Genomic DNA, 72,089 nt, shown 5'->3' on the forward strand with positions numbered 1-72,089 from the left:
ACGGGTTGACTTAATTTCAATTGCAAATCAAACAACCACATCATCCAATATTTTGTGACCAAGGAACGTTACAAGTCAAAAGCTTTTCACAATTTGATTTTTATGTCCCTGTGGATACGAACTTAGAAGACTTACATCTTCCTTGTATTACTTGAGATCATGTACACTTGCACGGATTTTAATCTACCATTGTATACACACAACAAATTTTTAAAGAAAGGGAGACATTTATCAGTCGCGCAACTTACAAACCAGTTGAGTGCAACTATTCTTCCATTGAGGCTTTGTAGTTGTTTTAAGATTTTAGGCGAATCCATCTCTAACACACTCGAATTTATCAGGACTTGCTTCGATTCCTCGTTGACGCACCATATAGACTACTACGACCACCTCCATATGATTTATCAAACAATATTCATTTCGCATGTTTGGATCGTTATCACATTACCTAAAGTTTAATTAAATCTCATTTAATTAAATTAATTAATATTTGAATCATATTCAAAGATACATATCTCTCATAACCTATAGTATTTAATATTGAATCTAATTCACCTTAAACTTTAACCTATAGTATTTAATATGAATCTAATTCACATTAAACTTTAACATATAGCTTTAATATGAATCCAATTCATATTATTCTCTCATAATATATAGTTTTATAATGTATCATCATACATTATATTTAATTGTGTCATACAAAATTAACTCAAATTCCGTTTAATTTAATTTGAACAATTCAAATTTCTTCCAAGATTTAATGTTCTTAATTGCCCTTTACGAGCTAGTAAGGGGACCTAATGGACCTATAGATCAGAAGCTCCAACGTTACGAGATTAATTGGTTAAACTCATTAACCACATTAATAAACATACGTTAACTACAAGTTACTCCATTAAAAACCCGCAAATGAACTCTTCTCACTATAGAATATTTCTATGTCCACAGATATTGACCATTAACGGCAAGTCAATCCTTCACGAGTATTCGTAATCACAGATGGGTCAAATTACCATATTACTCATGTGTTACTTATTGTATCTTAAGTACCACTAATCCTCTAATGAACAACCCAGTTATGGTCCGACCAATAACCGGAAGTCCCCAGTGAGAGGGTGGGGCCCCTTGTTCAAGTCCTAGAGTTAGCACTAAAGGGAACACTCATCTACTCCCCTAAAGTCGGGGAGGAGTGAATTCCATCTTGTGTAGTTATGTTCCCAGCTCGCCACTCGATCTCATCCCCAAAATGGGAATGTTGAGTCAGCGACTCGTGTCACTCTCATCTATACAGATCAAAGAACGAGCCCTCACGGGCAGGAGTCCATAACTCACTCAGGATTGAGAATGAGTTGCCTGGTCATCCTATGAAATAGCAATCTGTTAGTCAACGATGTTACATCTAAAGATTGACTATTTCATGGTTCAGTCTTATACAAACTCATTGTATAGGATACCCCACTCACATGTCTCCACACGAACGACCTGGATCGGGTCATCCGTAACATTTACAAAGTGGGTCGTATCCATAGTGTTGCCAGGATAAGGTATCTAGCTTTATCCATATACCATAGACCATTTAGTTTATTCCCGGGACATTATCTACTTGTATATCGAGAGTATATCAAATATATACGCAGTATATATACTGTCCTGGTTACATGACAATAACCTTGGATGTTTAGTTTATTGGATTTAGACAATGCAAATTATGAATTCAACAACAAATTGATTGAATATAACTTTATTGAATATAAATTTGTTATTACATAAATACAAACTACGAGTTTAAGGCAACACACCAACATCCTTCACCATATCCAGCTTTATCTCTACTAGTATTTTTTCGAAGCTTTGAGGTATCAACTGGTAAAACTATATAGAGCCAACAACATATTAGTGCTGGGATTTATGCCCTAAAGCCTCGTAATTAATAAATATTTTATTATCTATTTAAAAAATAATTATTTGATTATTCTGATTGTATGCAATATTGATCCATTTTCATTAAAATTCAAGGTTATAAATGTAATCTCAAATAGTATGTAGTTGACATACAAAAAGATCATGTTCAAGTCATAACCTAAATAGCCTATAGTATATGGATAAGGTTGGGTGCCCTATCTTGTTAACACTATTGATACGACCCACTTTGTAAATGTTACAGATGATTTGATCCAAATCATTCGTGTGGGACATTTGAGTACGGTATCATATACAATGAGTTTGTATGAGACTGGATCACAAAATATTTAGTCTTTCTTTGTAAATCCGTTAAAAATAAGATAAATATTTTATAGGATGATCATATGCGACTCGATCTTAATCCTGAGTGATTTATGAACTCCTGCCTGTGATGACATATCTTTTGATTTACATGGGTGAGAGACTAACAATCCTCAGGGACTAACGTACTATTTTTGATAAAAATTATAAGATCAGAGAATTTGTAATTGATTTTAAGGTGACAAATAAATAGAATTATTGTTGGTTTGGTTGTTTTAAATCAATGAAATAAAACCCAGCGCTAGTTACTTCAAATTAGCTAGAAAAATGTTAAGAATAGCTCGCGGTGCTCGACAATTCTCTTAATATTTAATGATTACGCTTCTTAATTTGCTTATATCTAAGTGATCTCAAAGTTTATAAGTTATTCCTAATATAACTATTAGAAAACCCATTAGTTTTTCCTTAAAAATAATCGCAACCTCGGGTTAAGGTCCTATAACTAAGCTACTTGAACAGAACATTTATATCTAAAGGCTTCCTCTCCTTGTCTTAATCCCTTAACTTTGTAAAAACTTGTCACTTCTCAGTATAGCTATGTTCAAAAATTAACTAGCCGAATGAAAATTTAAACTTTATAAAAACAACATTAAGTGATGAAAAAGTGAGAAAAACATCATTTTTACCCTTGCTGTCCTATTTTAAATAATTAGCTAAGGCTAGGAAAAATGAAACTTAGCTCATATTTTTAAAGTAAAATCAGAATGTAAATGTTTGAGAAAAGGTAAACATGATTTTAAATCAATTTATAAAAAGGAAAGCTGTAAAAGAGAAGTTTGCAATTCGAACGAACCTTACCCTCTCTCTCGAGCTTAGGGGAGTAATAACTCATTCTATTCCACAAGTATGTGTGATCTAGTAAATTTAATTCATTTATATAGATTCTTAACACTCCCCCTCACTTGTGAGCTTGGATAATTGACAAAGCCCAACAATTAGAAATCAACATAAATGGGGAGGAAACAACAATGCAAGGGTTCAAACACAGAACCTCCTGCTCTGATACCATATTAATATTCATGAGGTTCTATCTCAAAACCAATTAGCATTGAGAGGAGTAGCCCATGTCTATTATAAACCATTGTGTCCCTTATATTTTCAATATGAGATTCTTAACATGTCCTCTCAAGATCGTGGCTCTTTTGACTCATTTTGAGCTTTTGGGCTCTTACACCCATATTAATATTCATGGAATTCCATCTCAAAACCAATTGACTATGGGAGTAGTAGTCCATGTCTATTATAAACCATTGTAAGATCCATTTTCTTTTCAATGTGGAATCCTTAACAATGTGGTATCCTTAATAATAGTGTACAATAGATATGGGCTACTCCTTTCATAGCCAATTGGTTTTGAGATGCAACCCCATGAATATTAATATGATATCAGAGCCCAAATATTCAAAATGAGCCAAAAGAGCCCCGATCTTGAAGGAACATGTTAGGGATCCCACATTGAAAAGATAAGGGACCTAACAAGGGTTTATAATAGACATGAGCTACTCCTCTCATTGTCAATTGGTTTTGAGATCGAACCACATGAATATTAATAATTACAAGGATCTCTTAGTACAAGAATGAAAATGAAAAGTAGATAATGTTGGAATTTTATAAACTTTGGTTTCAAAAAGTACAAGGAATAAGAACTAAGCTGGAAATTCGCTTACAAGTAACGAAAACGGAACTATGGAATCCTAAACTATGCTAGTAACTCTAAAGAAGCTTGTAAAGGGATCAAGAATGGAATAGAGCTTGATGAGAATGAAGGAGAAGCAAGCTGAATTTATAGGGAACTCAAGGTTGGTTCAACGGTTGAGAAATTCATGCTCCACCATTGGCTCTTAACTTGTTTGACTAGTATTTTGCAACCAAATATTCAACCTTCCTTGCATGGATGGCACTTGGTGCTTAGGTGAAGTTTACTGCATGAAAACGTAAGTTTTGTTTTAGTTTCATCTCTATTTGCCGCAAAAAACTTATATTTGCATGTTTCCCTCATGATAGAATGATTATGTATGAATTGGACATAAAACTAACCCATAAAGAACTATTTCTAAGTAAAATAAAGTCAAAAAGTATGAAATTAACCTCTTTTTACCCTTGTAAACAAGAGTAATCAGACTACTGTTATGGGAAGACGAAATTAGACCCGACAGACAAACAACATCATAGGTCCAAGGCCGAAAGCATGACCTGATTCGGGCGTGACTAGTTCTAGGGCGTGACTAGTTCTAAGGCATGAGCATGTCCAGGGCATGGCCAAATCTAGGGAGTGGCCAAGTCAAGGGCGTGACCAAATCTAGGGAGTGACCAAATGATAACTCTTCAAAAGAGAGTTATTCTGGTATTTATTTGGGTGAAAATGTGAATTAAAATGTCAAAGTGTGTCGGTTTTATGTTATAATTAGCATGAATATTGTTAAAATGTAAATTCTTAGCTAAATATCCTTAGTCTTGAGAAATTTAGCCAAAAACAGCATAAACTCTCGTATTTGTGATTCATTTGCACAGATTTTTAAAGAAGAGCTAAGAAGAGAATGAAGTGTTGAACTAGAGAAGAGCAGTCAAAGCATTTTCAAGATAGAGCATATAAAAGCTGGAGCATAGCGATGCCAGAGCATGGAGTGACCATACAGTTAATTCCAAAAACACGGGATTCACTTATGTCCGTACAATTTTCAGCTGGGTGTCCTAAATTTAGAACTCGATATGAAAGGGGCGTGTTGCCCTAGCCACCACACACATATCCCAATGGAGACACACTTTTGAGACCTGAAATGACAAGGGGGAGGATTCTCTCTATTTTCAGGGGCAGAAAGCTGACGACAGAAGTGATTTTCTACTGCATTTTCGAGCTGTCATCTTCTTCTTTTTAAGTTTCTTTACTATTTCCCTAAGATGAGTTGTCTTCTTCTTTCACCCATTTTATTTTCTTCTTCATTTATGAGCTAAACCCCATTTCAGGGGAGATTCTCATGCTGTAACTGCTGTAAACTGAACCTCTATCTACTTTATTCGTTTTTAAATGAAGCTGTATTAATTTCTGATATCTTATTGAACATTGTTGGCCACTTTGTTCTGTTTGCTAGCTTCTATATTGACCCGGGAGGGCTTATGGTTGCTGACTTGCTTCATTTGGGATTAGTACTTTTCTATAGTATTTTGTGTATTCTCCGGAATGGAATCCCCTAATCTTGCCTACATCTTGTTTTTACTACTTGGAAACTTAGCAACGGGAGTTGTGGGTTTTCATGTTCAGGTGTCTCGGAAGTGAAACACGTCGAGCTGCGCATTAACGGGTATTTGTTAGTTAGAGGGTAGGTTGTTAGGTTGTGAATGACCAAGTCTAGGGCATGACCAGGTCCCGGCCGACTCCCAGGCTTTTCGAGCTCCGCCAATAAGCCAACTGATGGGCCGACTCCCATTCTCTTGTATTGTCTGATCCGCACTAGTGCTATCTGTTGGGTTTTATGCCCTAAACTCGTGGTTTGTAAACATAAAACAAATATTCATTCAATAAAGTTGTTATTGATAGAATTGCATTAACCCAAATCCAATAAACTAACATCCGAGGTTATGTCATGTAACTGCAACAGTATATAACAGATATACAGTATATATTCGATATACAGGTGGATAATGTTCCTGTAGTAACCTAAAGGGTCTATAGTATATGGATAAGATTAAGTACCTTATCCTGGTAACACTATAAATATGGCCCACTTTGTAATAGTTACAAATGACTTGATCCAAGTCGTTCGTGTGGAGACATGCGAGTGGGGGTATCCTATACAATGAGTTTTTATAAGACTGGACCACGAAATAATTACTCTTTAGCTATAACACCGTTAGCTAATAGATTAATATTTCAATAGGATGACCAGGTAACTCGATCTCAATTCTAAGTGAGTTATGGACTCCTGCCTGTTAGGGCTAGTCCTTTGATTTGTATGGGTGAGAGTGACTCAAGTTGCCGACTCAATATACCTACCATTTTGGGGACGAGACCGAGTGGAGAGCTAGGAACATAACTACACAAGATGGAATTCACTCCTTCCCGACTTCAGGGTATGTAGATGAGTGTTCTTTTGACTGCTGACTCCGGGACTTGAACAAGGGCCCCCCCCTCTCACTGGCCCGAGAAGGACTTCCGGTTATTGGTTGGACCATAACCAGATTGTTCATTAGAGGATCAATGGTACATAAGGTACAAGATGTAACACAAGGGTAAAATGGTAATTTGACCCAGCTGTGGTTACGAACACTCGTGAAGGATTGACTTGCTGTTAATGGTCGATATCCATGGACACAGAAATATTCTATAATGAGAAGAGTTCATCTACGGGTTTTTAATGGAGTAACCCATAGTTAACGTATTGTTGATTAAGGTGGTTAATGAGTTTAACCAATTAATCTCATAACATTGGAACTTCTGATCTATAGGTCCATTAGGTCCTCTTGCTATCTCGTAAAGGGTAATTAAGAACATTAAATCTACAGTGAGAAGAGTGCAACTGTGGGTCTTTAGTGGAGTGACCGACAGTTAACGAATGTTGATTAATATGGTTAATGAGTTTAATCAATTAATCTCGTATCGTTGGAACTTCCAATCTGTAGGACCATTAAGTTCCCTTGCTAGCTTGTAAATGATAGTTAAGAATAGTTAGTCTTGAAAATAATTTGAATTGTTCAAATTAGTTAAAGGGAATTAAGGTTGATCGTATGAGATGCAATTAATATAATGTATGTTGATACATTATAATATAACGTTAATTTTGAATTAGATTCAAAATTATGAGAGAGATGGATATTAGAATTTGATTTTAATATAGTTGATTAATTTAAGTTTAATTTAATTGAATATGATTTAATTAAATTAATTAAATTAATGTGATATATTAATTTGGTTAAATTAAATTAGATTTAATTTAATGAAATTAATAATTTTTTCTTTTTAATTAATTAAATTAGATTCAATTAATTATTATTTTAATTAAAATAAAAGGAAAAAAAGGAAAAAAAAAAGAAAAAGAAAATGGGAGGTAACCTCCAATGGTGGAAAGTGGGGAAGTGAGTGGGGAAGTGGTGACTTCCCCTCACTCCTCCTTCTCTATAAAAGGGAGTTTCTCCCAATTCCTTTTAATAGTCCCTGGTCCTCGGTTATTGAGTTTTCGAAACTCCGACAAGAAAATCTCTCTCGCTCTCTCGATTTCCCTTCCAATTATAAGACGATTCCCACAAATCGAGTTCTTAACGTCCAGAGGATAGCAAGGAAGACTTTGTGGTGACGTTGATATCTCCATTGAAGAGGTGTCTTTTCAAAGGTATGTAACACTAACTTCTTGTTATTCATACTTATGTGTCTTTTCTTTGTTGCAATTCTAAAACAAGATCGAAGCACTTGCGTTCGCGTGCTTCCGCTGCGGGATCCGATCCCTCACTATCTCCAAAGCCCAAACTATTTTAGAAGAGAAGATATCCTGTCAACCCTCGATTTTTGACATCAATAAATAAAGAGAGAAATCTCACAATCAAGGTACACTGCAAAATTCTACTCTTTGCAATGCTTCACATAAAACTCCAATTCTAACTTAAGCATCAGAGTTTGTGTGGCTAGCACCACACTGGTGAGTAATCATTTTATTTTGTAGGTTTCGTCGATCCTTTTTATTATAGAAGATTGGTACGAACTTGGTAATCTTGATAGGCCAAATTTCTGCATCAACAAATAATTTGAAGAAAAAGCTTATAAACTCTCGTAAATAGTAGATATACAAATTTATGCTCTCACAAATTTGTAAGAAAAATTCTTACAAATAATGTCCTGAATTAGCTAAGAGAAATCAAATTTACAAGCTCAAGAATCTCTCGAAATAAAATCTCTCTCGAATGAAATTTGAAACATTAGAGAAATTGGAGAGAAAATTTGGAGTGAATTGTTGTCCAAATTTGAGAGATAATGATTGTTTAAATATGAGAGAATTGAGTAAGAAAAAAATTTGAAATCATAATTAAATTTGGATTATTGGACCTTTAACCATTAAAAATGAAAGGTAGAGATTTCATAGAAATATAATAATTATATATATTCTTTTTTCTCTTTCTAACCGCTCAAACGACTATTTCTTTTTCCATTTTTTTTTCATTTCATTTCACTTCTTTCTTTCCTCTTTTTTTTTTTTAAGAATTCATATTGTGTTATTTTGTGGTTGGTCCATATTTATGATTCAACTGCCACGTCATTCACCACATGTATTTTTCTTTCAACTTCTTATCCCCATAACTTCTTTGTTCGGAGTTCAAACGTGCACTCTACGTTGGCGAGTGACTCCTCGCCACTTTCGACGTTCATGCCTGCCAAGTCAAGTTTGCCTTAGAATGTACCTTAGGGGGCTATGATTTGGGTAATTAAAAAGTCATTGAAATCGTTGTATCGAACTCGACGCTGTGGACACTTTAAAACGCTAAAAATATCAATAAACAAAATTAGGTTATCATCGAAATATTAATTAATCAATTAGTTAAAATTAATTAATTTCAGTTTAAATGCCAAAAAACCAATAGAGATATCCAAATATGAATTAAATTTACCTAATCCATCAGCCTAAACTTTTTGGTTGATTACTAGTTTATTCACCTTTAAGATGACATCAGAGCGGGTGGTCATGTGTTCTAACTCCTGCATTATTATTTCCTTACCATTTATTATGATTTCCACTTATTGAGTCTTAAGTTTTTTGGTTGAATGGTGATTTATGCGTCCTTAAACTTAAAATTTTAGGGTCACACATGTTCTTTTTTTTAATATTTTTCTTTGAAAGAAAAAATGCTAAGTTCTAATGAATCATTAAGACCAGTTTACCAGAATACCTAACGAAAAATAAAATGGTTTTTATTTCTTTCGGAAGGTCAAATTTAGTTTGACGATTTTGCCCTTCATTCCGTCTAGGTACCATAAAACTAGAAGGAGACCTTTTACATAAATGAAAAGGTTTTTCATAGGTGTGACACTGTTAGTTGCCCAATTTGGTCGGTCGGGTTAGTTTTCTTTTCTGTTTTCTCCTTTGTCGTCATTTAATTATTACGTTCTTTGTTCTATAATATTATTATATTTGTGTTTATTTTATTCTTCATATATATATATATATATATAAATGATTCTTACCATGTATTTAGGATTGCTTTCAAAATATGTATTTTTCAAGTAAATGTTATCAAAATAACATGTCAACTTGGATATAATTCAACATTTATTATCATCCACAAAATCGATGGTTTCATCTACACCTTATAATTAATTATTCGTTATTTAATTCTAGAAAAAAAATTATCCTGAAACAAAAAAAATAATATATGCCTTAGTGTTTTTTATCTAGTCTCTATTGTTTTAAAGGTTTCACATTAGTCCCTTATATTTTTTATTTTTCAACTTAGTGTCTCATAGTTCATGAAGATTAATATTAGATGATGATAAACTTACATGGCAAAATACTTTGGGATTTTGATAGAAATTTAGAAAAGAAAACTTGAAACCAATTTCGTACAAATTTAGAAGAAGAATTAGAAATGTTTCTCTATTTGATAATATCTTTCCTCTTTTAAATTTTCACAAACTCACTAAGTATTATGTCAAATAAGTCTATCATCAATCAATTTTAACATGTATCAAATTATTAAATTGAAAATCGATAAAACATAATAGACCAAACCAAAAAGTAAAAAGTATAATTATATATAATTTTTTGGTAATTATAAAATAAATCGATAAAATAATCGTTTAAGAAAAATAAAAATAGAAAAACTGTCATGTCAACGTCTCCTCAAATATTTTAAAAAGATTCCAGAATCTTGTTACAATGTTAATTTATATAATTAAATGTATGCATCCAAGCATGTGGTGGGCGTGTCGGAGTGGTTATCAGGCATGACTAGATATCATGTGGGCTTTGCCCGCGTAGGTTCGAATCCTAACGCTCACGTTTTTGTTCCTTTCTATCATGTGGGAGTGGGGGATCCAACTCACAATCTTTTGGTTGGATATATATGTTAATTACCGATATGCTCGTTTTGGCTGAACCTTAATGACATTGTCGAACTCTTCGACTTAGGAATATATCGAGGGACATTTTTAATTCCTACTCGTGAGTGTAAAAGTCAATAAGATTCACATTTTCATTATAGAATTATATAAATGAGAATTAAAGGGGTAGATAGTAGATACTAATACATAATTAGAGACTAAATATATGTTTTGGTTCCTAATGTTAGATGTTTTTTTTTCAATCTAGTCTTTATTGTTTTAAAAGTTTCAATTTAGTAATTAATGTTTTAATATTTTTCAATTTAGTGGCTTACTATAGTAAATGTTAAAATTGGTTGATAATAAACTTACATGACATAGTATTTAGTGAATTGGCCAAAATTTATAGGAGGAAAAATGTCATAATTCCTCTCCCAAATTTCTAAGTCGTTGATAAAAATTTCGAGTTTTTTTCCATTGAGGACCTTTTTTATCCTCTAAATTTTAGAAAAAATTTATAGTATTTTGTCCAAGTTTAATTATCAACAAATTTTAACATTCATCAATAACAAGGTAATAAATCGAAAAATGTCAAATCACAGCGGACTAAATTGTAACTTCTCAAATAATAGGGACTATATTGAAAAAAAAACTCCCAAATATGGTGATATATTATTTTATTTAATTTACCATGCCACTCTTTGAAAATAGTGTAGAAAATTACCAATTCCAATGGAGAGCTGACATGACTCTTCATCACGACTTCCCAAGTTTGACATTGGGAAATGAAGAATCCTTAATCATTCAAATATCTCATGTGTACTAAAAACAAAGAAAAAAAATTCAAATGTCTCATGTGAGATGTGAAATTGAAGAACAAAATCAAGGCACTGTTAAAATAAACAAGAAAATATCAAAGGTAAATAAAATTATGGAAAATGAATTTATTTTCCTTCACTTATTTATCTCCCTTAATTTTGCCTCGGGATTATATAGGCATTTAAACTCGAGCACCAAGTCAATGAAACTTGGGCACAAGAAATGTCAACAAGTGTCTTGTGTCCGGTTAGACACCAAATAAGTATGGACATCTAGAAATGATATTTATAATACTCCCCCTTAGATGCCCATAATTTATAGGATATATGCCTCATTAAAACCTTACTAGGAAAAAAATCCAACAGGAAAAAAATCTTAGTGGAGGAAAAAGAGTACATTTTTCATATAATTTTAATAAACTAAAAATGATTAAAATATATTTGCTCCCCTCATGGAATGTTGTGCAGCAACTGCACTAAGATATGATACTTTATGACCAATAAATTCTTCATTATCTTCTTGAGGTTGAAATATATCTTTATTCACATCACGTGAACGAACTTCCATTGGAATGCTCAATGGAGATGTTTGGTCCATATAAACCTTTTTAGAACTTTTCGGTTGACTGATTGACAAATATCTCATCTGCTAAATACTCAATTTGAAAGCCAAGACAAAAAATGTATTTTTCCAAGATTTTTTGTCTCAAATTCTTTCTTAACATATACAGTTATAATGGGCGAATCCCGACTGTGATTTTCTTATAAAAACACATGGACCTTCTTTCAACAAATATCCACTCAGACAATTGTACCACATTAGTTCTAATTGTTTTAATCCATATGATAATCTTTGTGAATACAATTCTCGAGAACTTTGATTATACGTTTCAAGTATCTTAAATCCTTGAGGGATTTTCAATTTCAAATTCAATTTGAATTTCTTTATTTTATTAAATCCTACGACTTCCTTCCAAATTCCTCTGTCACCCTATAATTCCCAGATGTCGAGATCCCTGTAGTTAAAAAATGCTCTCAGAGAACTCGACATAAATGCGGTCATGAAATCGAACAAACTTTCAACTTATTCAGATAGAATTTTTCAACATATTCAATTTGATTTAGTACAAATATTCCCTTAAAAAGTTAAAAAATTAATCATAATGAAGGTGTAATAGGTTCATTTATCCATTAAACTATGTTTGAATTGATATTTTCTTTTTAAATATTGTTAATGGTAATTTTTAACTGAGCACACATGCGTGTGTTATTGAACTCTCAAAAAGAAAGAAAGAAAATGGTAACTTTTAAATTCCTCCCGATTCTGTTTTTTTTGTTTTCTCTATTTAATAACATATACAAGTAGAAAGTATAAAGTACAACCTCACGTCCACGATAACCATTTTATAAAATACCATAATTGATGTGCAGGTTTCCTTAGTCTAAGTTGTCCGACACGAAATCTTCACAAATAGTGACAAATGGACTCCACACGAGTTAAACTCTATCAATCCAAAAGAATATTGGGATCAATCACATTCCACCAATTAAAACTTTCTCGATGCACAAATAAAAGTAATCTTATAATCATGTATGATTTTTTTTTGTTATTATTAGTATTTGTCGAAAATATTACATTACAAATATGAATGTGGAATTTCGAATATTTAATCCACGAAAGACGTTTACTAATGTCATACTAAACTATGGTCTTTTGACGTTAACAATTATAATTAGTAAAAAAAATAGAAAAAAAAATAAGATGTGTTATTTCTCATTGTTCAAGAATACTTCGCCTTTTAAAATCTTAGACTTGAATAAAAAATCTACTTTTGTTTTTAGTTCAACAATGATAGAGAATTTAATCCTCTCGGAAAAAGGGAGGTTAGTAATTTATTGTGATCAATTGAATTATGCTAATGGTAAAATTAATTTTTTATTTTTTAAATCTCGTTGATTATGATTACTTTCCATATAAATCCAAATGAAGGGTATCTCGATTTTTTAGATCACACATTTTGTTCAATTTTTTTTTTTATATCGGTGAGTGTTCGGGCCAGCTTACACGCACCTCAACTAATTTCACATGGCAACCGTCTAACCCTACAACATCTGGTGTCGGGAAACACACAAGAATCACAGGGCAACTTTTGATTCAATCTCCTTCTTATATGTTTTTTGCGAAGGCAATTAGGTTGATGATTTCTTAGCAAAGTACAAGCTTCATTCCCTAACCACGAAATGGTTGTGTAATTTTTCAAGTTGACTTTCAAATATGGTTGTGGATAATATTCCATCAAATGTAGCCCAAGTGACATCTTTATTATAATCACTGAAATATTAAAAGAAAAAACGAAGGGTATCTGACTTTCATTAATCAAATAGGGTTAGAGATCCCATTCATAAATTATATACCAAATTTATTCTTTACCATTAATTTTTATCTTAATTTTTATTGGAGGAACACTGCTAATCAACCACCATTAAAGTTGTTATCAAATCTGAGCATAGTTCAACTAATTAAGATATAAATTATTTGGGGCCGTTTGATAACCATTTCGTTTTTTGTTTTTAGTTTTTAAAAAATTTGATGACCAATTCAATTTTCTGTTTTTTGTTTTTCAAAAACCATTTTGAAATTCTATGTGAATTTAAAAAAAAAAAATAGTTTTCAAAAATAAGGTTTTGTTTTTCAAAATCTCATTCTTTCTTCGCCTACTCAACTTTTTTTTTTCTTTCTCATACTTTATCTTTAGAAATTTTATTTTTCACTCTAAAATTTTCTTATTTCTAAATTTCTCTCTACAAACTGTATTTTTATCTCTCTAAAATTTTCATATTTTGAATATTTATTGTTATTTATCTCTCTCCAAATTTTTCTGTATTTTTTTTCTAACATACCAGTTTCATTTCTCTCCTTAAAAATTTAATATTTATCCTGATTTTTTTCTCTCTAAAATTTCATATTTTATAACTTTTATTTTTCTTCGTAATCTATTTTTTGTCTAAAAATTATATTTTATTTTCTGGTTCAATTTTTTTCAGTGTAATTTTTATTTATCTGTATATTTATTTATTTTCTATAAAAATTATATTTTGAATCTTGTTTTTATCTCTGAATTTGTTTCCATTATAAATTTTCTCTTTCTTTATAATTTATATATTTTTCTTTAACAAATATTTTTCTCTCAACTTTATTTTTTTCTCCAAAATTTTTCTCTTTCTGTCTTTAACTTTTCTTTAACTATTTTTTTTCTAAATATTTTTATTTATGTCTCTAAAATTTATCTCCCAATAATTTATTTACATCTCTATTTTCATGTCTCTACATTAAGGGAAGACAAAAATTTCCACACGGTCAGGTCCCAAAAATAGAAAATGCATGTCCCAACCCTCTCCCGCCCCCGATTCCATTTTTTAAATAATTAATATATATCTATTACACTTTTTAATATTTGAATTCTAAAAATAATTAAAAACAATTATAAAACCAATAATTTTTCTCGAGAACATCTCTCGGACCCAAGAACGAGGTGGAGACGGAGACTAAAAATTTTCACCAGCTCGAGAATGAGGGAGAGTAACCTCACTCGCACCCACACCATTTTTGACTCTACTCTACATAAAATTTTCTCTCTATTTTCAATTTTCTAACTTTTTAAAAACAAAAAATTAAAAATGGTTACCAAACATGTTTTGGTTTTTTGTTTTCTAAAAACAAAAAACAAAAAATGGTTATCAAACATATATGATTTTTGTTTTTTAAAAAAAGAAAACCAAAAGCCAAAATCTAAAAACTAAGAAAACCAAAAACCAAAAACTAAAATGGTTATCAAAGGCCTTAATAATTGTGTTTCTTGTTTTTTATTTCTAGTTTTCTCATTTTAATTTTAAAAAAATAGAATTAAGTTTGTTAATTGTTTCTTATCTCATGTTCTTTATTATTTATTGAAAAAGAAAACAGAAACATGTTTGGTAGGTTGATACTATCTTTTGTTTTTCATTATTAAAAAAAATAAAAACTTTATATGAGATTAATTTCAAATTATATATTTAAAATTGTTTATGTTAGATTTTTTTTTATATTTTTTATTATGAAGAATAAAAAATGGAAATTTTTGAAAACAAAAGCAAGAATCCAAAAAACAACTTATTTTGTTATTCCTAATTTTTTCTCCAAAACAATACCATTTATCAAATACTTGTATTTCTCAAAAATTATAAATAAAAAACAAGAGAAATGAGAAATAAAAAACAAAAATTTTATAAAACGCGTCGAAAATAACCTTCTACAGGTCACATTTAAAACGACTCCGTTATTTCCATATTGTTTCGTCTGTTTGTGTGTGGTATTGTTCTTGTTTTTTTATTTAATCTCAAAAAAGGAAAAGTATGACGTGGATTTTAAATTACTTCCATTAATCTCTCTATATAATCTGCCATAACACATTACATTTATAAATACATGGCTGTTTAGGTAATTAAAAAAACCAGAATCACAAATTACAAAGCACAGCTCACCTTTAAAAATTATAGTTTCAACAAATAAGATAACATTTAGTTTTTAATTTTCTATTTTTAACAATTACATTTGTCTTTTTAATTTTTCAACTTTGATATAGATTTTGAAAACAAAAAATGAAAATAAAAAACAGCACATCCATGGTGTTTATAAACTAATTTTTAAATAACAGAAAACAAGAAATAAAATTACTTTTCATCCTTGTATCTCTTTATAAAGATCCCAGGACAAAGCATCCCAACTCAGAAAATTCCCAACATTTTATTCTTCATTATAGAAATGTGGAGTTCATCATCATCTTCCTCAATCCTTATATATTTATCTGTCATTTTAATTTTATCGTCATGGGTGTCTACTTGTTATTCTACCGAACGGAGCTTTCTCCAATGCCTGTCAAGCAACAAGCAGCCAAATTTCCCCATCTCTGAAGTCATCTTCACCCCCAGAAATTTTTCTTTCTTACCAACTCTCAATTTTTACATCAGAAACCTTCGATTTCAGACCCCCCAAACCCCAAAGTCACTCGTCATTGTCATAGCTAAACACGAATCCCATGTCCAAACAACTGTTATTTGTGCCAAACGCGTTGGTCTACAGATTAGAATCCGTAGTGGCGACCATGATTACGAAGGCCTTTCCTACATCTCCCAACAGCCCTTCATTGTCCTTGACCTGTTCAATCTCCGAGCCATTAATGTCAATATCGCAGACCAAAGAGCTTGGGTTCAATCAGGGGCCACAATGGCGGAACTTTACTATGGCATTACAAATAGGAGCAGAGTCCGCGCCTTCCCTGGAGGCGTCTGCCCGACAATGGGCCCTGGTGGGCATCTTTCAGGAGGTGGATATGGCAATTTAATGAGAAAATTTAGCCTCTCTGTGGACAACATTGTGGATGCACAAATTGTAAATGTACAAGGTCAGATTCTAAACCGACAACAAATGGGGGAGGATCTGTTCTGGGCCATTAGAGGAGGAGGAGGGAGCTTTGGAGTCATTTTCTCATGGAAGATTAAGCTAGTTCCAGTCCTTTCAATAGTGACAGTGTTTAAAGTTGACAAAACCATATAAGAAGGAGCAACAGATGTAGTTTGGCAATGGCAGCAAGTTGCAGACAAGTTGGATGACAATGTTTTCATAAGACTGATGCTACATGCTTCCAAAGGAAAGAAGAAGGGCCAGATGACAGGGAAGACGTCATTGGTCGGATTGTATCTTGGGCCAACAGAGAAACTTTTGGAGATCGTTAATCAGAACATACCCAGTTTGAAATTGCAGAAGAAGGAGTGCAGTGAAATGAGTTGGATTCAATATGTTTCTGTTTTGGTTTAATTTCCCAAATGAGACGGCCCCAGAGGCATTACTTAGCAGGGAAATCCCATCTTTGCCTTTTCTCAAAACGGAAATCGGACTATGTGAGGGAACCCATTTCGAGAGAAGGGATAGAATCGATTTGGAAGACGATCATTGAAATTAAGGAAGTGAGTCTCGTTTGGAACCCTTATGGAGGGAGGATGAGCCAGATTTCAGAGGCAGCGACGCCATTTCCACACAGAGTAGGAGTGAAATTCAAACTCCAGTACTCTACGAACTGGAAGGAAAGGGGCGATGAAGCGGCTGAAGAGAATATTTCATTGGCGAGAAAATTGTACGAAGCAATGACGCCGTATGTGTCGAAGAATCCGAGAGAGGCATTCCTGAATTACAGGGACATTGATGTGGGGAGCACCGCCCGTTGGAGCGTGGAGGAAGGTAGGGTTTATGGGGCGAAGTATTTCAAAGGGAATTTTGAGAGATTGGTGAGTGTGAAGACGAAGGTTGATCCTGAAAATTTCTTCAGAAATGAACAAACTACTCGTTGATCTTGTGAACGAATTAATAAGATGAATGCCTAATAATACTGTATCTTGGGCTTCTAATTATGATTATGTTATATATTTGAGCAAATTGATTGGCTTGGCGTAACTTTGAATTTCTGATTGCTACAACTTGTGTTACTAATCAATGGAAAACCTTATAATTTTGGTACCACTAGTAACACACAACCATCAGCATCACCAATAATAACTCCCATACCAGCACTTAAAGAAGCCAAAAGAAAATAGACGTTTGTATTCATCTTGTAACACCCAACCAACGAAGGATGCCATTTGCAAGAGGATCTTGAATAACGAGGACTCAGAGATGCAAATTAAAGAGAATTCATTGACATGCATAGGTTGTGGCATAATTTTCAATCCAGACACTTCTGGAACCAGCACATTGATAGAATGGATAATGTTATTCATTAATTTTTAATTAGGTCAATTATTTTATTATTATTAGTTTTTTTAGTACAACATGTTGGGGCAGGGATCAAACTCACTAACGGTGCACACAAGGGGAGGTAAAACCAACCCGACACCGAAACCGATCGAAATGGGGTTGGTCGATCGGTTTTGAATATATAGGAGCGGTCGGTCGATGGGGAATTTATTGGATTTTCGATCCGTTGGTTGGCCGAAAAAATTCCCTTAAAACCGACCGACCCAACCAAAATAGGTGTTAATTTAATTATTAAAAAAATTATTATATATAACAAATTAGGGTTTACAAACCATTTTTGTCACTACACACCCAACATCCCCTCCCACACTCTCCCTCCCCTCTCTCACTCTCTCTCCCCTCTTTCACTCTTCCCCTTTCTCCTAACCTCTCTCTTCACTCTCCCCCTTTCTCCTAACCTCTTTTCCCCTTCATCGATCTCTGTAATCTTTCTCCCCTATCTTCTCTCCCTTTTGTCAACTTTTGTCTTCAATGCCGTCGTTGATGCTGATGCCGACGATCTTGCTCTCCCAATCTTTGATTTCTTCATGCATGTACTTTTATCTCTCAGATCTAAGATTTTAGGTATGAAATATTTTATTTTCTTTTAGATCTAAGATTTTTTGGTCCCTTCTTCCATTTCGAACACTTTTCTGAAACATATATTTTTTTCTTCGTTCTTCCTCTTCATCTGATTTGCGAACCCTGTTTCAGAAGAGGTAAAAAAAAAAGAAATCGGTTAACCAATCGAAATCGACCATAATCGACTGACGAAACGTCGGTCGGCGAGAAAGGAGGAAAGTCGGTCGGTCGGATTCCATTTTTGGAAACGGACCTATAGTTGGTCGGTAGGGATTTTCGCCTGAAAACCGACCCAACCGACTGATGTGCAACCCTAAAACTCACAACCTCTTGAACATATTAATTACAATAATTTTATAAAAATATCGCTTTGACAGGACAATTATTTCAAAGTTTACTATTGAACATATTAATTACAATAATTTTATAAAATACAAAATTGTACGTGTAGACACTGTATTTGGTCCGACTGGCTTTCGTTAAAAAAAATTATTACTGATTTATTTATTATTTTATTTTGTTTATTAATTTAGTTTAAAATAACATAATTTACTTTATTATAAGATTTAATGTGAAGTTTTAATTAAATCAAATTAAGTTTTAAAATTAGATTTTGTTTCAAAATAATTGGTTTTATTAGGATTTTATTTAATTGACTTTAAGATTTAAAAAACTATTTTTTCTCTCCTTTTATTTTTTCCTTCATACGTGTCCCCTTTCCTTCTTCTCCTCCCCTTTTCTCTCTTCTCTTGCCTCTTTTTCCATACAGAGAAGAGGAACAAAACATTTTAATTCACTTCCTTCTTTCTCTCTACCATCATCTTCTCTTCTTATTCCCCCACACCGGCGACCCCGACAATACTTCGACTGCACACGTCCCCCGGAGATCACAAGTTCCGACAACCCGCAGCACAATAGTCCGACGCAAAGCTCTATAATCCCGACAGAAAACAATAATATAACGAACAACTTCTACAACCGACGCATAGATCTCCGGCAATCTGGCTCCCACCTCAAGTGCTCATTCACGGTTTCAGACCCGCGGGCACACTAAGGATTTCCTCACTATAGTACATGATATAAAAAAAATGCTTTTAAATATGATTTGATTTTTTTAAGAAAATAAGTTTGTTTTAAATATGATTCTTTTTTAAATGATTTTGTGTTAAATTTGATTTTTTTTTAAAAAAAACAAAGTTTGTTTTAAATATGATTTTTTTTCTTTAAAATAAGTTTGTTTTAAATGTTTTTTTTTAAGTTTTAAGGAAGTTTGTTATAGGGATTTCAAATCTAAAACAAAATAAAGTTTTTTTTTTCGATTTTAGTTTTAATTTTTCTTTTTTTTTTAAACAAAATTTCAAAATAAAGATTTGTATGTTAAGAATTAAAGTTAGGTTGTATCCTGTGATGTTTGCATAGTGGTACGTTTCTTAGGAGTAATTCACATGTCTCAAATTTCGAGTCTTTGCTTGCTTAAATTAATGTTATTTTTTTATCATTGTTTTTACAAAACAGCTATTTTAAATAAAATATTTTTTTAAATAAAAAAACTTTTGTTTCTTTTTAACAAATTTAAAATATTAAAACATTTATATATAAAAAAAATAAGTAATATCTTAAGGTGTTGGCACATTGATAAGAAATTTGTATATTGACTCTGATGTCACAAGTTCAAGTCTCGATGTGCCCTACACTAAAATAATGGCCTTCGTGCCACTCATATCTATTAATTCATATCTTATAACAAAGTGTGAATTAAAATATGGTACCGTTTTTGAACGGGTGTCGTAGGGTGCTAACACCTTCCCTACGCTCACCCGACTCCCGAACCTAAAATCTGTTTTTCGTAGACCGAGTTTTTAAAATAGGTGACCAATCACACCTCGTAGATGATTGGTGGCGACTTCAAACCCTAATCTCGAAAGAGACCCATCAGGGGATGACGCCGGCCACTCCGCGTCGCGAAGACGTTGCGACAGCTTGGCGACTCCACTAGGGACATATTGAGAGTCAAGCCATATTTTTGTCGTTTATTATCCGTTTTAAACTATTTTGGTTCATAATTTTCTTTTTGTGTGTGTACATATTGTCCTTATTATTTGCTTTTATAATTTCGCATTATCATGCATCTCACACAATACACGAGCTTGCTACCGAGGCTTTACCTTTAAGATTAGATTGGAGACTGAGTAGTGTGACCTTCGTGGAATTTCGGTTCCCGTGCAGGCGTATGAAATTCTCCACTCAAGTTGATCATACTGCGAAAGCGTATGGAAGATTTGGGGGCCGTTTTTCCTCTAGGTTGTGTAGACATTAACCTTACACTAATCTTAGCATAGAGTTCCACTATTTATTTATTTACTTATTTTTGTTTTGTTTAGGTTGGTGTTAATAAAGTGATTCATTTAAAAGAGTCTCATGCATTTACCTAAGTTTCTCATTTCACACTTTATTTACTTTTACTATTATTATTATAATAATCGTCGTATTTTTTACAACAATAAAAAGAAGAGTTTCACAACTTTCCCGTTTCCTTTCAATTTATTGTCTGCCAATTGTGCCAAAATTGACCTAAGTCTTAAATCATTAACATTGACAGTAAATTAAAGCATGAGTTCCAATAAGGCTCCTACCCAAGAGTGGAAAGAACAAGACCAAGAAACTGTTCGTCAATGGTCAGAGAACATGCAGCATACTCATGGTGATGCATTATCACAGAATGTCATCATGCCCTTTCAAAGTGTGACGTTCCCAGAAAATCAGTTGGATGTCTTGAGACAATTGTGGGAAGGCTTAAGACCAGACAAAAAGACCCAGTTCATAAAAAAATATGGCCACATATCGCAGCTTATGTACCTGCAAGTCAACTTCTTAATGTTGAGAGCATTAGTTCGACATTGGGATCCAGCCTATAGATGCTTCACTTTTAGCTCAATGGATATAACCCCAACTATCGAGGAATACCACACTCTCTTACAAATACCACTGCAAGAGAAAATTGAGGTTTATTCCTATGATGATGGGTTTACATTGAAAAGGGCAGTATCGCTGCTTGCAGGGAAGATATATGTTGGTGAGATTAAAAAACATGTGAAAAGGAAGGGAGAAAACACATGCTTGCCGATATAATATATCCTGTGTCTTTAGCAGAGATTCGTTAATGAAGAAAGGGAGCTACCGCTGTTAGCTCTGTGCTTATTCAACTTGGTTTTATTCCCTAAAGTTAGTGGATACGTTGAAGAGCGAGTGGTTAAGCTATTTGTCAAGGTAGAGATGGGGGTTAATCTCGTAATACCCATCCTTGCACAAATCTTCCGAGCACTAAATTTTTGTAGATCGAGAGGAGTAGGGAACTTTATAAGCTGTGCTCAGCTGCTATACATTTGGATCCTCAGCCATATAAATTGCCCACCAGAGTTCAAGTGTCCTCAGGTTAAATTTTCAAGATCGTGGAGTAGATTACAAAATCTCATCCTTGAATTCAACTAAGGGATTGGAGTCAAATCCACTCAGGGAAATAAGAGTGGAACATTTTCTTCGCAGGACTAAGGCTAGAAGACGTGGAGTGGAGGGCCCGATGGATGTCAACCAAATCTATGATGTATAGGTGTGGTAAATTTCACAGTTTACCATTATTGGGTCCATGAGGATGTGTATCTTATGCCCCATTAATGGTATTGCGCCAGATATGGGTACGTCAGTTTATCCCAACCACACAAGATTTAAGAAACTCTGAATTCGCCTATGATGTTGAATTTTGTAAAAACAAATCTCAAGATATCGTAAAGGCGTGGAAAGCGATTGTTACAATTCAAAGTGGCAATTACCACGATAGTACATTTGAAGGTTACGGACAGTGGCATTCGAATAGGGGAAAAACTGTGGTTGTCATACCAACCGACAAGGACAAAGGGAAGCTAGAAGTTCCCGTTAGGAGAATTCTTACCGAAATGAGCCCAAATAAGTCCACTCAGCGGAAGGTTCGCAAGATAGAGTACGAGTTGCGAGAAGGGAACCCCACATCAGCTAAAGAAAGACTACAACTAGGGTACAATCAAAATCTACCTCGAAGCATTGAGCTGGAATTACAACAGGCAAGAAGGGAGGTCAGTTACCAAGGAAAAGAAAATAGACCGTTGGAAGTAGAGGTTCGGGACCCTAACAGAAGAATGTACAAAGAGAGCTCACAAGCAGCCTTGATGGTGCGAGACAATCAAATATCACAACAAATGGCTTCTTTACAAACAGAAATCATGTCCCTTCGTGAAAAAGCCATTGTGTTGGAGGAGAAAGAGGTACAGTTAGCTTAGTATGCCAAAGAAAATCAAAGTTTGAGAGAAACTATTCAGGTGCTTACGAATCATCTCGATAAAACCAAGAATGCTGCTGATGGGTTAATGCAGTATTATACCTATATCAAGGAACAATATAACCAAGTGGGGTATGAATTAGACCATGTGAGGCACGATAACACATTGTTACGTCATAATTCAGAACATGTGCTCACTCAAGTCAGACAAGCATCCCGTAGGGCAGATGGTTTAGCTGAAGAGGCACGAGTTCTCACGTCTGCCATTGTCCCTACACAGTCGAATGGCAAAAGCACACTGAAGTTCTTGGGCAAACTTCGGCGAGATCTAGAGCATTGGGAACAATTTTATTGACAATCTGCTTTAATGTACTTTCAATTTCATGATTTAAGCATTAAGGTTCAAATTTGGCATAATTTTTGTTTTCTTGTAATCTTCATTTATTTATTTACCCAATTTATAATAAAGCCACGAACTTATTTATTTATGGTTTTCTTTCTCTTTCTTTTTGTCTTCTATTTTTCTAAAAACAAAAGGATTGTTCAAGATAGCTCGCTCACCAGCACCACATCGCACTTACCTTACCAGACACAGGGCAAGATTAATGATAGAAGATCAAAAAGCTGAGCAGGAGAAAACAAGGAAAGATATTGATGAGTTGCGCGAAAAGTTAGATGCCATCCTCCTCGCGTTGGAAAGAGGCAAAGCGGCTACGGATCCTGCTACCCCGTCCATGAGCCGCAAAAAACCCCGCCTTATCCACCTGGGTACGGTCCACTTCTTAGGCCAGTGGCAAAGGGTTTCATGCCACAATATACAATGTACAACCCTCTGTATGACGTCCCAGTTGGTCAGTATCTGCATCCCTTTGTTAAGTGTACTCAGCAAATCCCAACCAACATCATTTTTCGAGAGCCCAAGCAAATGATGTCACTCCTTACAGTCCTTAACTAGGTGGTCTCCCAACCAAGATAGACCCGATCGGACAAAGTGCCTCCAGTAACGAGAAGTTTGAAGTTCTTGAGGAAAGATTAAGAGCAATAGAGGGGATGGACGTTTTTGGCAACATTGATGCCTCACAATTGTGCTTGGTGTCTGGATTAGTAATCCTTCCAAAATTTCAAGGTGCCAGAGTTTGACAAAGTATGATGGTTCTTCTTGTCCTAAGAATCATCTTATATTCTACTATAGGAAGATGGCAGCGTACGTCCAAAATGACAAATTGTTGATATACTGCTTTCAAGATAGTTTATCTAGTCCGACCTCTCGTTGGTACATGCAGTTAGATAGCTCTCATGTTGGCTCGTGGAAGAATCTGGCCGACTCCTTCCTAAAACAATATAAGTATAACATAGACATGGCTTCAGATCGCTTAGATTTACAGAGAATGGAGAAGAAGAGTACAGAGAGCTTTAAGGAGTATGCTCAAAGGTGGAGGGACACGACAGCTCAAGTCCAACCTCCTTTAATGGATAAGGAGCTATCTACCATGTTCATCAATACCCTAAAACATCCTTTCTATGATCGGGTGATAGGAAGTGCTTCCACAAATTTCTCTGATATTATGACCATCGGAGAAAGGATCGAATACGGGGTTAACCATGGGCGGATAACCAGTACTGCAGATGAGTCATTAACCGCAAAAAAGGCAAGTCATTCCAAGAAGAAGGAAGGTGAGGTGCAAATGGTGGGAGCAAACCAACACTCTTGGAAACAACAATTGTACGGTCGGACACCACGATACACTCCGTTTATTACCCAACGCCATATGGGTTTAATCAACCATTTGTGAATAATGCAACTTCACATTACTCCCCTTATGCCTCTCAAAATTTTCGACCCCTGGCCAGTCAAAATTTCCAACCTAGGGGTCAGCAGCATAATACATTCTATACTTAAGGGCAACAAACTAATAGAGGGGCACGTAAACAGACTCAGTTTGACCCAATCCCCATGACTTATACTGAGCTTCTACCTCGGTTATTTCAAAATAATCAGCTGGCACATGTACCTGTAGATCCGATCCAGCCTCCATACCCAAGATGGTATGATGCAAATGCTCGTTGTGACTATCACGCAGGAGCCATAGGGCATCCAACAGAGAACTACACTGCATTGAAATATAGAGTTCAAGCTTTAATCAAGGCAGGTTGGTTGAACTTTAAAAAAGAAAATGGGCCTGATGTAAGTAAGAATCCACTGCCGAATCATCAGAATGTCCAAATAAATGAAATCGAATGCCAAGGGATCGAATCGAAGAGTAAGGTTGTCGATATTACAACCCCTATGGAGGAGCTATTTGAAATTCTCTTGGGCGGTGGATATGTATCAGTGGAGTACCTATGCCAAAACCTCGAGTATAAAGGGTATGATGAAAGTCTGACGTGCCCGTTCCACGCTGGAGCGAAAGGACACTCTGTAGAGTAATGCAACCATTTTCAAAAGAGAGTTCAAGAGTTGTTAGACTCAAAAGTCCTTACTGTTACAAAATCTCACCTGAAGATAGGGATAAATGTCATGGAGGATATCTTGGTTGCTGAGGGCTCGAGTGATGCTCTTAAGCAAAAACCTCTCACCATCTTTTACCGTGAAAAGTCAGATGAACCCAGCTGCAGTCGGAAACCAATCACTATCACGGTCCCAGCTCCTTTCGAGTATAAAAGTTCCAAAGCAGTGCCTTGGAGATATGAGTGCAAGGTAACTATAAGACAAAAGGTATCATCACCTTCACTCCCAGTTGACAATATCACATGAGTAGGAGGTTTGACACGAACTGAGAGATGTTATACACCGGATAGCTTGCTAAAGCACGTGAATGAGCCTGCTAGTGAAAAGAATAAAGAGAAAGCAAGTGAGAAGAAGAAAGAGAAGGTAGAGAAAGATAAGAAAGGGAAGGTCAAACTCAACGAGGATATTTATGATGAACTGGCTGGCCGGCTTGGAGACAGAAGAAGAAGACCATCATCTCTATCCGGGTACAATCATAGCTTTATTCATTCGTTGAACCTTGGGGATAACCATTAGCATTAAGGTCAATCACCACACCACCTCTATCATACATACGACATTCCATTCCGTGAGAGTGCATGGTCACACACACCTAAAGCGCCTACGTTCTGCTTGCAGCCAATACAACCACAACCTAACTTGCACGAGATTCTACAACCGAAACTACTGGTAGTCTCGAGGGGACTCCTCCTATAATAGTTAGCGGTATTGTTGTAAAGGATGCAAGTCCTAAACAACCTATGTCTGAGGAAGAGACTCAAAAGTTTCTAAAGCTAGTGAAGCAAAGTGAATACAAAGTTATTGAACAATTAGGTTGAACACCTGGAAAGATCTCCATATTATCTTTACTGTTATCCTCTGAAGCGCATCGGAATACACTGTTAGAGGTCTTGAAGCAGACTTTCATTTCACAAGACATAACATTGGATAATTTGAGCAACGTTGTGGGGAATATAACGGCATCTAGCTCCATCACTTTTACAGATGAGGAGATACCACCAGAGGTTACAGGACATACTAAAGCTCTCCACATCTCAGTTAAGTGTAAAAACTTCCTAATAGCAAAAGTCCTTGTGGACAATGGATCTTCTTTAAACATAATGCCAAGATCCATGCTAAAGAAGTTACCGGTTGATATGTCCCGTATGAGACCTAGTACTGTGATAGTAAGAGCTTTCGATGGAGCTTGCAGCGCTGTTGTTGGGGATATTGAGATCCCGATCAAGATAGGTCCTTGCACCTTTGACATAACATTTCAGGTTATGGACATTACATCAGCTTATAGTTTTTTGTTGGGGCGACCTTGGATACATTCGGTAGGGGCAATTCCATCTACTCTACATCAGAAAATTAAATTTGCGGTTGACCAAAAGTCGGTGATCATATCGGGACAAGAAGACATTCTAGTCTCAAGGCTTGGTTCGATGCCATACGTTGAAGCAGCAAAAGAAGCTTTTAAGTCTTCATTCCTATCATTCGAGATTGCAAATGCTACAACTTTACCTAGGAAGTTTGGAAGACCTAAGCCACGTCTTTTAGAAGCCGCCTTTAAAGGAGACAATGGGAGTTTAGATAAGCTGCTGAGGATGGCTAAAAATACAAGGAGGTTCGGGCTAGGGGCATAAGCCAAATAGAGGTGACATCACCAGAGTGTAGAACCGTGAAAAAGCAAAACGTTTAGCAAGATTTGAGAATAGGGAGCATGATTACCTAAGGAGGACTGTTCCACCTCTCAGCCACTCTTTCAGAAGTGTCGGCATAATCCATCAAGAGTACAATGAGAGTTCTGCAGTGGCAGCAGTGATAGAAGAAAGAGAGCAAGCCGGGCCTTTTATCTTCTCGTGCCCAGACGGTTTCGAACTGAGCAATTGGAGCGTGTTAGAGCTACCGTCTTTTATAAATAATAAGTCAAAGTAATTGTTTTTTCCCCTCATTTTCTTAATTAATAAATTAATTTTCTATTCCCCTGTGTATTCTATCCAGATGTATCATTTGTCTATAATTCTTCCACATCAATAAAGTTTAAATTCATTCACTTTGTTTCTTTCCTTTGTTATTCTCTAGGCCAATTTATTCATTTGTTTCCTTTTCCTTTGTTTTCTCCCGTATTATGCCTTAAGCAGTAATACTGAGATTGAATGTGATAATGATTCGAAATACAAGCTCGATACACCTATATACAACGTCGAGTCTGGTGAGGAAATGGATGATGAGCCCTCTGTTGAGTTATTAAGAATGTTAGAAGAATAAGAAAAGATGTTAGACCCCATGAGGAATTAACTGAGACAATTAACTTGGGATCACAAGCCGAGGCCAAAGAGGTTAAAATAGGCACTAAGATGTCTTCAAAGAGTCGCAAAAAGTTGACAGAGTTACTTAATGAATATGCTGATGTTTTTGCTTGGTCCTATCAAGATATGCCTGGTTTAGATACAAACATTGTAGTGCACAAACTACCAATCAACCCAAAGTTCAAGTCGGTGAGGCAGAAGTTACGGAAAATGAGACCAGATATGTTGATCAAGATAAACGATGAAGTAAGGAAGCAAATTGATGCAGTGTTCCTTACGGTATCTAATTACCCTGAGTGGGTGGCAAACATTGTCCCTGTACCAAAGAAAAATGGACAAGTAAGAATGTGTGTGGATTATAGAGACTTGAATCGTGCAAGTCCAAAAGACAACTTCCCGCTTCCTCATATCGATGTGTTGGTTGATAATACTGCTGGGTTCTCAACCTTCTCCTTTATGGATGGGTTCTCAGGCTACAATCAGATCAAGATGGCACCTGAAGATCGCGAAAAAACCACATTCATTATGCTATGGGGAACTTTTTGCTACAAAGTTATGTCGTTTGGGCTAAAAAACGCTAGGGCAACCTACCGGCGTGCCATGGTTACCCTCTTTCCTGACTTGATGCACAAAGAAATTGAAGTTTACGTGGATGATATGATTGCCAAGTCAAAACAGGGTGAGGAGCACACGATTATTTTAAGGAAGCTATTTGATCGATTGAGGAAGTTCAAATTGAAACTCAATCCCAAAAAATGTATATTTGGGGCAACCACTGGAAAACTTCTGGGCTTTGTAGTAAGCCAAGAAGGCATTACAGTTGACCTGGATAAAGTCAAAGCAATCTTAGAGATACCACCTCCACAGACGCAGAAAGAAGTGAGAGGATTCCTAGGACGACTCAATTACATCGCAAGGTTCATATCTCACTTAACAGCAACTTGCGAACCCATCTTTAAATTGCTCCGCAAGAACAACGATGGTGTATGGAGTGAAGATTGTCAAACAGTATTTGATAAGATTAAGCAATATTTGCAGGACCCTCCAGTTCTTGTGCCACCAACTCTAGGACGGCCCCTGATTTTATATCTCACAGTGATTGAAAACTCAATGGGATGTGTACTGGGGTAGCATGATGACTCAGGCAGAAAAGAACAGATCATATATTATTTGAGTAGAAGTTTACCGATTGCGAGACTAGATACTCTCAAGTAGAAAAAACTTATTATGCTCTAGCGCTCTAGCTTGGGTTGCTCGACGTTTGAGACAGTACATGTTGTATTATACCACATGGCTCATTCAAAGATGGACCCCATAAGTACATTTTTGAAAAGCCATTTCTCTCAGGTCGAATTGCAAAGTGGCAAGTTCTTTTGTCCGAATACGATATTGTCTATGTAACTCAAAATGCCATTAAAGGGAGTGTGCTGGCCGACTACCTAGCTCAATCACCTATAAATGACTACATACAAGTGAAGTTCGACTTTCCAGACGAGTATATCTCCACCATAACCACAGGTGAGGAAAGTTTAGATCCACAAACTTGGACCATGATGTTTGATGATATCTCTAATGAGCTAGGTCATGGCATAGGGGCTATCTTGATATCACCCAAAGGGGATCTATACCCTCTTACCGCCAAGTTATGTTTTGACTACACACATAATATGGCTGAGTATAAAGCATGCTCGATGGATGTCCAAGCTACTATAGATATGAAGGTCAAGAAACTCAAAGTTTTTGGGGATTCTATGCTAGTAATTCATCAGCTAAGAGAAGAATGGGAAACAAGAGACGCTAAGTTGTTGCCTTACAAACAGCTCATAACAGAATTGTCCCAATAATTTGATGAAATCTCATTTGATTATTTGCTAAGAGAAAATAATCAAGTAGTAGATTCATTTACCACATTAGTAGTGATGTTCAATTTAGAACTCAACGAAGATGTCCATCCGATTAAAGTTGGGAGGAGAAATGTCCCGGCTTCTTGTATGAGCATTAAGGAAGAACCCGACGGTAACCCCTGGTTTCATGACATCAAGCAATATATCAAGAGTAAAGAATATCAACGAAATGCTTCAGAGAATGATAAGCGCACCCTCCACAAATTAGCAATGAAGTTTTTCTTAAACGGAGAGATACTGTATAAGAGAAACCATGACATGGTTCTCCTAAGGTGCGTCGAAGGAAGAGAGACCAATAGGATTATGGAGGAAATCCATGAAGAAGTTTGTAGGACTCCTGCAAATGGACACATGATGGCCAGACAAATTTTAAAAGTTGGCTATTACTGGCTGACTATAGAGACAGATTGTATTAAATATGCAAGAAAATGTCACAAATGTCAAATTTACTCGGACAAGACACGTGCTCCTACTTCTCATTTGCATACTTTGATAGCCCCTTGGCCTTTCTCTATGTGGGGCATGGATGTGATAAGACCTATCGAACCTAAAGCATCAAATGGGCACCAATTCATTTTTGTAGCCATAGATTATTTTACTAAGTGGGTAGAAGCAGCTTCTTACCGAGATGTGACAAAAGGAGTTGTAGTCAAATTCATAAAGAAAGAAATTATTTGTCATTATGGTCTTCCTGAAACCATAATTTCTGATAATGCAAGGAATTTAAACAATAAATTGATGAGCGAGCTTTGTGAGCAGTTTAAGATCAAGCATCTCAACTCAACTCCTTATCGACCTAAGATGAATGGTGCAGTGGAAGCCGCCAACAAAAACATAAAAAGAATCGTTGAAAAGATGACTGTAACTTACAGGGATTGGCATGAAATGCTTCCATTTGCCTTATATAGTTATCGCATTTCAGTCCGTACCTCAACTGGGGCAACGCCATTTTCATTAGTTTATGGTATGGAAGTTGTTCTTCCCATTGAAGTAGAAATTCCATCATTGAGAGTTATCATGGAAGCTAAGTTACAAGAGGCCGAATGAGTCCAAAGGCGTTATGAGTAGATAAATTTTGTAGAAGAAAAGAGGTTGACAGCATTATGCAGAGGACAACTGTACCAAAGAAGAATGATGAAAGCCTATGATAAGAAGGTGCGCCCAAGAAGGTTTAGAGAGGGAGATCTGGTTCTAAAAAGAATCCTCCGGTTGCAAAAAGATCATCTAAGCAAATGGACCCCGAATTATGAAGGACCATTTGTGGTGAAAAAGGCTTTCTCTGGAGGAGCACTAGTTCTGGCTAACATGGATTGCAGCGAGTTTTTAAATCCAGTAAATTCAGATCATGTTCGAAAGTATTATGCATAATTTCTCGTGTATATCGAAAATTTCACATTGATCTCAGTATTTCACTTGAAATGCATTCTATGTATTCATTTTCTATTATAGCCTACAAATTTGAACAACATTTTTGAGATATGCGTCTTTTGTCATAATTGAAAATCTCATTTATAAATTTTATTCTCTATTCGTCTCTTTATTTATGAATGAAGGTAGTGGCTTACATTCATGTTCTTTGAGGTCACTTGTTGCTCGAAATCAAACGTAGGGGCACAAGAAGCCTAAAGATAAAGATATTTATTCTCTAGAATCATTGGGGCAAATATGGCATTACAAAGTTATCAGGGGCAAAGTCGCCATCCCATTTAAGGAGTATTTGGCCGAGTCTCAGTTTGTCTGTGTACTCTCGATCTAGTTAAAAGGGTTGTTGAAGGAAAGCAAAATCCGGTGATTGAGCTATCTAGACAATCCCAAGTTTTATTACAAAAGCAAGTGATTTCACTCTATTTTTTCACATCCAAGATAAAATTTTCTGTTATCATCATGCGTCAAATGTATTTCATGCATTGTTCATGCATTCTCCACATTTTTCTTGAATAAATCTCCAAAAAGCCCTATGGTAGAAAGTTTCGTGACGGTTTATTCTTGCTCAAGCAAGCTTGTTTTGTTTTCTGTTGGTTAAATCAAACCCGATCAAAGATCGTGGTCGAAGCCTGTGTCAAGTCAGGTCCTTTGCCTTTTAGTTTTCTGTTGGTTAAATCGAACCCGATCAAAGATCGTGGTCGAAGCTTGTGTCAAGCCAGGTCCATTGCCTTTTAGTTTTCTATTGGTTAAATCGAACCCGATAGATCGTGGTCGAAGCCTGTGTCAAGTCAGGTCTGTTGTCTTTTAGTTTTCTGTTGGTTAAATCGAACCCGAAAGATCGTGGTCGAAGGCTGTGTCAAGCCAAGTCCGTTGCTTTTTATTTTCTCGTCGATTAAATCGAATCCGATCAAAGATCGTGGTCAAAGCATGTGTCAAGCCAGGTCTGTTACCTTTTTAATTTCCCGTTGGTTAAATCGAACCCGATCAATGATCGTGGTCGAAGCTTGTGTCAAGCTAGGTCCGTAGTATTTTTTTCCGTTGGTTAAATCGAACCCGATCAAAGATCGTGGTCGAAGCCTGTGTCAAGCTAGGTCTGTCGCATTTTTTTCCGTTGGTTAAATCGAACTCGATCAAAGATCGTGGTCGAAGCCTATGTCAAGCCAGGTCCGTTACCTTTTTAATTTCCCGTCGGTTAAATCGAACGCGATCAAAGTTCGTGGTCGAAGCTGGTCAAGCAAGGTCCGTCATTCCAGCCTCGCCTTCCCAATACTTTGTCTTTTGTCTTTGTCTACCCTTTTTCTACAAGGATACACAAAGGGGGGCAAGCTGTAGACACCATATTTGGTCCGGCTCGCTTTCGTTAAAAAAGAAAATTATTATTGATTTATTTATTATTTTATTATGTTTATTGAATTAGTTTAAAATAACATAATTTACTTTATTATAAGATTTAATGTAAAGTTTTAATTAAATCAAATTAAGTTTTAAAATTAGATTTTGTTTCAAAATAATTGGTTTTATTAGGATTTTATTTAATTGATTTTAAGATTTAAAAAACTGTTTTTTCTCTCATGTGATTTTTTCTATTCATACCTGTCTCATTCCCTTCTTCTCCTCCCTCTTTTTCTCTCTTCTCTTGCCTCTTTTTCTTTTTTACCGTTATCTTTAAGTGTATTTAAAGAGGGCTGTAGTGGAGAGGGAAAACACACAAAAACCCATATAGAGAAGATGAACAAAAAATTTTAATTCACTTCCTTCTTTCTGTCTACCATCACCTTCTCTTCTTCTTCACCCACACCGGCAACCCTGACGATACTCTGACTACACACGTCCCCCGATGATCACAAGTTCCGACAACCCGCATCACAGTAGTCTGGCGCAAAGCTCTATAATCCCGACAGACAATAATAATATAACGAACAACTTCTACAACCGATGCACAGATCTCCGGCAACCTGACTCCCACCTCAAGTGCTCCTCATGGTTTCAGACCTGCGGGCACACTAAAGATTTCCTCACTGCAGTACATGATATTAAAAAAAATGCTTTTAAATATGATTTGATTTTTTTAAAAAAATAAGTTTGTTTTAAATATGATTCTTTTTTAAATGAATTTGTGTTAAATTTGATTTTTTTTTTAAAACAAGTTTGTTTTAAATATGATTTTTTTTCTTTAAATAAAGTTTGTTTTAAATGTTTTTTTCAAAAAAAAAAATTAAGGAAGTTTGTTATAGGGATTTCAAATATAAAACAAAATAAAGTTTTTTTTTGTTTTAGTTTTAATTTTTCTTTTTTTTTTTTAAAATAAAATTTCAAAATAAAGATTTGTATATTAAGAATTAAAGTTAAGTTGTATCTTATGATGTTTGTATTGTGGTAGGTTTCTTAGGTTTGAGTCATTGCTTGCCTAAATTAATTTTATTTTTTTATCATTGGTTTTAGAAAACAACTATTTTAGATAAAATATTTTCTTAAATAAAAAAAACTTTCGTTTCTTTTTAACAAATTTCAAATATTAAAACATTTATATAAAAAAAATTAAGTAATATCTTAAGGTGTTATATTGAATCTTATGTCACAAGTTCAAATCTCGATGTGCCCTACACTAAAAAAAATTGCACCAAAGCAAGTTAAATAAGGGTTAAATACCACTAGTCCATTTAGGAATCCAAATTAAATAATTGGTTTAACCATTAAGACTTTACAATATCGTGTAAACATTTACAATATCGCGTAAACATTCTCCATTTATAGATGGAATCCAATTACTAAATTGACTATTGAAATATATATTCAATAAATAAAAAAAAAACAAAGTATAAAATGGTAATCGAAATTAAATAATGCTAGGCGGATTCTTCTAAATAGCACACATTAGAAATAAAATCCCTAAAAATATCATTCCAAATATCTTTTTGAAATTGTGTTGTTCTAAATATCATCTTGCAACTCTTTTCCTCAAATCTTGGCGCTCAAATTCTCCCTTCAAAATGGGTCCTAAAATTTCCAGCGACAATTAATCGGTGTTTCCGACGAAAAACTCACACAACGTAGTAGAGTAGTAGCACCGGGAGTCTGTCGCACTTCTAGGTGGTCTTGTCGTCAGCCGTCCTAGCGACTCGAAGACGCGCCGCTGCATGTTGCTGCACGTGAGTCATGGTAGGGAGTTCGCAAGAGAGGTCGTCGCCAGATTGTGGCTCGTTGCCAGAGAAGCAATCGACGGAGGAGAGTTGGCAAGAAGAAGATAGCGAGGGGAGACCAATAATGTATCTACCAGTATATATTATATAACACATTAGTTATATATTGTTATCATACGGTAAATTCGGTTAAAAAGTATATATTATATAATCTTTTAGTTTAGTATATATATAAAAATATATATTACATCTTAATTAATATATGTATATATATTTAACCCTATTTCTGATAGTACATACTGTATATTAGAAAAATAAAATGAAAAGTATATTATATAATGTTGGTCTATTATTTAGTGTATATTAATAAAAGTATATTTTATATAATTTTTTTGGAGTAGTATATGTTTATATACTATTGGAAAAAAATGTGACATAATATTTTGGAAAGTATATGTTTGTAAAATAAATTAAAAAAGAAAAGACACCAAAGAAAAAGATGACGGAAAAAACCATACGATGAAAATTCAAAAAAGAGTTTAGAAATAATGAGAGTTGAAATTAATCTTCGTCGAAAATTCAAAAAAAAAAATGTCGGTGATGGGTTATCTTGTATGCAAGGTTTTAAATGTCGATGTCGATAGAAATGTCGAGGTATCAATTTCATGGAAATATCGATAAAATGTCGATGTCGATAGATATTTCTGTAAAAGTTAGAAAAAATAAAAGATCGTAAAAAAAATTTAAATTAACATATAAACATTTTTCCATTTCTATATATATATATATTAGTGACATTTTGTTCATATTTTTCATATTTTGTCGATTTCTTGTACTACGATGGAAATGTCGATTCACCCCGATATGTTGATGGAAATATCAATCATGTCAACGGATATTTAGAATCATGTTTGAACAGTATAGGGGATGGTTTGCTCGGGGCAACTAATGGCGAGGGAGAAGGATGCTTAAAAACGCAAAAATATTGTTTATAACTTGAAGGAACGAGAGATTCATTTTGAAGGGAGGAAAATGTTAAAAAAATAAAAATAAAATGGGGCCAGGTAATATTTATTTGAAACATATTATTGAATAGATTTTACTCTAAATAGGGAAATCTTTTAATTCACGTTAAATCTAATTATATTAAATAAAATAGTATTAATTGAGGGCAAACTAGAAATAAAAAAAAAGAAAAAAAAAACCAAATACGAAAATCTAAATCTGAAAATAGTAAAAAGAAAGGTCATTTGTCAAATATAGCTTTTAATTCAACTCATGAAAGACAAATTCCTCATTTTAAAATATAGTTTCTAGTTGGACTCGTGAAAGACAATTCCTCTAAAAATAAGAACATCACAAAAATATATAATATAATATAAATATCTAAGTCTATATGAATATCATAACTACGCCAGTACGAGTTTTTTTTTTTCTTTTTTTAACTTTGAAGATTGAAATCTTGTCATTACATCCTCTTGTTTCTACCTATCACAATTAAAAAATTTATAGCTATTTATTCTATTTTTTCTCTTTTTTTAGACATTAATATCTTAGTTGTCAATTTTTTAATCGTGACAAGTAAGAGAATTTTATGTTAATATTTATGTATCGACTGTTGACTATCCATCCTCTTATCATTAAATATTTCACAAGCATGAGAGAGATGCAAGAAGAGAGATAACTTTTTTAGCTATCAAATTTTGGGTGGTAGTCACCAAGAAAGATAAGTGCTGAACCCAAAAATAATAAAAATTTCACCGCTTTTATATTTTTAAAATTGAAAAAGAAAAGAAAAAAAATCTATCCAATCTATCAAAATTTCTGTGACGATGACTAAAAAAAATACTAATTGAAAATTAGTCATTCCAATCCAACAAGTGACGAATTCATTATTCTATGTCAGGAGGGACACAAATGTATATAAAGATTGGAAAAATATCAATTTTATAAACTTGGCAATATGTGTTGATTTTCATTTTACAATTGGATAATGTCGTAATTTTCACCTGAGTTAAATGAATTAGAAAACACTTATGTTTTGGTATAAAAATAATTGATATGATTTCGACAAAATCGATATTAGAGTTGTTCTAAGTTTAAAAGTTTCGCTGAATTATTTGACATTAGATTTCGTGCATTTTTGTTAAATTAGTAAGTTTTTATAGATTTTAAAACTCAACCTATGAAACAACATCAATTTAATAGAGAGATAAAAATTTTTACATTCACATTTATCTAAGTTTAGGGTTATGAAATTAAATTTATTAAAAGAAATAAATCAACATATAAATTTAACTATTTGATAAAAAAAATTAATTACTTTTTTAAATGAAAAGATTAGCCAGATATATTTTGTAAAAAACAAAAACGAATTAGACATTATTTCATTCAACAAAAACATTTTTTTAATAATTGGACATCTTTTTAGTTAAGAAAATCAAAAAAGAAAAAAGAAAAAAATTAACAAATAAAAAATATAAACGGTAGGATTCGATCGTAGGACATGAGATGAGACAAGGTTAAGATATATTTTGTCAGGAAAATAAAAAAGAAAAACGACCGGAACTGTAAAAATATAAGAAAAATAAAACGAAAATAAAAAAAGAAACGGACCGGAACCGTGGCAAGGGCGGTGGCACAAGGGGTGAGTACAAAATCGTATTTAATTAAAATCAATCCAGTTATATGATAGAAAGTGATATTCATTAAATTACATTAGAAATGAATTTTTATCATTTTTTGTTCACCATTTCTTTTAAATTTCTTTAAAAATATCAATTATTACATTTTTCAACCTCTCTCAAGTTTACAGACCTTCTATATTCTTTTATCTTTTTATTTATTTATGTTGGGAAAATTACGTACCACAATATTTTTCCCTTTTTACAATTCGTTAGTGAAAATAAGCCAATCAAAATAATAAGAGAAAAATAGGGAAAACACAACACAAGCAAATTTATACCGGTCACCCCAACTATGGGCTACATCTAGTCTTCCGCGACAACAGATTCTACTATGATTATGGGATAAATACAATTAAGCAATACAATCTCTCAAATCTAGAGGCCTCGACAAAAGTCACATAGCTTCTAAGAACTATAACAATACGATTATAAGAAATACAAGAATGAAAAATCTCACAATACTCACGAGATTTAATTACCGATGATGAACTACAATCCGGAATCTCGAACTCCACTCTGCAAAAAAAATTGCCTTTGATTTTGTGTCCCAATCAACTCTAGCCGCCACACTCACTTTGATGCACCAACACCAAAAGGTTCAATTCCCGCAACACCTACTTCCACAGCACAGGAATTATATGTATATGTAAACTAAAGGGGCGACTGGTAATAAGCTTAATGAGAAACAGAATAGGTTTGGACCTTTTTTAATTTTTTCTTTTTTATTATTATTATTTTGTCTTCAATCCCGACAACTTATATTCATAACTAAAATCTTTCAACTTCTCTTAAAAACCTTAATAAATATGAGGTAGTTAGATTTATTTTAAGTTTAAGTCTCTCCCTCCATTCTTCAACTTCTCTCTCAAGTCCCAAATTTTCATCTTTGATCTTTTCTGCGGTCTCAACAACTTCAAAGTTTCAACTTTTTTCGTTCAATTTTTTCTTTTTTTTTAATTTAATTACTGTTGAATACATTGATATCTGATAATTGCTTATATTTGCTTACCTAAAAAATCAAATTTCTACAAGAAAATATGAATCTGGATATGGAAAGCTTAAAAAGAAAAGAAGAATAGAAAAACAAATTAAATCCCAAAATGGTGCTCTTGATAAATTTGTTATTGGAAGTAAAAGTAATAAAAATGATGAAATAATAGAGTAAATGTTAGGTATAGACAAATCAAAACTCGAAACAAAAATAGTAGATAATGAAATTTGTTGGAGGCTAATTTTCATTTAACACATGACAAGTCCGGATGTGATGGAAGTTACACGTGGCATTGGATTCATAGGACCAAAATTCGTCGCTTAAGCTTGAAGTAAGTCGAGGTGTCATGGCCATGATCCTTGTGTATGCGGTAGTATTTTCCCCTGTCACATTTGTCGGGATCTCCTCTAAGTTTGTCGGGGCGTTTTAGCAATTTCCCCATCTTGGTTTCGTCGATATTAGAGAGAATCTAAAAAATCGAGATTGTAGTTGGGGTGTACCTTTCATAAGGCTGACTCTTGCTCATCTTGGAGTCAAAACGTCGATAGTCGAGGCGACCTTGGGAGGATTGGCGTGCAGGGCCCCAATCCTTTGGCTTGAAAATTGAGTTGTGTTGGAAAATTTAAAGAAATCTTAATTTACAATTATTCTAGAATAAAAGCCATAAAATTCTAGAACAATTAAGACTAAGGATCTAAACATAGAAGAAAACCAAAATCTTTAATAATATTAGAATTACTTGGAACCTTTAGATAGATTGATCTGACCTGCAAGCAGTTGTGGTTTGTGGCCTTCTTCAACTATGAAACTCGGACCAAATATGGACAATACTCTCTGTTTGATGGGGAACAGGAGGCTCAAGAAGCATCGTGTATTGGGAACCATAACCATATATTTATAGGCTAATCCTAGGGTTTCCCATAATCCCCTAAGATTAATGGGCTGGTTTCTACTTAGCAAGCCACACCACTAAATGGGAAGTCATGAGCCCATAATCAATATCACTCATATGCCCATTAAATAGTCAAAATATAATTGCTCTTTAATTTGTTACCCACATATGAATTAATTATTAAATTAATTTCAACAAGCTCCTACTTGGATAACAATTTTCTTTACTAGCAATTATATTAATTTATTCTTTAGTGCACAACTCAAGGCTATTAAAATAAACTTCCCTTTAATAACAATCTGGTCCATCGCGCATATTGATAAGGAACCTATACGGCTTTTGTCACATGTATAGTCACGACTCAACCTTCAATGATCACCACACCAAATATACTCAATGACATGAATCAAGTGTGGAAGAGCAGCATGAGAATTACATATAATGTGATCTAAACATGTATATTCTTAACTGGTCCAACTTTATTCTTTAAGAAGATAAAAATTTATGCTTTCTAGCTTTATGTTATAATACATTTAGAAAGAAAATAATTCAGAGTAACAAAATAAACCATCTTCTTTATTCTGCAGAAAAGAAAAACCACATATCTAATTTAAGAAAACACAAACTCCCACTCAACTGACATACCATAATTTTCACATCTATATGAGCATTATGCTCGTAAAACTTTTGTGAAAGGCCTTAATGAGCGGATCCACAATGAGGAGTTGCATTTTTTTAAACAAAAATACTCTAAATTTTCTTTATCAACTAAAGCTTAAATATTCATATAAAAGCTTTTGTTGCTGTAATATGGAAAAATACAAATCTTTGTCAAAACAACCTAATGACAAAATTTGACAACCATATTCTTGAGTTTGTTGCCACATACAAAATGCTATAAACACAAACTTTAGTGGTAAAAGGGACTAAAGTGACTCTCTACCACGAGATAGTAGTATCCTTTATACTATTAGTGAATATACCCTCAAAAGTGGACTAGCTAGATGGCAAATCAAATTATCAAAATCAAATAGCCTTATGACCTCCAATTAATATGATTTTGATGGGTGAGCATGTAACTTTTGTTTTTTTAAACACCTTATAATTCTTTAGATCCAATTAAGAGTTATCAAAAATTGCTTTTTCATTCTTGATATGAATACTGCAACGAAAACATATAGACTTTAAGCATGAATTTTTTATTTTACTTTATTATTCAAGGGATCTCTATTGAAGGTGAGCTTGTCTCCACTAGTGATTTCAATATCCCCTAGTGCATAAATATTTATGCTAGAGAACTTGCAATACCTTTCAACATAGTTCTTTTGTGAATTCTTAATGTTACTTGAGATTGATCTTACAATATCATTTCACAATATAAAAGAGATATGTTCATGGAAGTTTTCATCCTCTAATAAAGCATTTATTATGTCGCAGACATATTATAGTAGGAAAATAAATGTACTCCCACTAAACCTATAATTCATAATTATTATTCTTATTACCTTCCAATATTACATGTGATAATATCACCATATAATGAATATTATGAAATCACAGATAAAAAATTATTCATTGAGATCACAGATGAATATAAATCTTTTGAAACTTTGTGTTACTAGATCAAAAGTCTCCAAAATATACAAGCTTATTGATTTCATAATTATACAATTAAGAAACCAATCTTTATATTCATCTGACACAACTCAAAAAAAGTTATAAGTATTGTCATTTACTTGAAAGAACTTTTCGAGAAGTCATAGAAAATATCTCTAAAAATTAATGTCAGCCTTAAGAATTGAAACCATATCAATAAGATGTGTCTTGTATTTTTTAACATTGCCTTTTAAAAGCAATATAACAAAATGTAAAATATCTTCGTTGTTTGTTGTTTCAACAAATTTTTTATGACATTCATTTTTCCTTTTAAGAGATAAGACTTTGCTTGACTTTAGAGAAGATAATATTTATGATCAAACTTAAATCATTATAATCATATTTCTTCTATCTCTTCTAATTACTTTAATGACATTTTTAATGATGTTTAGTTTGTTTTACTAAAATGAGGAGAATTTTTATTCTTTACTAATATTGTTATAAAGAGAAAATAACTAAATTTCTCTTAAATACAATATTCTTTACTTTATCTTCCCCCCAAACTCAATATCCTTGAGAAACTTTAAGATCTCATCCATATCAAACTTTAAGTGGGAACTAACTTTAGAAATTATATATATTGAAAGACTAGTGTATCTAGAGTGACAACTAAAAACCTTAAGTCTAAGTCTCAAAAAACCTTGAATTGCAAGTGATTTTAGTTGTTTCTTTATTTAGTACACCACTTCAACTTTTTTATAACAATCTTGAGTGCTTTCTCCAAATAGACTGAGAGTAAGAAAAAATGATTTGTCATATTTCTTACTACACCTTTTTGAGCTTTGAATCATTTTATAAGGAACATACATCCCAGGTTTGCCTGAAAATATATATTACTTATTAGCTCTATAAATCTTTAAAGGGGTTAGTAAATGTCCTAGATCTTATCTTCTCAATCCATCATATTTCATAATGATTTCATTCACTACGAATTGATATATGATGACTTTTAAGATATCCAGGAATAAAGACATCTCTTATATCAAATATCGGTACCCTTAACGAGAGTAAATTTCTTATAACTTTATGTAATGTCGTTAAACATTTAAATATGTCATATTGAATATGCTATAAATTAATGTTCTAAAATATTAAAACTCTCAATAACACCTAATTTGACAATTCTAGTCATTTCCCCTTGATCATTCCTAATACAGACTTGAATGTCTGTTTAATCTTGAGAACCAACAAGCAATAAATAGAAATACCAAAGTTTATTCAACACATAAGATAAATTTTCATATGCAAGTATAGCTTGTTAAATACCCTAAGTGAGAAGCAAATTTTCTTTATACCTCATATGGTGTTGTATTTGGAACATATATATATTTTTTTCTATATGTTCAAATTTCAAAAAAAAAAAAAAACAAGAGAATTCCTAAGCTTGATTCTTTTGTGGTTTAGGTGAACATATGTTCCAAATAAACCTTAGTACCAACTTTAATTTCTTTCTTTAAGGAAATCAACAATTAATGAGTACAATTTTTATCTTTTCTTAGTTAACCCATTTTCCTTGAAACATCAGTCAGAAATTAGGTTATTAAGAGTTCAATATCTACCCTTACAAGTATCATAACCCACTATATACCACTACATACTGACTGTATAATTCTCAAATAAGTATCAAATACACAAGTAAATCCTTGAATATCTTAAATTTAGTGCATCTGATCCTTTAATGTACCCCTAGTGATCCTTTATTCTTTATTAAGACATAGTAAACTGGAAAAATTAAACATCTATTCCTTGTGTAACAATCCTTATACCTTACGGAATTTTTCTAATTAATTTTCTCATTAAACACAATCCCCTTGAATGTTGCAAAATACTGCCATAATACTTATGTAATTAAGGTTGCTCCTACTTTTCAAGATCCCAATTAAACCTTAAAGAGATATTGATTTACAAAAGTTGAAGTGTTTCATTTGTTTATCAAAAATTCATGCAAACTTGAATAAAAATAATTTTTAAATACACAATAAGGCAATTAAATAATATTTAACAATAACTAATTCAATAATAAAACATGCTCGAAATTAACCTTAAGTATTTATACAAATACTTTATATTTAAACTCAATGAGGACAACAAGATGCCTAACACAACATTGATAGCCTTCCTTTGGGCCGACAACATCAACTTGCAAGTGATACTCTTAATGTGGTGATCAAACACTGATAATCAATCCTGTCAAGTGAAAGCCTTCCTTTGGGCCAGCAATCACTCACATGGCATAACTTTATATTATCCATGTTTATCATCATCTAACTTTATGTGAACTTGTTATTTGGCCAAACTGAAGTCTTCCTTTGGGCCGACTACAGAAGGTATAAATACACAAGCCCACAAACATTTGATAATTTTGAAAGATATCAATATCAGAAATCAGATGATACTTTGGCAGCATGATTCATCAAAGTAACACCAACCAAAAGAATCAGACAATTGTGCAACATATATAGCTTTAATTATTATTAATCTTATCTTTATGAAAATAAAATTACCAAAATTATTTTCAAAATTAATAATAATATCTTTATATGCATTATTTAATAATGGGAAAAAGTCCTCTAAACAATTTATAAATCCATAAAGAAAAACAAAATTGGATTTCCCAAAAGGAATTTTATTGGATATTTTAACTCATCAACAATTCAACATAGGCTATGGAGCACTAATTGTAGCACACAATAATCTAATATCAATAATTAATTCCATAATTGTGAGTGTATTTGTTATTTGGCCAAATTTTGACCTTCCTTTACGTCGATCACAATTCGCATATACAATAATACTCAAATCTCACAAAATTATTACTTAATTATTATTAATTGTTTCTTAATGAAAATAAAATACTTAAATTATTTCCAACAATTAACAACCTCTATAGTACAACATGAAAAATAAACCGTACCATATATTTATCACGTACACAAAATATTCATTAAAATTAAAAATGTGTGTCAAGTATATTGATAAATTGTTAATTTATCACCATAATAGTCCAACTTTAATTAGCACACCATAACATAAAAATTAAACAACCATCCATAATATGTTATGCGAAAAATTATATATATCGACACACAGTAGGCCATGTATTCATACACAATTACATCTTTTTATCTTTAAATTGCATTGGGCTTTTGGCCCACTACAATATTAAACTCAAAATCAAATTGTGCTAGGGCATTACTTCATTGTAAGTGGTGGCACTCCTGCTGCATATGACACATTTTTTTTAAATACCAGAATTTATAATCATTGATTTGAAAACTAAAATAGTGTCAAACTTCATCAAATGAATGATGATATTTGAACAATTTATCGTGATTAAGAATATTAAACCATTCAAAATTGTTTAATAATTCATCAATCCAAATAATTCTAATAACATGTTTAAACAAATATGTTATTTAAAAGAACAACAATTATAAATATCCAGTAATCATCCATGTAAAACATGCTCTGATACCACTTGTTGGAAAATTTAAAGAAATCTTAATTTACAATTATTCTACAATAAAAGCCATAAAATTCCAGAACAATTAATACTAAGGATCTAAACATGGAAGAAAACCAAAGTCTTTAATAATATTAGAATTACCTGGAACATTTAGATAGATCGATCTGACCTGCAAGCAGTTGTGGTTTGTGACCTTCCTCAACTATGCAACTCGGACCAAATATGGGCAATACTCTCTATTTGATGGGGAACAAGAGGCTCAAGAAGCATCTTGTATTGGGGACCATAACCATATATTTATACGTTAATCCTAGGGTTTCCCATAATCCCCTAAGATTAATGGGCTGGTTTCTACTTAGCAAGCTACACCACTAAATGGGAAGTCATCGGCCCATAATCAAGATCACTCATATGCCCATTAAATAGCCCAAATATAATTGCTCTTTAATTTGTTACCCACATATGAATTAATTATTAAATTAAATCCAATAAGTTGCCCTTCTCAAGGCGGCTTGACTTCGACTTCTTTTCAATTTGACCTGTTTTGATATTGAGCAGTTCTTGACCATCAATGACCTTTTTGGCCATTTGCAAGACCTCAATAAACGTGACAAGAGCCTTCTCGCCCAACCTAACAGTCAATGTTTCATCTGCCAGACCGATGAGAAAGTAGCACATCGTAGAATCATCTGAGCTATGAGTGACCTTCAGCTATTCCTATTGGAACTTGGTCACGTACTTCTTGAGCGTCTCTCCTTCCTTCTACCTGATGATAGTAAGGTGAGTCGTTTTTCTTGCCATAATGTCGAGATGAAAACTGGTTGATGAACTCTTTTCTCAATTGACAATAGGTCGAGATCGACCTGGCTAGAAGCTCTCGGTACCACAAATGGACGCTTCCAGTTAAAGCAATCTTGAAGGCGCGACATTTGATAGCATTTGTGGCTACTTGGAAATCCATGAGGCCTTTAGAGACCTCAAACCCATCATAGGGCTTCATAGCGGGCGTCTTAAACTTGCTTGGAATTGGAGCATCCACGATGTCCTAAGTGAATGGCAATTCACCAGGCTTGCCATTGTCGAAGATATTTTCTTTCTTCTTGTACTTTTGTTTTAGGGCCTCAACCTGGGCATTAAATTTGCTCTTCATCAGGTCGAACTCTTCCCTTGTAATTACTCCTTGTAAGTCAACGGGGTTATACCATGATTGGGCTTTGTCGGTTGTATTTTTGTGCGACAAGTTTGGGGAGGTGTCCGCACCCTTCAAGATGGAGCGCTTCCCCTTCTTGTATGTCAAGTACTTTCGCAGGTCGCCCTCCCGATAACTAAAGTCACCCTCATTATTGATGGGGTTATCCTCACCAACAGGATGCAGATTAGGGTCACGAGTCTAGCCCTGAAAATGATGCTCTTCATCTTCTTCTAGGTTTCGAGAAGGGAAACTCGTTTTGGTCGTGTGCAAGAGGTTATTGTACAATTACTCCATGGTTCATACACAGGTGCGCATGTCTTCCAGCTCGACATAGTTGCAAGGACATCATGGTCCACTTGACGGTGAGGTTTCGGTGTTGTCTTCTTTGCACCTCTACCTCGTGCTCGGTGAGCAATTTTACCTCGGTGAGATGCAACAGGAGGAAGAGGTGGATGAGCGGTCCAGGCTGACCTACGGAGCTATTCGCCCGTAACCTTGCATACAATCCTCAACGCCATTGGAATTCACCTCACGCTGGAGGTTCGGGTCTCCATTTTCAATGAGATGGCTTGGGTGGCTTGAGCTAGTAAACACTGCAGGTGGTGTCCATTTAGTTTTTGGTAGTAGGAATGACTTCGGATGTCCTTTCCCACGGACGACGCTAAATGTTTATGTGTGAAAATGGGATAGGCTCTGATCTAGTCAAGGTTAGACACGTGGAACAATTGACTCGCTCCATCAAGGATGACCTGCACAAGATGGACAAACACTCCGATGCTCAAGTTAGATCAGCTTGGACATTAATATGAAGTATGAGATAGAATTTGATACCTTTGTGCATAATTGGTGCCGTCTATTTATAGGTTAAGGATTTGATAGGCTGTTATCGGTGTCAGACAGTAGGTCGAACATGTCTCACATCGTGGGTTGGACATGGACGTTGATCGCTCCATGAGGTGGCCTTTATAATAAATTTCTTACTAAGTCACCTCAGAACTGTCCGAGGTGGCCTAAATTTCTTGAATTGTCCAGATAGTCCTGTTTGTGTCCTCCACATGTTGAGACGATTCTCACCCCAAATAGTATGAAGATTAAAATTAGATGATGATAAACTTACATGGCAAAATGCTTCTGAACTTGGTAGAAATTTAGAAAAGAAGACTTGAAACCAATTTCGCACAAATTTAGATGAAAAATAAGAAACTTTTCTCCATTTGATATATTTTTCCTCTATTAAATTTTCATAAACACACTAAGTATTATGTCAAATAAGTCTACCATCAACAAATTTTAACATTTACCAAATTACTAAATTGAAAAATGATAAAACATAAAAGACAATCGAAAAGTAAAAACCATAATTATATATAATTTTTGTGCAATTGTAGAATGAATCAGTAAATAATCGTTAAAAAAAAGTAGAAAAAAATGATGTCAAATGTCTCCTAAAATATTTGTAAAAGATTCATGAATATTTTTAAAATTATAATTAAATGTGTGCATCAAAGCATGTGGTGGGCGTGCCGGAGTGGTTATCGGGAATGACTAGAAAACGTTATGGGATGTCGAGGTACGCTTGGTCGCTCATGTTTTTGTTGCTTTGAATTCTTCTATATGGGATGTCGAGGTACGCTTGGTCTCTAATAATTCTTCTTTTACTCGGCCGGAATAGTTGGACGAGTTTTCGATGCGTGATACCTCGATTTTACTCAATAATAATACATATTAATTATACGTCTTGCTATTAGTATTTATATTCATAGTGATAGCTAGTTTGAAATATTCTAATAATTCTTTTTTTACTCGGTCGGCGTAGTTGGACGAGTTTTCGATCGTGACACCTCGATTTTACTCAATAAAAATAAATATTAATTATTCATCTTGCTATTAGTATTTATATTCATATTGATAGCTAGTTTAAAATATTATTTTTATGTTACATGTATATCTATACAATATTGAAAAACCTTAATGATATCGTCGAACTTCTTGATTTAGGGAAAATCGAGGGATATTTTAATCCCTACTCATAAGAGTAAAAGTTAACAAGATTCACATTTTCATAATAGAATTATATAAAAAGAAATTAAAGGGGTAGATAGTCGATATTAATACATAATTAAAGAATAAATATATGTTTTGGTCTCTAATGTTGGATGTTTTTTATTTTCAATTTGGTCTCTATTGTTTAAAAAATTTCAATTTAGTTCTTAAGATCTTAATATCTTAACGGCCCCTCATCACAACTTCCCAAGTTTGACATTCGGAAATGAAGAAGCCTTTTTGCAACCAAATGAGAAATAATTCAAATGTCCCATGTGTACTAAAAATAGAGGAAAAAAAAATCAAATGTCTCATTGAGAAATCTTTTTCAAATCAATCTTATATTGTTTTAGATTTGCTATTTTCCCCAAATAGAATCCCTGGAGAATATCTTGTGGCAAATGTCTGGATAAAAGTGAACTACATAATTTATGAATTTGATATATTTGTTTATATCATTCACACTGTAGGATTATTTGATGAAATAAAAATATATTTTTAAAATTAAGATAAACGTGTAAAAACATTATCTTTTAGCTAACGTGAACATAACTCAACTGGTTAAAGCAAAAAGTCATGAGTTTAGATCCCTAATCCCTAATGTTGTTATAATAAAAAAAATATCATTAAGGTTTGGTTAGAAATTAGTTAGGTATATCAATTAGTTAGATAGAGATATTAGGTATATCAGTTAGTTAGATAAGTGATACACCTAAAATGAAGTATATATCTAATATATTTGATATATTAATAACAAACCTACAATATTATTTGAACCAATATCTTAAAAAAAAAAAAAAAAAAACCTATTTTGCTATGTTTGCAAATATGACAAATATTAAAATGTTCCTTAAAAATATTCTAATAAGTCCTTGAACTTTTAAAGTTTATGTCTAATAATTCTGCATCATCAACTTCATTTGTTTACACTTGCACCCTCAGATGGTTGAACATACCTAAAATTAACTATTAACGTAATCTTGAAACTTTTGAAGGTTGTGTCTAATCCATATATTAGTTAATCTCTTACATCGCTGTCAAATGGCTCAAATTCATAGGTATGTGGAAATATCAGTGATTTTATGGACAAACATTGGAAACATTTTTATGACAAATTAAATCAAATCTTCTTATTTTTATTTTTAGATACAAATCAAATCTTATATATTAAAAATTCTTCCTTTTTCTGAGAAAAAAAAGTAATAAGTTGTCATGTAGGAGGGTTTGTTTGATTTCCACAACACATGTCCCAAAATTCCCATGTTATGAAACTTTATTTTCTTAAGGTTTAAATACTATTTTGGTTCCTGTATTTTCAACCTTGATTCACTTTAGTCTCTGTATGATATGATCCTATTCAACCAAGAGATCCATGAATCAACTTACCTCAATAAAGAGGAAGATAAAGACATGAGGTCCTTTAAAAAGAGGACGATGGAATTCAATGAAGAACCAAGAAACTGCTTATGTCAACAAAGAAGACCCATCACACGCATATGGCTTGCCCATCACACACAGCACCTGCGTGCTAACCTCAGAAAACTGTGTTCCGCGGGCGCACACCTACGCAATTTAACAGCCACATAACGTGCCTCACACTGCACGCCAGCCCCTATAGCGGTTGCCCCTGTCGCACACGCCCAACCACCCACGTATACTCCACTACCCATGCCACCCAACTACTCGTGCATGCCCAACGCTCATTCTGTGCCTTGTCGCATGCTTCAGCAACCAGTACCCGCGCTTGCCTATTGCCCTACGCATACCCATGCCCAGCCATCCATGCCCAGCCATCCACGCCCATGCCATTGACCACGTTCCCCGCATACGCCACACACTCCTTTGGCACCTTGCTTGCCACCCACTCCATGTCATTTAAGGAACAAGTTTTCCTTTATTTGATTGAGAACTATTTTGTTTTAGATTTTATTTGTGTAATTTTAAATATTTCTTTAGCAACTTAGGAAAGTCATATTTTGGAAATTAGGAAAGATATTTTGCTTTTTATTTTCCATTAGATTTTAAGATTTATTTTATTTAGCAAATTATCTTGATGAATAAGATTTGAGTTGAGAGTTTTCTCCCATAAATCTTGCTTTCGTGCAACCCCCCCTCCTCCAAATTTTATTATCCTTTGTGTGGTTGAACTTAGGGTGCGTATTTGTTTGGTTGGTCACTAAACTTGTAGAGTGTTTCCATCCTCGAGCATAGTGAGTATTCTGTATACTCTTTATTTTCAACTGCAAATGTAATCCGTCTAATCTTTCCCTTTCTGGTTGAAATGACTATACGATTGGATTCAAGTAGCTAAAAGCTTGAGAAGTCCATACGCTTAGGATGTTGAGTACCATTTGGTATCAGTGCTGAGGCTCTAGATCATATATATTTTACTTTTTGTCTTGTATTTACTTTCGCATGCCTATTTTTGTCTATCATTCTTGCATGAACTATTTGAGTGTTTGTTCATTTTGTATTCAAAAAGCTTTCAAACAAACAAAATTTCACTTTAAACCGAGCCTTATTGCACAAGTTATCAATTTTTCTTTGAACCCAAAATTTGAGACAAACCTGCAGAGTTGCAAAACCGAGAACGAAATTCGAAAATTTATAACTTTTTACTCAAAACTCCAAATTGAGTGACACTAGTATCATTCGAAAGATACTTGAGTTAGTTTTCCAGAGAGACTAAAGTCGATAAATTTTATTTAGTGGTCAGAAAGTTATTGTTGTTTTAGTAAGCACTGTTTTCTGCAAAATCATGCAACATCCGGAAGTTTCTAGTGTCGACTTCGATCTTTTATATCTTACTAACATTTTATTTGATTATAGTCAAATCCGATACTATTTTAAAGATCTTTGAAAGAGCTTTCCAGGCATACCAAAATCATCGCCAACCAAAGTTTGGAGCAGAAGTAATCGTTGTTGGAAGGAGAAGTGAGTAGAAAACTTTCCACATTTGGATTTGGACAAATTTGGGAAGATCTTTTGGCATATCAAATCTGTTAGAATATTTTGAATAAATTTTTTTTTGTTAAAATTGAACAATCATAACTTTTTATGAACTGGTACCTCTTTTGTAAATGTTATGTCATTTTATCAAAAGACATAACTTTACATGAAAAAATATGACTATTTGAATGACCACAAATAGTCTATAAATACGTGGTTCTTCTCAGTTTTGGAACACAGAAAACTATCCCTCAAAATTCTCTCCTTTCTCCTCTGTACGAGTACTTAAGTACTGTGAGTTCGTTGAGTCCTGTGTGTGAAGTGCTGTATTCACAAGTTGGTATATTCGTCCTATCTTGGGAATCAATTGTTCATGAAACCTTGAGCACCGTAGAGGGAACAAAATTGTCTTAAGAAAACAACGATACGTTGGGTTCGGATTGTTTATTTTCGCGTTTCCTTAAGTTTTTAATGCATATTTCTACTACAAAATCCGCTCCAAATAAAAAAAATGGTAGTTGTCTTTTTTTTTAATTATTTTCTAATATTTTATTTGACTCAATTTGTCAAGTAGGAGAATCCTAAAGGAGGACCAATCATCGCACCATCCTTTAGTTGAGAGAGCATCATTTTCGTAGCCAATGAATTTATTCTTAAGTGCAGCCTCTCCGAACGATCTCGAAAGTCAAGGTAGCCCATGTAGGTACTATACACTCATGTGCATCAGGTTGCCTTTTGTTTCACCCCAATCTGAGTCTTGTACACCACACACTCTTGTCCCTAATATACCCTTTTGCCACAAACCTTACTGTTTTGTTGGTAAGGTTTGTTTTTGTGTGTGTTCGAACAAATTGAATTTTGTACATTGTTTAAAGTTAATTTTTGTTCTCTTACTTTTCTTGCTTATTTGTTTCTTTCGTTTGTTTAACTTCAATTTGCATATTGTTGTTAGTCCTTTTGCCGAAAGCATTAGACTTGAAGGATAGTCTTGCTTTTAGTTTTCTTTTCTTTGTTTGATAACCACCAAGTACACTAGGTTCACGTTATTTTGTTTTTTCATTTATATCATTTTGTGTTATTTGTTTTTGCCTCCACACTATATCATTCATATCGTTTGTATCGTTTGGTATTCTCTAGGTAAGTATACCCATACCCACACCATATCTCCCCCCCCCCCCCCCCCCGCCCAAAAAAAGAGAGAGAGAGAGAACTGAGAGGACTTCAAGTGAGGGAGTGAAATGAGAAATTATTTCTTGTTTTACTAACCTTTTGTTTGTGTATCCATGGATTCGAGAAGGGAGAATTCACAAGAAGCCACCACCAACTCCCAAGGACTCAAGGAGAAGTAGTAAGTCCACATTTTAAGTATTCGTTAGATGCCAAGAGATCTGTCAATGCACAATCTAAGGAAGGTTCCTTGGAGGAACATAGAGATAATATTTTTTACACTATATGGATAAATAAATACCACACCTTGTATTGTTTGTATTAATAATGGTAGTTGCACTAATGTAATTAACTCCTATATAGTGGATTTATTGAATTTAGCCACCACACCACATCCACATCCTTATATTTTGCAAGGTTTAACTAATAGTGGTGAAATAAAGGTACAAAGTTAACTTCGAGTTTCATTTACAATAGGTAGGTATAATGATGAAATTATTTGTGATGTCATACCTATGCATACTTGTGACCTTTTTGTTTGGAAGACCATGACAATATGATAGGAAGGTGAAATATGATGGTTTCCTTAATAGATATTGTTTTGCTAATAACGGAAAGAAAATCACATAATTCCATTGTCACTAAAAGAAGCTCGAATTGATCAAAGCAAGTTGGAAGAAAGAAGAAAAGAAGTCACAACCAAAGAGGCTACCAAGTTTGAAGAAAGAAGGAAAGAGGTTGCAATCGAGTATATCACCAAGATCCAAGAAGAAAAGGTAAAGTGTCCCCAATAAAGGTGAGAAGGCCAAAAGCCTAACAGTAAGTTTAAATGAGAAAATGTCTTGTAATGAAATACAAGTTACTCTATTTTACTTCATTGCAAGAAATTACTTGATTATATCTCTATTGTTGAAAAAGAAAGTAGCTACAGAGAGAAAGAAGAGTATAAAAAATACGTTAAAGCTAATCGGTCTTATAAGCCAAACCTTGTAGAATTCATGGATAAGGATCCTTGCTTTCAATGTAACTTGCTTTATCCTAGTGTTTGCACTCTTGTGAGACTTTTGCAAGAACTTTCTAACTTTTAACCTCAATCATGGTCGAACCAAAGTAGAGTAGGAAAGCTATGGAGAGAGATTACAAGATGGAGCCAAGAAGACTCATTCTACCATCTTCACCTGATTTTGAGATCACCTTACAAGGTACGTGTTGGAAAAGTGCTTACTAAGAATCTTTTCATCTTCCACGGTTGATCAATGAAAACTTAATTCCAAACACATAATAAGAGAATATATGGAAAACGTCGCAACGTGGAGCGGGCCGACGTTATTTCTTGAAGGGACTCTTCCAAGATAAGGATTTGGAGTCGCTACTAATCATCCATGAGGTTTGATTGGTCACCTATAAAAAACTTAGTCTGTGGAAACATATTTTTTGTTCGAGAGTCAATTGAGCGTAGGGAAGGTGTTGACAGCCTATGACACCCATTAAAAAACGGTTACTAAATTTTGTCATAAATTATCTAGTTACATTATTTGGTCCAAAATAAAAAATAATTTTGTGTTTTAATTTAAATGTCTATAATTTATTAATTCACATTTCACGATAAAACATTAATTAACAATTATAAGTGACCCGAACGTCATTAGAAAAATTTGAACACCTTGGAAAGATTTCAATATCCATCATTGGAGTTTTTGAAATAAATAAATAATTTGAAAAAAGAGATAAATAAAAAAAGTTTATACTTCTAAGTGCATAAAGGCTCAAACTTGGATTGTAGTCAACACCGATGTCTCCTACTATGGCAAAGCCTATAGGAGCAAAAATTGGGAAAAAAATATATATACTTTTTAAGAATTTCCTTAAAAATGATTTTTTAAAAAAAAAAAAACTCAAATTCACTAATTTAACGAAATTCATTTTAAAATCAAAACAAAATCTTTTACTCTTTTCCAAAAAGAAACTTATAAAAAAAACTTTTATTTTAAAATTCACCCTTTTATTTATTTTACATTTTAAAAAATTGCTTAAAACTTAAAATAAAATCTTTCTTTTAAAACTCATCTTAATTTATCAAAAAAAATAGATAAATAAATAATAACTCTTTTTATTTAAAAAAAAATGTATTTATCAAAATCTCTTATTTTATTTTAAGAAACTTATTTTCAAAGGTTTTCTTTCCTTTAAAAACCCTTGGTAAACAATATATTTTCTTTTTTAAAAAACTTTCTTTCCAAAAATATTTTCTTGTCCTTATTTTAAAAAAACTTTTTTTCCAGAAAACTTTCCTTAATAAAAAGAAGTTTTCTTTTCAGGTTTTTCCAAAACAATTTTTTTCTTATTTAAAAACTTCTGAATCCGCATGTTCTCACCTAGGTGGTGTAATATAAGTCATCGGAATATCGTTGCAAGTCACCAAAATGTTGTCATTGGAGGTTGTTGTCGCCACTGTCGTGTGTGAAAGTTGCTGTCGCCACTATCGTGTATGAAAGTCGTTGTCGGTCTGCCACTGTGGAGGTATTGGAGTATAGGAATTTGTGAAGAAATGCTCGATCTTGTTGCTATTGTCGTGGGTCACCGGAAAATACGTCGGAAACGGCCACTATCCAGTCCTGCTGGGTTTGCTGCTAGCCGTGGACGTCATCAGAGTTTTGTAGATGTAACGCCCTAGGCCTAGGATTTTGAATCTGGATTCGGCCCTAATCGCTCCGACGTTCTCCTGCAACCTAGCTGCACCACCGTCTAGTTTTGAGCTACTTAGAAAAGCGTAGACTATCCTTACAAACTAACACGAGTCCTTTTAGCATGCTTTGTCCATGTGCGGAGTTCTTACGATTGAGTTATCGAAAAGGAAGGTGCACTTTGTTAGTATAGTTAGTGACTATCAATTATTTTAAGCATTTCTTGACCATTCTTCCATGATTTCAGGATCCCTCCTATTCGGATGTGGTATCGGATCATTTATGTATCTCTCCTCTCTACTCGGATGTCATAGTAGATCTACTATTGTCGGGTCTGTGGAGGTTGCCGGAAATCGCCGAAAAGGGATTGTGCTGTTTCGTGTTATGTTGTTTGCGCCGCTTGGATCTAAGGTCGTGGGTTGGAGATGTGTAGTTTGCACAGATCTGGGTGTCGGGGTTCATGGTCAAAGCTCGCTACTATGCTGCTACCGGAGATCATCGAAGTCGTCGAGTTCGTGGGATCTGTTGGTCACCAGACTCTGTTTGTTAGAGGATGCTGCCAACGTTCGTGAGTGCCCGCTAGAGCTGTAGATGTGACGTGAGAAGGAAGGGAGAAAATATTGAGGAAAAGATAGAGATGGAGGAAGAAGATGAGTTGTAGAGAGAGAAAGAAAGAGAAAAGAGAAAAGAGAAAAGAATGAAAAAGAAAAAAGATAATAGGTGGTTTTGAGAAACAAAATTAAATGGCTCTTTCTTTACTCTCTATTTTGTGTCTTCTCCTACTATTGAAACATTCTCTTAAATACTAAAAAGCAACAGTAACCTAGGCTAAAGTAAGTAAATTACAGAAAGGGGAGAAAGAGCAGGAATAAGAAAATGCCACGTTAGTGGGCTTTGACAAGAGAAAAGAAGAATCAAATCAAAATTTTAAAAAAATCTTTTAAAAAAACCTTTATTATTAAAAAAAATCTTTTATTTAAAATCAAAATTTTTTAATACAAAATCTATTTTTTTAATTTAATTAAAACATTACCTTAAAAACAATAATAAAGTAAACTTTTGTTTTTTTTTCTTTTTTTTATGAAAATAATTAAATAGTAAACAATAAAAAATGAAAAAAAAAATTGAGTCAAACCAAATACGGTGTTTACAAAAAGCACAGTAAACAACATAGGAAAATTATTAAAGTTGATCCAAGCAAGGGTTGAGTATAATAGGATTGATACAATAGGTATACAATAATCTCTTAATTCAATAGGCCTCAACAAACACCATTCTCGCTCATGTAAATCAAAGGACATGACCTCACAAGCAATAATTGATAAATCACTCAAGATTAAGATCGAGTTGTAGGAAATAGAACAAAAAATTAGATGAAACACAATTGTTGTGTCATGAGATGAATCACTGCCTTGAAAACAATTTCGGTATGACCACGGTTCTAAATCGTATATAGTCGGTTGCTCCCAAAGGTTAACACAACTTCGAACTCAAGCGTGCACTCGCCGGAGCTAGATGGAATCAAAGAACATGCTCAGTAATTTTTTGTCAAAAAAGATTTAGGTCTTACTCTCTGCCAAATGAAAACAAAAAGAATTGTTTGTAAAAAAAAATGAAATGTTTTAAATGGCTTAATTAATTGAAACGTTACAAAATGAATTGAAACGTTTAACAATTAATTACCCAAAAATAAAGCGTTTTTCAAAACCATAAAAGTGATATTATTTTACCTTTTGTCAATACACTTTGTCATTCCCAATCACATATGATCATCTTATGAAATTAATTATCTTATCTTTTAATGGATTTACAAAGAAAGATTAAATACTTCGCAGTCCAATCTTATACAAACCCATTGTATATAATACCCCCACTCACATGTCTCCACATGAACAATTTTGAATCAAATCATCTATAACATTTACAAAGTGGATTGTAACAATAGTGTTACCAAGATAAGGCACCCAACCATATCTATATACTATAGACTCTTTAGGTTATAATTTGAACACGATATTGTTGTATGTCAACTACATACTATTCAAAATTCTATTTATAACCTTGGATTTTTACAAAATTGGATAATATTTGCACATAACAAAGTAAATAAGATAATTACTTTATTCATAAATAATTGAAATTTACAAACTAAGAGACTTTAGGGCATAAATCCTAATAATCTCCTACTTGTACTAAAGCTAGTGGGACATGTATCGTAGGGCATACTTTATACTCAACATTTTCTCCCCACTTGCTCTAGAGGAGATGTGACATAACTCATAAATCTAGATACTCTATATGACTCTCAAACACTTTAGCTAGAGAGTCTTCGTAAATAGATCAGTTCAGTTGTCTGAAAATGCCATCATATGGGTGACAATCACGTCTCCTCTTTGCATAATCTCTCTTATAAGATGATATTTTCTCTCTATATGCTTCCCTCTTTTGTGGCTTTTAGGTTCCTTGGAGTTTGTTACTGCACCACTATTATCACAATAGATAGTGATGTGCTTATCCATATTTAAAACAACTTCCAAATCCGTTAGGAACTTTCTGAGCCATGCTGCTTCCTTTGCTACTACATACACAACTACATATTCTGCTTTCATGGTGGAGTCGACAACATAACTGTGTTTAATACTCCTCCACACTATGGCTCCTCCACCTAGAGTGAATATTGATTCTTATGTGGATTTCCTCGAATCCTTATAGGTTTGAAAATTAGAGTCAGTGTATCCTGTAAGGATTAAATCTTTTGTTCCATACATAAGAATATAATTTCTCATTCTTCGTAGATTCTTGAGAATGATTTTTACTGCAATCCAGTGGTCATATATAGGATTTGACTAATATTTGCTGACTATTCCTACTGTATGACATATGTCTGGTCTCGTGCATAACATGACATACATAAGACTACCTTCAGCTGAGGTATAAGGGATCCGTCTCATTTCCTCAACTTCTTGAGGTGTCTTAGGACGCCGTCTCTTAGACAATGTGATTCCATGCCTGAAAGGTACATTACCTTATTGGAATTTTGCATCGAATATTTAACAAGAATCTTGTCAATATAAGATGTTTGAGAAAGTACTAACGTTTTGTTCTTACAATCCCTTATTATTTGGATTCCTAGAACAAATCGAGATTCTCCCAAATCTTTGATTTTGAATTAGTGAGCTAACCAATTTTTAAGGTTGGTTAGAAAACTCATATCATTTCCAATGAGCAGGATATCATCCACATGAAGGACAAGGAAAGCTACATTTTTCTTGATGATTTTCTTGTACACGCAAGGTTCATAGCATTTTGTTCAAAACCAAATGATTTGATAGCAATATCAAATCTAATATTCAAAGATCTACGTAAATGTTTCAATTCATAAATGAATCGTTTTAGTTTGCAAACTTTTTGCGCTCGACCTTGGTTTATAAACCCCTTTGGTTGATTCAGGTATATGGTCTCTTCAAGATTGTCATCCAGAAAAGCAATCTTAACATCCAATTGTTATATCTCATAGTAAAAATATATGGCAATAGACAAGAATAATTAACTTAAGCATGGCAACAGAGGAGAAAGTTTCCTTATAGTCAACTCCCTCCCTTTGAGTCTAACCCTTTGCCACTAGTCTTGGTCTAAAGATTCGTACCTTTCCATCTACACCTCGTTTTCTTTTGTAAATCCATTTACAACCTACGAGTTTCACCCCATCCGGAAGATTTACAAGTTCCCCAACGTCATTCATTACTTCCTTAAAAGTCAATGGATCGATATCATTATCTGCTATGACCACTTGAACTTCAGTTAAGCCCATGTAACGATTAGGTTGTATCACAATCCTCCCATTATGACAAGACCTAATTCTTGACATGGATATATCTAACTTTCAAATGCTATGATGTTATGAATGACTCTTGTTGAGTTGTAGCTCTTTTAAGCTACTCTAATCCAAGCTAACCATCAAGTTCCAATGACTTGGTTCATTCGTATTTGGGTAATTTGAGTGAATGGTTAAAATTGGACACCCATTTTAAAAAATGTCCAATAGTATCACATTTTGCACAAAGAGCTCAACTACATTTTAGGAGATTTAAAAATTTGATGATTTTCCAACTTTGCCCCTAATCTATCTGTGTCCCTGCACATTTGAAACCACCTAACATAGATTTGTTTCCCATATTTAAGGGATTTAATTGATTTGATTTTATATCTCCACCTTTTAAATTTTAGTCTTAAAGTGATCTCCCATACCTTTCCTTTCTGCAACAACCAATTAAACGACCAATGAATTGTATCTTATAAACTCTTCGTAGCGATGGATTAAGTTTTATCCTTCCAAGCTCTCCTATCAGCAATAGTGAATTCTATACTAGTCCCATTTCTATATGATGGTAGTTGAGACCAAAACAAATCACTATGCTTTGTCATGATTACAAAAGCTCCATGTATTAGTACCTTTGGCTTGGGCATGGACTGAGGTTATTCTTATTCAATTTTATTGTATTTTTCTTTTCTCTTAATTTTATTCAATTTTCTTTATGTTTGTTTCTCTGTCTCCCCTTCTCATTCTTGTTGAAGTTTGCAACTTAGCCCTTGAAATTACTTTTCTCCTCAAGTTCTTAATTATAGGTCATCATTGTGCTCACAAATCATGGGAACAAGTTAGTTGGGGAAGACATTATAGGTATTGACTTTGTAGATACCAATATTTATCCCAAAATGAAAATGCAACACTGGTACAAACCACTGTAGATATTGACATTGACCTCAAAATGGAAGTGTGACACCCAATGTAGACCATGGCAGATATCGACATTGACTCTAGAAATGGAAGTGGAGACTAGTATAGATATTGACATTTACCTAATAAATGGAAGTGTGACTCCAGTGTAGACCACAACTCACCACCAATGCATGACATTGATTTCATAAATGAAGTGTAGACCACAACTCACCATCAATTCACTAGTAATTATACGTGTATCTATTGATATATAGAGTGTGCATATGTTTCTAAAGTGAATATAGTTTGACAAGACGACTTCACCTGATAAGGTATGTTTGATTTTATTTTATTTCATAATTGTATAAACCCATTAAATATATTTACCCCTCCCACCTAAAAATTTTAAATTTTAGATTTTAAATTTTAACTTAGAAATTTATAACTTTTAGATGTTAGTCAAATTTTGAATAAATTTTTATTTATCTACTTTCAAAATTTACTTTCAATTTCTAAATTAGATTTTAGTTGTTTAAATTTGATTATTTAAAATTGATTCTACAATTAGATGCGTTGTTTTTCAAGATGTTGTAGCAAATAAAATCTCTAAAATTAAGCACATATAGTTATAGGGGTATATTTGTCTAAAATAATATTTTGGATTCTAAAAAAAACTTCATTTAACCATTTACACATAGTTTGGCCATTTTTTAAAACGCCTAATTTATTTTGACTGCGGTTGCCCTTTCATATTTTGGGAATGCAACATCAAAAAACCCAGAGTTTCCATCTATTAATCATAACCTAAAACATGAACAATATTAAAACACCATACAGATTTCGATTGCTAACTGCATTAACTCTTAATTTCAGGTTAAGAGATCACAACTCTTTCAAGTTTCCAATAAACCTCCCATAAGGCTAATAAAGGGATGTCGACTACTATTCCCCAATTAGCATATGAAATTCAATGGCATTACCATCCGGACTGATCCATGGTTAATATACCATTCTCCAAGGCACGAGTCACTGGCACCGACTTCACCGCCACGGCCAGCTGCAGTCACTTGTCAATGGACGCATCCATTGCGAGATGCAGAAGGTACCAGTTTCTAGGGTGGTAGACGACGAGCAACAACCCGAGGACGAGTAGAGGGCAACCACCTTAATTATTTATACAGTTTCTTTAATCTAATCTAAAATGAATCAAGAGGAAGTCGATTGCGGTTGGAAACATCAGATGTGAACTTTAATTTACCTGCATCAGTAAAATCACATGAAACAAAATCACCATATTTGAAACTTTATTTTACAATTAAATTACCCTCAAGAGTTTCTCTAAAGTATTAAAATCAACTCCCGATAAAAAATGAAGTATGAACAATGTAAGGCCCAACGGTAGAGAACAGTTTTTGCATATTTGATTGCCTTAAAGACTGATTCTCAAAGTTTAAGACCCAGAACTTCTTTTCCATCAAATTGAGGTAACTGAGTCCTCATCGCTGTGTTCACTGTCGCTACTGCCGCTGCTACTTCCACTGCTACTACCACTGCCTGATTCGCTGCTACTCGAACTCGACGTCTGCTTGTCCCTACCCTCTGCATTAACCTGAGCTCTAAGGGCTTCTGCAGCATTAGGTCCCTTCTGAGCTTCGTCGCCACTATCATCCACATCAGCAATCTCATCATCGGTATCATTATGATGTGGTACATTTATATCAAATCCAACGTCAATTTTTTCTTCTTCAACATTGTTTCCATCGTCAGATGATACAGACCCAAAAATTTCATCGATATCTATATCTTGATGCTCATCGTCATTATCCATGCCTGGAGAGGGTGAGGGAGCAGACACATTTGGTGGATCTGATGTGTAATCAGCAACCTCTTTACTAGCAGCGACAGAGCTTGCACCTGCCATGCACGTAAGCATATTAAAGATAAAACGCATCAAAGAAAATAATTAGAATGTTCATGAATTGAGGGCTCACTTGTTCATGTTCAAAGATTTAATTAAAACGCAGTGCTGATTGAGTTGGAACACTTCAAGAAACATCAGAGATTCATAACAAGCCAGAAATTGTCTAGATAAGCAAGAACCATGTTCTGAAGCTAAAGATAACAAACCAGGGACACCACTATATTGCCGCCCCCTAATTTCGAAGAAAATGCCACGCTAGAGGCACATTTTAACCACTTAATAACCGCCCAGTAGTAAGGAAACAAACAAGTAGCTGAAAGATCTATACTTCATCTCATAGGCATTCAATATCTCTTTCGGGAAAACCGCACTTATGGAGTGATAAATAGAACACATGAGTACATCTGAAATTCTAAAAGAGAGATGTATTTATTTCTGGGAAGAAGGGTGTTTTAACAAATGCATTGAAACATCTAGCAAACAAGATCCCAAAGTTTGTCAAACCTATTGAAGCTAGATCGAATATAAATATGTAGTTTGGCCTTTTCTCCGGTGCAAAACAGGTTGTTCAATATCTTACGTCATACTATCAAATCATTGTCCAAAAAAATTAAACAAGAATCTAAAAACTAAAAGGAAAGAACATATAAACAAATAGTTACTAAAAAATCTGATCAACACTTCAATTTTCAAACAGAAAAATAATCCATTAAAGTACACTTTTCGACTTTCTCCGCTCAGTAATGATGCAAGTCCTGTAAGAACTGAATCTTGCAGAAAATATTACCTCGAGACTTCATGAGCAGCAATCATCTTCATATTGATAAGTAGTGACTTCCCAAAATAAGGTTATAGATAATGAAAAATTTTACAATATATTAACATACCAAACTTTTTTTTTTTTTTTTTGTAAGAAACAAAATAAGTGTATTCAAATCAAGAAGGCCCCTAAAGGGGATACAAACGAAAGGCGGAGGGTAGAGCTAACCCTCCCCAAGCTCTATACAATCACCGCTTTCCAATCTTGTGTAACCAAAAGAAGATTGTAGTTATAAAAAACTTTCTTGGGTAGTAAAGTCCACCAAGAAGCTAGAAGCTTAATATTCACACAAAAAGAATCTAACAAAATCAACTTATCTTCAAAAAGCCGACTATTCTGTTCCTTCCATATCGCCATAAAAGAGCCCGAGCCGCACAATTCCAAAGAACCCACGCTTTGCCCTTGAGTTGCCTTCCTCTATAACCTTCAGCAATGGAATCCTCAATTTTTCTAGGAACGCAAAGAGAGAAATCTAGCAAAGAAGCTATAAAACCCCAAGCTTTGGAAACAAAAGGGTAGTGGAGAAAGAGGTGGTCCACTGTTTCGTTGTTGCTCATACACATTTTGCACACAGAGGGAGAAAGAGTCCAGTGAGGGAGTTTCCTCTGAAATTTCTCTGCGGTATTTATCCCTCTATAGAACAAAGTCCAAATGAAGAATTTTACCTTCTTTGGGACTCTAAAATTCCAAATCAATTTTGTTGGAGCTGAATTAAGTTTAGGAGAAGGGGACGTGAGAGCCATGAAGGCTGAATTGACTGTGAAACGGCCGGATGGGTCCGCTTTCCACCATAAAATGTCCCTTTCATTTCCAATAGCTGCACCTTCTACTTTTTCAGTGAAGTTTGCCCATCTACTCATTTCCTTTTCAAAGAGATTTCTTCTGAAACCGAGATTCCAAGTTGAGGCCTCTGCACACCAACAATCCGCAATGGACATACCTTTCTTGGAGGATAACGCAAACAAATCCAGGAAAGTGGTGGAAAGAGGGGCAGAATCAATCCATGGGTCCTCCCAAAATCTGACTTGGACACCTGAGGAAACTTTGAAGAATGAGAACTTTTGGAAAGCTCTAAGGTTCTCTTGTATGTCCCACCACAATAGAAGAACCACCCGATGGTTTAGTCCACCATCCAAAAGACTCCACATCGTAAATAGTGGCTATCACCCGTCTCCAAAGGCTATCTCTTTCCACTGTGGACCGCCATAACCATTTCATTAATAGAGCATTGTTCCTTAGCCTCAAAGATCCAATTCCAAGGCCCCCCTGTTTATGAGTCAAAGCCGACCAAGACCACTTCACCAAATTCCCCACAGATCTAGAAATCCCACCATTCCATATGAAGTCCCGCATAAGCTTCTCCGTAGACTTTATGACTGTCTCTGGAGCTTTGAGAATCGAAAAGAAGTATATGGGGATGCTATTGAGGACCGACTGAGCAAGAGTAAGCCTACCACCCTTGGAAAGAAGCAAAGATCTCCATTTTTGGAGTCTTTTGTGAATTTTGTCCACCACCGGAGCCCAAAACCTAGTGGTCTTGTGGTTCCCTCCTAGGGGAAAGCCCAGGGAAAGAATCCATTTTGCAACCAAAAGAGGAAGACCAGAAGCTAACCTCTGACCATGTGCAATTAACACCAATCACAGCAGTTTTTGCGACATTCAGAGAAAGACCCGACGCCAATAAAAACACATGAATGAGACCCCACCAATTCTACATTAATTGAGCTGAAAAGAGGCAGAAAATAAGCACATCGTCGGCATATTGGAGGTGAGTCACCTCTAAGGAGCTAGTTCCAATATTGAAACCTTTGAGAATATTCCTCTCATTGCAAAAGTGAATTAATCTACTCAACGCATCACCCACAATCGTGAAGAGAAAAGGGGAGAGGGGATCCCCTTGTCTTAAGCCCCTTTTGGTCTTTACCTTGCCTCTAGGCTTTCCATTAAGCAACACAGAAAAGTTGGTACCTTGCCTCTAGGCTTTCCATTAAGCAACACAGAAAAGTTGGTACCTTGCCTCTGGGCTTTCCATTAAGCAACATAGAAAAGTTGGTAGATGAAAGACACCCTTAATCCACCTACGCCACCGAACTCCAAAACCTTTTGCCTCCGGTTCAGCATCAAGGAAATCCCAGTCTACTTTATCGTAAGCCTTTTCGAAATCAAGTTTGAGGAGGAAGCCTTTGTTTTTCGAGTTCTTCCACTAACTCACTGTCTCAAAAGCTACCATAATAGCATCAAGGATTTGCCGACCTTCCACAAAGGCTACTTGGGCGTCATGAATAATGCTAGGGAGCACTTGTTTTTGTTTCAAACGGGCAGCGAGCACCTTAGCAATAATTTTGTATAAAGAAGTGACCAGACTAATGGGCCTATAATCTTACTGTACGAGGGTTTGAGCTTTTGGGAATCAAACAAATGTAAGTTTCATTAGTCTTCTGCTTAACAATTCCCTTCTCGAAAAAATCGTGGAACACAGTGACCAAATCCGGTTTAATAATGTTCCAAGCCTTTTTCAAAAACTCGTTGCTTATTCCATTCGGACCCGGAGATTTAAGATTGCCCAAATCTGCCACTGCCTTCCCTATCTCATCCTCGTGTGAAAGGATTTTCTAAAAGAGCCATATGAGAGTCTCCGAGGGGAACCCAGTCCAAATTCTCAACATATCAAACTTAAAAGCTTAAATCACCCTATACAGCATAAATCTGCTCCTACATCGATTATTGGCTATAAGTATATAGGTACAAACAAAATGCATGGCTAATCTCTTTGAATTGCAGTAACCAAGGTCTGTTTTTTCATTATCCATCTATCTCATGTTCTCAACAATTGGAGCCATATTTATAACTTTCTGTAACACGGGCTCCTTTTGTCTCTTTTAGTTTTTTGTATTGCCGGTTGTATTCATTCATTAAGAAAAATGAAGAAGATTAGTTTCTCATTAAGATAAACAAGAAGTTGTAAACTAAGATACCAATAACAAGGCAGGAAAAATGAGAAGTGAAATAATAAGACAACCAATTGGGTAAAGCAGTGAAGTAAGGGATCCAGTTTCAAAATTATAGGTAGTGTTTGTTCAGAATCTTTTTCTTAAGCAAATACCATGAAGATAAACAGCCAACTGAGTATCACAAAGTACAAACCAAAAAATCCAAACAAATTATAATAGTATCAGATAAGCATATTTACCTGTATTTCCTGGCTCTCCAATATCTATTCTTTCCACCTCCACCTGTGAATGTAAATGCAGAGCATATTAGAACAATGAAAAGAGAGAGGGAGAGAAGAAAGCTTAATGAAAATTTAGCTGGCATTTAAAAGTACACAACTACTTTACCTACTGTAAGGTTTAGCTACTTTTTTTTTCCAAAATGAAATTGTGAAGTGTTAAGCATACTTTCTCGAATCTTTCCTCCTCGTTGTTGAGATTAAGGTATATCAAATTAATATGAAATTCTTGGCTAACATAAACTAGAAATTAACATAGAATTCCTTCAGCATTATAAGTTTGAACATTTTTCAATTTGATCAGTCTAAAGTGTAAAACAGTATATATGTAATAGGGGAAAAAAATCTTAAAGAGCTCTAACCGGCACCACAGGAAAACTGCTTCGACCCATATGCATTGGTTTGGTAACTTTAGCCACCGGAGGAGATAACCTAGGCTCCGGAACCGTCAAAGAATGGGGGACAGAAGTGGTGATGGACGTGGTAGCGGATTCATCCGCCTGTCGAACGTGCCGTAGATGCGTGACTGCACGATGTAGCCGCTCCAACCGGAATGTCTCGCCGTCAAAAAACAAAACGGCATCATTTTCCTTACAATCCTCACTACTACCAACAAACGCCACATTGGGTCTCCCCAATTGATTGTTCTGAAATTCAACAGTAACCCTATTATCCTTGGTCTTCTTCAACGATCCCGGCTTCGTTTTATCGATTGACGCCGGTTTAAATTCATCTGAAACAATAGTGCATAAACAATTCAAACAACGTGATAGAAAGGAAAAAAAGGGCAAAAGAAAGTCTGAATTATCCCATCCCGCAGTTTCACGGCAAATGAATTTACACCAATCGGGTTTAACTTCAATTTGGACTCAATCTCAATTACTTACATCGGAGAGTGCAGAATTTGTTGGAGGATTCGTCCTTGAAGGATGGACCGAGTGATAGATTATACCACCGTTCGGATTGGGGCGCGGTCTTCGGCTCTTCTTTATTGTCGTTCGCCATTATTGGAGAGAGCTTAGAGGGATAACCAAAGCAAAGTACACTCTGGGATCCAGAAGCGTGTGGCAATACCTAATTGATGGAAGTAGGAATGTTGTTCAGAACCATAAAAATTGATTTCCTTAATACAAAGGAAAATACTGGCTCCTTAACGGTAAGGAGGAATATTGTCCTCACCCATGTTTGACAACTAAGCGAGAAATCCAAAAACAATTTTTTTTTTTTTGTTTAAATAGAATGAGTTGTAAATTTTTCAATGATGGTGGGGACAAGATTTCATCCTAAAGCTTGTGATTTACCTAAGAAGGATGCATATCAATGTAATTTAATCTGTTCTAATATCCCATAGAAAAGGTGAACCTGCTAAGGAAAACTGATTCGATTTATCCTACCCAAATGAAAAATACAATTTGGAAGATTCTGCTATAGGATCCTTGGATAATCCGACAAATCTAAACCTTGCTAGATTTGCCAGGTACGAATATCATTTAGTTAGTTATGAGTTGCCTGTGATTATTTTTAAGTAATGCATATAATGATTTCTAATGCATCAGTACGCAAACTTTTGCGCTAACACTTACATGAGTTTTCATTCATAAGAATCCTTCGTGTGAAGCTGGTGAAATAGGTTTATTGAAAAAGTTTCTTTAAACTATGCCAGTGATAAAATAAGAAAATTGAAAAAGTTAGTCGATTAAATTACTATCTTCTACAAATAAAATGTTAAACTTCTTTTCTCCACATATCTTAAACATTAAAAGCAAGTTCTTATGCTTGTATTGTGCATGACTACATCCCTAATGCCCTATACACGGCATAACATTTTCTATCTAATAAGAGGTAAACGGATAAAAAGTTAAATATGCATCTATGGTGGGTGAAAAGATATGAGGCAGAATTTCTCTACCCTATGGAGTATGTGGCTCAAGTATTGGCATGGTGAGGGGAGCTTCTAAGGTTTTGCTCCAACCATCTTTGGAGTGAAATGCGCTCTTAGAGTGATGGATATGATTATTCTCAGTGTCCTAAAACACAATAGTGCAAGTTTCCAATTTAGATACTACAAGACATCTGAATCATGCTAAACATTCTTTTACAGTAAAGTATAAGGTGTGAGAGTAGGATTTCTATTAGAAAACTTAATTCATAGTTATTCTGCTTGAATGATAAAGCTATCACCTCAACTAAACTCTAGATGCATAATTCGGAATTATGAGGAGATCAACCTAAATCAACATCATTTCGGATCTATAACTGTATATTGACTCTTTAGCCAACTTTTTTTTTTTTTCCAATGAGAAACTGCACTTTCGTTGAGAGAAATGAAAAAAGAAGATACACAAAAAGGACATACAAAAAAACAACCTGGCAAAGAAAACCCTTATAAGAACGGGCTCGAATCCAAAAGAATAAGACCTAACAGATAATTACAAAAGGCCTTAGTGGCCGAACCCCATAAGGAAGTATTAAACCTAATGAGGTCCCAAACAGAATCCACAGATTTCTCCACACCCCTAAACAACCTATTGTTCCTTTCCAGCCAGATACCCCATAAAGAAGCCAGAAAGCACGCTTGCCAGAGAAAGCGGCCTCTATTACGAAAGGGGGGAATAACAACACTTCCTCCATCATCGCCCTGCAATCTCTGGAACAAACCCAAGCAATACCAAAACCTCTAAAAAATCAACACCACAACTCCTGCGCAAACTGACAAGACCACAACAAATGCTCAAGATCTTCCGCGGCATTCCTATACAGAACACACCACTGTGGGCGCAGGCAAAAGGAAGACATCCTTTGAATCCGATCCAAGGTATTGACTTTACCAAGTAATACTTGCCACCCAAAGAACTTAATCTTCTTTGGAATTTTAATCTTCCAAAGAGACGTAAACCAAGGGGTCACCAGGGACGGAGAAGAGGAAGAAGAGAGAGAAGCCAAAAAAGATGAAGAAGACGGGGAAATCAGAACCTGGAAAAAAGAGCTACAAGAAAACCCTCCCAAAGGGTTAGGAATCCACACCCTCACGTCTTCCCTCCCAGAGGAGCACGAAACACTAGGCAACAGATCAAGTAACGCGGCAATCTCTAACGATTCCGGATCAGTTAAAGACCGAGAGAGCCCCAGCGAAATGGACGAATCCTCTTCCCCAAAATTCAAAACCTCAGCCACAGAAAGGAGTTTCTTTTCAGACAAAAAGTAAATCCGAGGGAACGCAAGACTTAAGGGTTTATTGCCTAACCAAGTATCCTCCCAAAAGTAAGCATTAAGACCATCCCCCACAGAAACTCGAAGAGAAAGAGAGAAAACGGGGAAACATGACGCAATAGCCTTCCAGGGATTGAAATTGCTCACCTTAGACCCACCTGCCAGAATCCAGTCAGAGGGATGTCGCTCATACTTACTCACAATAATCTTTCGCCACAAGGCGTGAGGTTCGTGGAAGAAACGCCATAACCATTTGGCCAGGAACGCCTCATTCCTAAGTCTCAAGTTTCCAACACCCAACCCTCCCGCTTCCAAAGGCTTGGACACCTCTTTCCAATTAACAAGATGAGCCCCACCCCCCTCCTCCACACCTTCCCAAAGAAAATCCCTCATAATCTTCTCTAACCCTTCAATCACTTTCACAGGGATCCTGAAAAGGGACAGATAGTAATTTGGAATGCCTCTCAAAACAGACTGTATCAACGTGAGTCTCCCACCTTTCGAAAAGAAAGCCTTCTTCCACGAAGAGAGGCACTTCTGAAACTTTCCAACATCGGCGTCCAAAAGATAGCAGACTTAGGGTTATGACCAAGAGGAAGATCGAGATACGAGGAGGGAAACTTGCCTACTTCGCACCTACCAAGGTCGCCCACTCACTAAGTTTACCATCCTCACAATTAATGCCCAATAAAGAACTCTTACCCCTGTTTATCTTAAGACCCGAAATAGCTTCAAAGAAACCAAGGAGGCCATTAAGATTCTCAAACGCCCTAAAATTACCGGAGCAGAAAAGAAGGGTATTGTCAGCAAACTGGAGATGCGAGAGACAAGCTTTCTCCCTCTCCACTTCAAAAGCTTCCAAAGCCTCTTTCTCCACTCCAACTGAGATAAGCCTACTCAGGATATCCACCACAAGAATAAACAAGAATGGGGACAAAGGATCACCTTGCCGGAGACCTCTTGAGGCTAAAATTTTTCCTCGAGGTCTCCCATTCACCAGGATAGAGTAGTTTACCGATCTAATGCAATTCCAAATCCAACCTCTCCATTTGTACCAAAACCTTTCTTCATCCATTAATTATGCAAAAAAACCATGCGCCAACAAAAATGCCTTGATACCGAAGCACATTACTCAATCCTATTTTATTCCTGCTTTTATTTGAAAATAGAATATCGAAGCATATAGAATTAGTTCGAAAATCCAATTATTTATGAATTCAAACTAATGAATTTTAAACCTCAAATATCCACAAAATTATAGAATTATAAACTTTAAACACCCATAATATTTGAGAATTACACACTTGAATATTCACAGTAATTTTCGAACATGAACAAGCAGTTTATGAATGTCTGCGGTGGACTTGTACCAAAGATTCTAAATACCCAAATTTCAAACATCTACCATCACAAATTCAGATTTCACAACATTTAAGAATTATTAACTTAAAACACCCACAACCACATAATTTCAGAATCACAAACACCCACGATATTCCAGAAACATAAACTCATTAACAGTCCAGAAATTTCTAAATTTCAGCAGACGATCACTAAAAGTAGTCCAAGAATCCTCAAATTTTAACAAAAACATAAACTCTCCAATAATAACCCTCAATTTACATCCAACATAAACTCATAATATAGTCCAAAATCACCACAAATTTACTCTTATACAAACAGTTGAAATAGCAACTAATTTAGAACAGAAATCTCATACAAACATTCACTCACAAAGTTTTTCAGAATCAGAATATTTCGGAATCTTAATACAGTTCAACTATTAAAAAAATTTAGAATCGCTCACCTTACTCACCTACGTTGCTTAATCACCGGAGTGATGGTAATCGCTAATCCAGTTGTCGTGAGTCTGAAATTATACAAGATCTGGTTCGTCGGAGGATCGCCGGATATGTCACTCCGGGAGAAGAATCGCTGGAAGGGGGTTATCGGGTCTGCACGGTCACCGCCCCACCGCTGGGATCTGCCGCCGTCGAACGTCGGGGCACCGCCGCCGCTCGTGATTGCGCCGTCGGATTCCGCCGCCGCCCAACGGAGACGGTGACGCCGGATTTCGTGGACGAGCTGCCGCTTCTTGTGTCGCCGGAGCTCGTGAAGAGGTAAGAAAGAGGGTTGTGGTGGGGGCTAATTTTTAGAGAGAGAATGAGACGGAGCATAAGAAAATATTGAGCTTTTTTGTGTAAGTTGGAAAATGAAGAGAGAATAAAATGCGAAAGCATAATGAAATTTTGGCCTCTTTGTTAAGTTTTACTTTTTCCATCCTCCCTGGATATAAATTTTTTTAATATAGTTTTTTATAATAAATTTCAAATTTAAATGAATATATTTTTATTGATGTCTAAATATTAAATTGTTGACGGTGAATTTAGACGAAGGGCCTCGTGGTCTCTGGACGAGCAGTCCGACCTTGGATCCACTGGACCTCAAATCAAATAACTCGACGTCGGTACGGTGTCCCACCTAATACAGTCTGACGCTCAAGTTAGTACGTAATCGGAGTAAAGATAGGAATAAGACACTGGAGATATTAGTGACAGGTTTTTCACTTACTTGGTGAGGATAATCGTCCTTCCTTTTATAGTTCCGGAGGGCCGACAAGGAAGGACGACGGTTAGCGGTGGCAGGGGCGTCGCATGCTGTACGGTTGGAAAGAGGAAGGTACATTCCCGACAGCTACAGGCTAGTCTCGCTGCCTGCGCCTTCTAGACATGTCGCCCAGGGCTGCAGGATGTGCCCGTCGTACCGACAGCATGTGCCGCCACCTGTGGCCACGTACGGGGCATAACCGTTTATAGTCCTTCATCCTGTCTTGAGCAAACGCGTCTTCTGCTAGCAACATCCTCTCTCAGAAGGTGGTTCTCAGTGGGCCCACGCTCGCGAAGAGATGAATGCGTGTCCTGTTCAGACGTTACTCATAACAGTTAGCCCTCTTTCGGGGTTAGGCCACTTTGTAGATTAGTGGGCTGGACCCAAAAGCGTTTGAAGTCGGATAGGGTGCGTGGGCGTTCCATTCGTATCTCTACGGATCGATTTGTGGGGTCCATAAGTTACTATGACCGCATAGATTAGTCGTTGGTGCGTACGGTCGTTTTGATGGGAGGACACTCGATTTGTAGGGCTCACAAGTTACTGTGACCGTGTAGATTAATCATCGATGCGTATGGTCGTTTTTATGGGAGGACACATGTTCGCTGTTGTTTCATGGGCGATCGCATCCCTGGTGTCATTTTCGAAGCGGCCGGGTCAGCGGCAACGATCTCCGAGGCTGTTGGGATCCGAAACGGCGCTCAAAGATCTTTTTAAATCCATCTGCAGGCGAGGTGATGATCACCCCCTATTTGTAGCCTTTTGCTTGTTCTAAATGAAAGACGAGACCCTTTGATATTACTGTTATTTTGCAATGTCTTCAATGGTTCCCTCCCCCAGTAACTTTCTTATCACCTCTAGGAGGAAATTCACTGTTCCTGCTTGGAGACTTATTTGGGATGTCCGTTAAATTTTAGCAAATACGTCTGAGTGGGAGCCCTGGTTGGCTGCAGTATTCGAGGAGATGCCTTAGAGTGTTCCTAAAAAGGCAGGAATTCATCCGAGTTGGAGCTCTTGTTGGCTGTTCCACTCAGGAAAATGCCTTGGAACATTAGTTCTCTAGAGGCTTGCTTGCGGCCGAGTGGTGCCACGTGGACTATTCGGACTCGGGGGCAACCTTGGAACTAACTTAGAGTGTTCCTAATTGAAGTGTCGTGATGCGACCAAGAAGGATGGTTAATCACCTAATACATCATATGGATGTACTTAAGAATGCCTAGAAAAGGCATATGCAGAATGCAAGGCGAAGGCGGTGTCAGTGGTGTCGGTGACAAGCTTAACAGAGGCCAGTTGTGGCCCCAGGCCATGACCCTAGAAATCGGGGTTCTGTCGAGTTTGGACGAGCGACTTTAGAGTTAGATGCATATAAGTGAGATATGCAAGCACGCCAAGTTTCGTGTCAATCAGAGTTCAGACGTACGATCTACGTTGGCGAGTGACTCCTCGCCACTTTGCACGTACACGCCTGTCATACCAAGATTACCTTAGAATGTATCTTAGGGGGAGGCATGGTGTTGGCTCTCCACCACCCCTCGGCCATGTCAGGGGCTAAGTGAGCTGTGTGTCATGGTGAGGGCGAGCGTCTGTAAGACAAGTGTCTTGGGCGACTTCCTTTGAAGGATAGGAAACTCGAGGACAGTGTTAGGCGGCATAGGTGTGTCGGCATTGCACCTTGATCCATGTGTCGGAGGTTGCACCATGTGACCCTTATGCGGGACGGTATGCTCGAACGACATGGCACGAGC

General features: G+C 35.0%; 2 protein-coding genes and 2 pseudogenes across 4 annotated transcripts; 2 read left to right on the forward strand and 2 right to left on the reverse strand.

Annotated features, from left to right (window-relative positions):
- The first annotated feature begins 15,925 nt into the window (after window positions 1-15,925).
- LOC111019614 (berberine bridge enzyme-like 14 pseudogene) lies at window positions 15,926-17,508 on the forward strand (annotated as a pseudogene).
- Window positions 17,509-26,090: 8,582 nt separating this feature from the next.
- Window positions 26,091-26,975, forward strand: LOC148208248 (uncharacterized; annotated as a pseudogene).
- A 32,803-nt stretch (window positions 26,976-59,778) lies between these two features.
- Window positions 59,779-69,958, reverse strand: LOC111019621 (RNA polymerase II transcription elongation factor). Of its 3 annotated transcripts, XM_088119891.1 has the most exons (6): window positions 69,545-69,958; window positions 66,437-66,554; window positions 65,415-65,601; window positions 64,890-65,260; window positions 64,489-64,531; window positions 59,779-60,471 (listed from the first exon to the last, which is right to left on the reverse strand). In XM_088119891.1, the coding sequence occupies exons 3-6, from the start codon at window positions 65,530-65,532 to the stop codon at window positions 60,032-60,034; spliced, it is 972 nt and encodes a 323-aa protein (XP_087976017.1). In that variant the 5' UTR covers window positions 65,533-65,601; window positions 66,437-66,554; window positions 69,545-69,958; the 3' UTR covers window positions 59,779-60,031. The 3 variants fall into 3 exon arrangements, with proteins under 3 accessions (XP_087976017.1, XP_022151707.1, XP_022151706.1); XM_022296015.2 differs by lacking the exon at window positions 66,437-66,554 and having other exon boundaries at window positions 69,554-69,958; XM_022296014.2 differs by lacking the exon at window positions 66,437-66,554.
- LOC111019624 (uncharacterized) lies at window positions 66,438-68,812 on the reverse strand. The gene is made up of 4 exons (XM_022296019.1): window positions 68,378-68,812; window positions 67,366-68,280; window positions 67,019-67,174; window positions 66,438-66,554 (listed from the first exon to the last, which is right to left on the reverse strand). Exons 1-4 carry the CDS (start codon window positions 68,810-68,812, stop codon window positions 66,438-66,440), a joined length of 1,623 nt encoding a protein of 540 aa, XP_022151711.1.
- Window positions 69,959-72,089: the final 2,131 nt, after the last annotated feature.

Source organism: Momordica charantia, assembly GCF_013281855.1.
Source record: "Momordica charantia cultivar OHB3-1 chromosome 11 unlocalized genomic scaffold, Mcharantia_2.0 BLBB01000011.1, whole genome shotgun sequence".
NCBI classification, from domain to species: Eukaryota; Viridiplantae; Streptophyta; class Magnoliopsida; order Cucurbitales; family Cucurbitaceae; genus Momordica; species Momordica charantia.

Bases quoted from the DNA above. Each gene is read 5' to 3' on its own strand.
- LOC111019621 (XM_022296015.2), bottom strand. From the start codon at position 65,532: ATGGCGAACGACAATAAAGAAGAGCCGAAGACCGCGCCCCAATCCGAA. The intron at 65,261-65,414 runs GTAAGTAATTGA...CTATTGTTTCAG, and splicing joins CAAATTCTGCACTCTCCGAT to ATGAATTTAAACCGGCGTCA. The intron at 60,472-64,488 runs GTAAATATGCTT...CGTGCATGGCAG, and splicing joins TGGAGAGCCAGGAAATACAG to GTGCAAGCTCTGTCGCTGCT.
- LOC111019624 (XM_022296019.1), bottom strand. From the start codon at position 68,812: ATGGATGAAGAAAGGTTTTGGTACAAATGGAGAGGTTGGATTTGGAAT. The intron at 67,175-67,365 runs GTATTACTTGGT...GGTTTGTTCCAG, and splicing joins TTAAGTTCTTTGGGTGGCAA to AGATTGCAGGGCGATGATGG. The intron at 66,555-67,018 runs GTTTGGGACCTC...ATTGTGTTTTAG, and splicing joins TGGAGAAATCTGTGGATTCT to GACACTGAGAATAATCATAT.